Source organism: Nuphar pumila, chromosome 4, assembly GCF_984573655.1.
Source record: "Nuphar pumila chromosome 4, dmNupPumi1.hap1.1, whole genome shotgun sequence".
Classification (NCBI taxonomy): Eukaryota; Viridiplantae; Streptophyta; class Magnoliopsida; order Nymphaeales; family Nymphaeaceae; genus Nuphar; species Nuphar pumila.
The window spans coordinates 78845175-78917263 of record NC_143252.1 but is presented as its reverse complement, the minus strand read 5'-3'; positions in this window follow the sequence as shown (position 1 = coordinate 78917263).

Sequence of the window (72089 nt, the reverse complement as noted above, 5' to 3'; positions counted from 1 at the left end):
AGAAGATGGACCTAATTTCAACATTCGGCAAGATGAAAGTTTCTGAAACCCCCGTAAAGTCAGCCCCCAAGACAAAGAGAATTCCTGACTTCTTCAATCAAATCATCAAACCCAAGCCAGAAAGTTCAAGTCAGAAGCCTCTAACCGCTCTGTCGAATGTTTCCATTCTTGACTTGGCCAAAAGTTCCTGCAAGCATCAACAAGTACTGGATGATCTGCTCAGAAAGATCAAAGTTAAGCCCAGTACCACTCCTGAAGACATGGCACAAATAGTGAATTCGGCCATGACCAACGCGCCAATCACTTTCTCGGATGAGGACCTTCCAAAGCCTCATTCCTTTCACAATAATGCTCTCTACATCGTCGTTCGGGTAAGGGGAATGACAGTACCCCATGTGCTAGTTGATGGAGGCAGCAACCTCAATATATGTCCCGAAATGACCACAAAGGCGCTAGGCATTAAGGAAGAAGAATACATTCCAGATCCTATTACCATCTATGGGTTTGACAATCATGGTCAAACGGCTAAGGGCAAGATATTCCTGGAAGTGTTCATCAATTATTCGGTACATTCAATACTCTTTCATGTGGTCAATGTGTCACCCACCTACAATCTGCTGCTCGGAAGGACATGGATCCATAATGCTAATGCGGTGCCTTCCACTCTGCATAAATGCGTAAAATGGTCCAAAGGTGGAATGATTACAACGATACTGGGAGAAGACCCAGAACAAAGGCGACCACAGCCTATGATCCCTCGACCATCACTCACTCCAGATATTCCTAGCATCAAAGAGAGTGAAGAAATCAGTCTCACAGAAAGTCGGGAAATACTTCAGGCAACATCAGACTTATCCCTGCACACTGTAGCCATGACCCGATGGAGAGGTCCCAATTTCTTCAAGATTGGAGGTCGTGTCAGCTATGACACTGTCAAAGATCATCCATTGTTCCCATAATTCATGAAAACATGAAAGGGATTTGATTTACTTCTGAAGCATGGTTATCAACCCTTTAAAGGACTGGGCAAAAATGAAGATGGTCGTGTCGAGCCAATGATCCAGAAGCATCGTCCCCATAGAGCAGAACTGAGGTTACCAGAACCATCCGGTCGATGTCGTAGGTCCCATCATGGTCGCCAAACCTGTTATCGTCGCAAAATTTTTCCCGTCTTCCCTTCCTTGTGGAAGAGAGAGGGAAATGCTTTCGCAATTCAAACTTGACCGGATTTTGGAAATTGTTTTGAAATACTCTCCTCCGTTTTGAAATTTGCGGGAAAATCCATGGGATGGGGCTCGACCTGTCGGTACGAGGTTTGACCATTCCTGCCGCCTTTAACAAGGGTAATCGAACCAAGGACCAAAAATTGTGCTTGACTAAATTAAATTATCGAAATTGTGTTCTATCCTGAATGCACAGAGAATTCAGGCATGTGCTATGAAATTTTTGAAAAATGTAAATTGGAAAAGATGATGTATGCTTAGAAAACATTTAGAATTGAAAAGCATTTCTCAGGAAAAAGATGGAAATCAATCTCTCAGGAAACTCAGACGAAGAAGATTTGAAATCTCAAGAAAGTTTATAAAGATTTGGAAGATCTTGAAGAAATGAGAATCTTGAGAAAATGGTAAGAATTTTTGAGAAAAGATGAACACTTGAAAAGGAAAATACTTTCAGGAAAACTCGAACTTTGAGAATTTTCTTAGGAAAATGATGGAAAATTTTATAGGAAAACTCATTGGAGAAGGAAATTCAAAACATAGGAAATTGAAATCCTGAGAATCTTGTTTTCGAGATATATGAAAATCAACTTTGTTTCTTGAGAAAGATGAGAAATTCCTTTTTGAAAATGAATCTTAAGAAACTAATATTTTCAGGGAAAATCTCAGGAAAACTTTAATTTGGGAAATCCAACTCTGAATATCTTCATAGTTTCTTGAGAAATCGATTCCATGAAGTAAAAATTTCTTGAGAAAATCATGAGAAAAACTGATGATGCAGATGATTTGAATGAATGAATGCACTTTGAAAAGCTTTCTGAAAAATTTGTTGGAAAAATGTGCATTAAGCCAAAGTAAATCCTTCACATATTCTGACTGTGGCCATAAATCTGTTCAGAGTTTATTTGAGTTAATTCACAATATTCGGAAAACATTGGAAATATGAGGTGCATTTTAAGATAGCCTAAGAGTGTAGGCTCAATGTGACTGGTAGAAAGATGATGGATCTGGATCTCATCCATATTCCGACTAGGGCCGTAAATATGGACTCCACCGAGTTCATCAACTCTCTAAGAGTTGGTGCACGTGCCATTCGTGTTCATCCACAGTGAATTTTGAAAATTAAGATATATGAACCATAGAATCAGGATATCGCAGGAATCAAACTACATGAGATGCATCATAATCTAAGCAGTAAAAGTAAATATTATTCCAAGTTTGATTATTACATCTCTGACATAAATCAAAATATATGAAAGACATAGTGTAGAAAGAATCAGCATCCTCCAGCTTTTCCTGCAAAATGAGAATTAATACAAGGAAACCAAGGAAATGGGTATATATATATAATATATTATATACAACGAAGAGATGTATATCAAAAATTGCTAAAATTGGTGCTAAATGATATGTAACAATGGAGAGGTATTTATATGAGAAATTAGATACATGGATGCTCATATATGGAAATCTGTGCACATGAAGGGATATATATATATAAGTATATATATATGTATATATATATATATACATATATACGTATACATATAGGTAGATATACATATACATATAGGTAGATATACATAGAGATACATATATATATATAGATATATATATACCTATAATGAGAAAATATACATATTAATGGAAATTCCATATAATGGGTAAAATCAGAAAATACAAGTATATACAGTTTCTGTAGGTGATTTTGCACAGCCATAATTCCCAAATTATAACATATTTTGCAGTAGAATTGGGTATGGAGCTTCCCTATATATCCATAACAAAGCATGCAAAAGATGGTTCATAAAGCCTGAATGGATATTAAAATATTCATACATGAACATGGCCAATTATCAAGACTGGGTACCAGCAGCAGAAAAACTGGGTAAATGCATAACAATTGAGTTGCCATGGAGGATGTAGGTGACTGTAGAGGATGGTTCAACTGAAAATGGGTCTCCATAAAGTGTTTTGATGTGGTTAGCAATATAAGAGCTTCCTATATTGCTAACCATATGTGCAACTGAAACTCCAGCATACATGTGTATTGCTATAAAAGAAATAACTGGATCTTCTCTCTATACCCTGTTTACTAACTACAGCAATTGCAAACGGGAGTGATGATTCGGGGTTAGTGTGAGAAGGTAAATATGAAGGGTGCTGGGGAAGAGGTTTGGTGTGATGGAAATGGAGCTGATGACGCGTGCTAAGAAAGTCTGTTGTAGACATTTAACTGACTACTGGACATCACTCAAATGTGTAGCTGCCCAATATTTATTTCCTGCAAAACTAATTGTTGGGTTTGCTGAAAATCATTGAATTGAGAAAATTGTGGATGTTTGCCTTGACTTGCGGAGGCGCGATATTGCTCTTAATGAATTTATCTTCTCTAGTTTGCTAAAAACTTACGCTAGCCAAGCTGCACTTGAACAGGGAAAACAACTTCATGCATAAATGATCAAGGCACAGCTTGGAGCTGACCCTTATTCACAATAAATGTTATGACCTAACAGTCCATAAGCAATACTTTTTACAGATATGCTTCATAGGTTTTCATGTCTATAAGGTTGAACAGATAGCATGGTACCTTGGTTTTAAGAAGGCTAAAGAGACATATTAATAGTAAATAACAGGATTTACAGGAAAACATGCCATTTGATACATAGGCAGCTGTACATAGAATGCATTTATACATAATCTAAAGAAGGTATAGATTAACATACCCAGGCCTACAGAAAATTAATAAACTAACAACGATGGATATGCTGTTAGTAAATTGCAGATATTGAATATGCAAGAGGGTTAAATTATGATGATATCAAACAGAAATCCTATATAACACTAGTAAAAAGGCATGAAAATAATAAGCTCCAAAGAAAAGTTATGACACCAGAAATGTCATACGTGAATAAAAATAAAAAAAATTCAAATGGGGTCTCACTTATGGACTTTTACAGAGATTATATCATGGGTAAATTCAATGTTGACTGTTATCACCACCTTGATTCGATAGAGGCTGGAAGAAAGGAACGCTCTTTCTGGATGGTGTGCTTGCTGCCAGCGTTTTGGGGATTTCTACTCTAATGGATCTGTTGGATCCTCTGCGGCTAGTGTGCTGAAGAAGGGGCAGCAGTTGGATGGGTTGAAGGAAATGGACTGCAAACGCTGGCTGGAGCTGCGGCTGGGCTGAATAGAGGATGGATGGGCAACCTCACATTTGAGAAGAAGACCCCCCTTTGCAGCTTGTAGTGATGGACCCCTTGAGCCTGCAGATGACAGACTCCCTGCAGTTGGGCTGAAGGTAGATGAGCGGCAGTTGGCTGAAGGTCCTGCGGCTGAATTGAAGGAAAGGTGGGTTGAAGGAAGATGGGTGGCAGAGAGCTCCACGATGAGAAGGAAACCCCTGCAAAACCAAAAAAAACCACTATCAATCGGCCTCCCTCTTTTCCATCCCCAAATCCCTTTTTTAAAGAATTTTGAACCCCTTTCTTAAAAAAAAACGCATTTTTCTTTAAGAGCTCCGTTACGTTTTTGAAACTATTGAAACTGTAATTTTGAAAATCCGCCGTTTTGGAGGGGATGAAAGCTTAGGTTTTTATAAAACAAAAAAAAATTGGGGATTCATTTACCTAAGGTTTAGGTAAAAATGATTTTTTTTTTTTTTAGGAAAGTATGGTTGTGGTGCCATTTAAGGCTGTTTCTTAAAAAAAAAAATGAATAGTGAATACTAAAATGAAATAAATGGGAGATGCCACCTCAGCCAACTTTAAAATTCTTTTTGAAAATAAAGTTTTATTTTGTTTTTGCAAATCTTTTATTTTCAAGTGGGGTGCCACATGTGTGTGGGCACATTAACTAAAAATAAATAAATAAATAAATAATATTGAGAAATTAAAAAGAAAAATTTGCAAATTGGTTCGATCTCCGGGTGGGTCCCGCTTGAGAATAAGAAACTTACCTGGGAATCTGAGTATGATGCTAGTTCAAAGGCGGGTCTCGCTCCATTTATTTGAAAATACGAGTTAAAAACATTATTTGTTTTTCAAGAATTTGGAAAAAAATGGTTTTTCAGTGCAAAAATATGGATAAAGTAAATGTAAAAAAATTTGTAAAGAGATTTAAAATCTTTTTGCAAAAAGTTTTGAGATAAAATCTTTAAAATCAATATCAAAATATCCAGATTGTTTTCCTGAGAAAAACTTTTGTAATTCAAAGTCCTGGGGGTAAAATGGGAAAATTTGGTAATTTTGAATACCCAGGGTTTTAAAAATCAATTTGAAAAAGTTTAAAAATCAAATCTGGATTGAAAATTTTGAAAATCAAAAGTTCTGGATCTCCAAATGACATGTTGTGCAATAAAATGATGTAATGCTATGCAAAGACATGTTCTATGAAATGTCACTCTGAGCTCAGACTTGGAAATTTTAGCTTTTTGTCCAGAAAAAGGATTTTGAAATTTTGCAATTTGAAGATGTCTCTGAACCTAAATATAGAAATTTGGAGGCTCAAGAATGAAATTTTGGACTTTCTGCAAGGTTAAATCTCAGAAAATGACCATTTTGCCCTTCATTGCTTCTGAAGAACTAAAATATGATGATTGAGGGCGATGTTTGTGAGGTGAGTGAAAATTTGGGGTGTTTACAAATGCCCCTCTTTGCTACTAAGCCAGCTTATGGTCGAGCTTAGTGGCAAAGAAAACACTCCAAATTTGGGCTATATATAAAAAAAATGCCCCAGTTAGAAGGATCTAACTGGGTATGAAGAAATTAAGCCCGAGGAAGATGGTAGATATGAAATGGAGAATAAAGAGGAAACAAATTTGCTCTGAGAGAGCGAAGTTCAGGTTTTTGCCCTTAACCTGGATGGGACAGAAATACCTCGTATGGAACGAAGCTCAGGTTTTAACCCTTGACCTGATTGGGGAATAAAATATCTTATTAAAATGAGATTCAGGTTTGTACCCTTAACCTGATCGGGCGGAAAATAGAATACCTCTTTGAATGAGGCTCAGCTTTATACCCTTATCCTGATCGGGCGGAAAATGGAATACCTCTTCGAATGAGGCTCAGGTTTGTACCCTTAACCTGATCGGGCGGAAAATGGAATACCTCTTTGAATGAGGCTCAGGTTTATACCCTTATCCTGATCTGGCGGAAAATGGAATACCTCTTTGAATGAGGCTCAGGTTTGTACCCTTATCCTGATCGGGTGGAAAATGGAATACCTCTTTGAATGAGGCTCAGGTTTGTACCCTTAACCTGATCGGGCGGAAAATGGAATACCTCTTTGAATGAGGCTCAGGTTTATACCCTTATCCTGATCGAGCGGAAAATGGAATACCTCTTTGAATGAGGCTCAGGTTTATACCCTTATCCTGATCGGGCGGAAAATGGAATACCTCTTTGAATGAGGCTTAGGTTTGTACCCTTAACCTGATCGGGTGGACAATGGAATACCTCTTTGAATGAGGCTCAGGTTTATACCCTTAACCTGATCGGGCGGACAATGGATGGTATGATGGAACCTTCGGATTTTGCACAGTAAGTCCGACAGGGGTTTTTCAAAAGTAAGGAAAATGGGGTCCCTAAAGTTTGAAAAGGGGTTGATCTTGGGCGTCTCATTGCTGAGACTAAAATAGCTTTTGAAATTGGCGTTTTGCGAGAAATGATTGGTGGTTCGACCTCGAACCGAAATGGGACTGTCTATGGTTGGATAGTGGGGACACAGGGAAGTGTGCAAATCTGAGCGCTCGCGCTCTCAAAGAAGGGAAGGAATCAAGTCCTTAAGAGGGATTTAAAATTGGCATCAGGATGTATCAAAGATAGATATCAAGCTCTCACTTCATGTCAGGATAGCTAGAAAATATTGTCAAAATATTGAGAATTCTGTTGTTTGATTCAAAGTTTTTGAAAATGTTGCACATTGTTGCAAAGATATTCTTTCTTTTCTACCCAAAGCATTACCTCCAAACAAGGTTCACTTCGTAGAATCGAGATTGAGACCCAAATTACTTGCAATTGACCTTCTTCAAGGAAGCTATCCATTTCCTTGATATGAACAGGAAAGAGAATTTGATATTATAAAAGCAATTGATGAAAGAATATTGATAATAGAATTTCACGAGATTAAAGAGGATTCTTGATAGATTTGGCAGTTTGATATCCTGGGAGCTTCTCTCATGATAATCCTTTTGCGCTCTTTTGGCTCTCTTGGATTTTTGCTATATTCTCTTTTATTTTGGAGATGTCCTGACTTTTCTCTCTTTCTTTTTTCTCTCTTGCTCTCTTTTTGGGAAAGGTACGTCACAAACTCCTTCAACTTGGAGATGTTTCGATCCTTCTTTGACGATATTGGCTCATGGGTTAGAGATCTTTGGATGATAGTTGAAATTAAATATCTTTTGGGGATTGTTGGGAGGTTCATCACATCTGCCTTCATCTCGACAGTGCTTTGGACTTTCCCTGGAAGGATTTGTCACAAACTCCGTCATCTTGGAGATGTTTCAAATCTTCTTTGGCCCCGGGGGTCTACTCGCTTAATTCACCTTCATCTTGGCGACAATTGAGGGATCCCTTTTGCGGATATTTAATTGCAGCTTAGGGGATTTTGAGAGGACAAGGCTTGGGTGAATGCTCTCTTTTTCTAGCGCTCAGGATATTTTCACTGCCTCATCTATACAAGAATGGTCTTTAAAAATGTGTCATTGACTGAGATCAATATCAATCATTTATGGCTTTGCAATAACATTGGATCTTCTTTTTCTGGCCATATCAAGAATTTATCCTTCGTCCTTTTGGATGGCCAATAGAAAGACTTTGAATTTTGAATCTCTTTTCGCAAAAGCTTCATTCTTTTGGAAGTAATGCTGAAGGTAAACCGAGGTAAGGATTCAATAAAGATTCTGAAATCAACAAATAATTTGATTAACAAATTGACAAAATTTTCTTGAAATCCTTGGTGAAAGAGAATATTTGAAGTCCTGCTTAACACATCCGTGACGAAAATTCTCCTCTCTTTTTCCCCAAAAAGAGAGACTCAGGCTTAACCCTTACCTGAATGGGAAATGGAAAATACTCCTCTCTTCCCTGAAGAGGAGGTGTTTGCAAAACGAACTTTCAAAGAGAAATTAAGCTTTCGTCAAAGCTCCCTAATATTAGGCTTCTCTTATGGAAAGGGGCCGATAATAGTGAGGTCAGAAAATTGGGTTATGAAAGGAACGAGTCCATCACACTCTCCCTAAAAAGAGGGTCCTCCATGACGAAAATGTCCTAGTATGAAATTGGGGGGTCACAAGAAAAGCGAATCTCTGTCGAGCCTCTCCCTATCAAAGGGTTCCTTGTGTGAAATTGGAAATTGTTTTGCAAACAGTTCACGAAGACTCGAGTGTAAACACCCCAAATTTTCACTCATCTTCTTGACATTTCCACCAATCATCACATTTTGGTTCTCCGGAACCAATGAAGGGCAAAATGGTCATTTTCCAAGATTGAACCTTGCAGAAAGTCCTAAATTTCATTCTCGAGTCTCAAAACTTCTCTATTTACACTCAGAGACACCTTCAAATTGCAAATCCTCAAAATCTCATGCTTAACCAGAAGTCGGAATTTTCAAATTCAAATTCAGAGTGGCGATCTTGTAGAACCTGTCTTTGCATAGCATTGCATGAGCATTTCATATTATTTCACTGCACAACATATCTTATCAGAGGTACCTATTTCATTCATTAGAAGTAATTCCCACATGCCATTGTGACCTTGTAACAGCAGCAACCTTGCCTCTGCACCTTTATACAATGTTAGTCTACCTTAAGGTTTTCCATCCCCCCTTATTATTTGTAATGTCACTTGTACTGATGAATAACCACAACCTCTCCTTTCCTTTGTACACCTTTCCTGTAACATACCTATCAAATGCTATCAGTATTTGAATGTCTACCATTTAGAATCCAATTAAAATAGTGTTAGATGTGATGTTCTAACTTGCTAACATAGGGGTCATTCTCGGTTCATTTGATTTATTGTGACTGGTATAAATGAGCATCATTCATTATCATTTATATAATTCCTCAAATTCATCTAGGTTATCTCTATCCATAAATTAGGTCGTATATTAACTATATCTATACAGGTGCTCAAGTTACATATGCAGCCTCCACCTCAATAGGATATATATATATACCTAGATCAAGCATTCTATCATAAAGTTTAAGCTTTTATATTTATCTAGTTTCCTACCCATTTTTTTTTTTTTTTTAGTTTTGCATATGCATATCTACCTGCATCTCCTTGTTAAAATAGATTGGGTACTTCCTTATGGAATATCTCTGTTGCCTTCGATAAACGTATATATATGTAAATAGTCATATTCTCATGTATTTAGAAATAGTGCAAATTTTCATTTAATCCAAGTATTGCATCTAGGCATTTCTATGAAACATCCCACTAGTACCTATGACATCATATTTTCATTAAATGGTCCGTTGGTAGTATAGTTCAGGTATAGTCAGTCGCACCTTGTCATCAACATGAAAATCCCTTCTCTGTATACTGTATCTTTCTTTTTGTGATAGGCCCCATTTGCAGGAAAATTCAGAGGATGCTGACTATTTTCATTTTGTATTTCTTTTATTTATTTTGCTTTATGTCAGAGATGTAATAATCAAACTTGGAATAATATTTACTTTTACTGCTTAGATTAGGTTGCATCTCATATAGTTTGATTTCAGTAATATCCTGATTCTACGATGCATATATCTCAAATTTTCAAAATTCACCGTGGATGAACACGGATGGCACGTGCACCAACTCTTAGGGAGTTGATGAACTCAGTGGAGTCCATATTTACGGCCCTAGTCGGAATATGGACGAGACCCAGATCCATCATCTTTCTACTAGTCACATTGAGCCTACACTCTTAGGCTGTCTTAAAATGCACATCATATTTCTAATATTTTCAAAGTATTGTGCATTAAATCAATTAAACTCTGAACATATTCATGGCCACAGTCAGAATATGTGAAGGATTTATTTTGACTTAATACACATTTTTCCAACAAATTTCTTAGAAGATCTTTCAAAGTGCATTCATTCACTCATATCATTTGCATCATGAAATCATTGGTTTTCTCGTGATTTTCTTAAGAAAGTTTAATACTCTGAGGATTTTCCAAAATCGGTTTTCCCAAGTCAAGTTTTTCCACAGTTTTCCATGGAAAAGGTTATTTTCTCAAGATTTTCAAAAGAAGTCTCTCACCTTTCTCAAAGATCAAAATCGATTTCCAAGTATTTCAAGGGTAAGATTCCCAGGATTTCAATTTCCCAAGTTCAGTTTTTCTTCTTCAAGGAGTTTTCCTATAAATTTTCCATCATTTTCCTAAGAAAGTTCTCAAAGTCCGAGTTTTTCTGAGAAGTGTTTCCCTTTTCAAATGTTCACCTTTTTCTCAAGAATCACTTCTATTTTCCCAGGATTTTCAACTATTCATGATTTTCCCACATCTTTATGAACTTTCCCGTGATTTCAAAAACCCTTTTTCATCTGAGTTTCCTGAGAAATTGACTTTCCCTGAGAAATAGCTTTCAACTCCAAATATTTTCTAAGCATACATCATGTTTTTCCTACTTCCATTTTCCAAAATCTCATAGCACATGCCTAAATTCTCTGTGCATTTAGGATAGAACACGATTTTGATGATTTAACTAAGTCAAGCATAGTTTTGGTCCTTGGTTCGATTACCCCTGTTAAAGGCGGCAGGAATGGTCGAACCTTGTACCGATAGGTCGAGCCCCATCCCATGGATTTTCCCGCAATTTTCAAAACGGAGGCGAATATTTCAAAACATTTTCCAAAATCCGGTCAAGTTTGAATCGCGAAAGCATTTTTCCTCTCTCTTCCGCAGGGAAGGGAAGACGGGAAAAATTTTGCGACGATAACAGGTTTGACGACCGTGATGGGACCTGTCCTTGTCTGATCAAAATTGTGCTTGACTTAGTTCAATTATCGAAATTATGTTCACAAAATGTCAGCTCTTTACTTTTTTATATCATGCGAACCTAGGTGCCTAGATTCTGACCTAGCTGACATTGATTGCATATAGCTTAGGCATGGATTGGTAGGACCAGATTGAGGAGATATTTTCATGCTCACATAGACTTAGGTCTAAATATAACTCTCCTCAATTTAGGATCTGAATGCGAATAATGTATGCTTCTTCAAAGTTTTAAAATCTATCTCTTTAGGTTTTAGAGCCATCTATTTCTTGCATGTGATCATTTTTTTAAAACCTCCATTACCTATCATTACCCGGTCTTCACGTTGCTGGGCTCTCTTCCAGAACCCTAGTTCGGGACAGAGCCTCACAACTGGGCCAACTATTTGGGTTAATACCCCCCTACCACGTACCGCGGGCCACAGTCCGAAGTATATCGGTAGGCGCTCAAGGATGTTGGAAAACCTTACCTTAGCACCGGAGTTGAAATTATATGCCACGTACCTCGAATTTCGATTCGGGTATATCGGCATAACTGGATTGGACAAAGATGATTTGAACCTAGAGTTAGGGTTAGGGTCCTACAGTTGTTTTCAAAGTGATGCATCTAGAGTTAGCCTTTTAGGGAGTGCTGAATGTGCATAAATGTTTGTGCAGGATGTGATTGTATGTGTATTCTTTATATTTCCCAATGTTTTTCAAACTTATTAGGCCTTTTTCAAAATATCCTTATTTTCCACGAGATCTTTTTCACAAACCCTGGATGATTTTTCTCAAATATCCTATTTCTTTCAAAACTCCAAGAGATTTTTCATTCTACCTTTCTACTAGATCTCAAATTTTCAGCTGCATTTTATCCTGTCTGCAAAATTTTTCAAAATTTCCCACATTTTCCTAAGTCTCATTCTGAGTCTTTCTCTATTTTCAGTTCGATGGCATCCAGTCAAGTCGATCCTATCTTTCCTGAAGGTCACATCTCCTACGAGGTGCAACAAGGTCGTCCTGAACATCGAGCCCTTAGCACCGGAACTTTCATTCCCCGGTGGTACTATTCCTGGCTAAAAAGCTTTTCCCGAATGTTCCCGGACCATTTGAGCGAGTGCGGATTAGAACTGGCATCGGCAGTCGGAAAGCAGACCATCAACGGCAACCTGATTCACGCAATGGCGGAGCGATGGAATCCTCGGACGTGCACCTTCTGGTTCCCATGGAGAGAAATGACCGTTTTAATGGATGAATTTTCAGAAATCATGGGGTTACCAGAACCAGCCGGTCAACCAGGTGATCCATTAGAACATTAATTCCTTATCAATGTCAAGGGTTTGGACCCCCGAGAGTCCTTAGCTCGTATGACAGGTCGCCGATCCTGGCCCCTGATCCAGTTGGACGGAAATGAATATGTTGACCTGCTCGAGTTGTACCGCCAGTACGGGACCTTCGTTGAAGTCAGTTCGCTATCCAGGACAGCTAAAGAAAGGATTCAGAATGCAATGGTTTTGTGCACTGTAGGATTATCCCTCTTTCCAGATGGACAAAACTACATGGACATCAGAATAATCCAGCTTATGAGAAGATGGGGAAGTCGGCAGACCAATCGCCTTTCCATAGCGATGGCAGCGCTCGTCTTCCTATATCGAGGTCTGACTCGATTCTCACTAGGAGAATCTATTTTAGTTGAAGGATGCATCTACGCACTTCAATCCTGGTTTTTCCAACATGTTCCAGCCCAAGCAAGCTCTTTTAGATACAATGGTCAAGAACTCCTTCCAGTAGCGCAGTACCGAACCATGATCAACAACATTCAAGAAGATAACATAGTTTGGGACTATTTTGATCGGCAATTATCCCCTCCCAGATATACATACGCTTATGGCAAGCGGTTCAAGTTGCTGGGACCATTCTTCTGCACTTACTACCAACCAGAGAGATGTGTTCGGCAGTTCTCCCAGAGGCAGCAGTACGTCGAAGCCCGACTGTTATCAAGAGCTATGGAAGAGTTCGATCTCACCTCCACATAATGGTCCGGGGCATATCATTCTGACCGCTACAGCTGGGATTCTTTTGTCTCCCTTAAAATCTTTCCTGGTCCTAGAGTGTCTGCCGACTATCGTGAATGGTGGCAAATTGTTTGTCATCCACCTCTTTGTCAAGATCAATAAAATCATATTTTTCTAATTTCAATAAAATTATCTCTCTTTCTATTGTGGTTTGACGACCTCGCCTAGGTAACAAGGCACATTTTCGTTGTTTATTTCTCTTGTAAAAAGAATGGCAACACAATTGTCGCGATTTCCCGCGACGACTCAGTCCCTAGTAATGGGATATCTTTTTCAAATTGTCTACCATATTTTCAGCAAATATTTCTTCCAAAAGCCAATTCCTTCAGAATCTAATCAGGTCTTTGCCCTACAGAGAGCATCCATAACATTTGATGGTTCGGACAAGATCAGGCAAAAGAACCACGACATCTCAGTACTCGTCGGCCTCAGAAGAAGAGATGGGTTCCCCCCGGTCCGAAAGAAGTCAAGAGCAGCAACAAGAAGACGATGGCATAGACCCTCAAATGTATGCCATGTTTCGGAAAATGATGATTGAACAACAGCCCGGGACCAGCTCAGAAAGGAATCCCTTCAGAGAAAAGTTCCATCGTCACAGGGACAAGAAAGCTTCTAAAAAGCAAGTTCAGCTGGAAGAGATCTTAGACGGAACCGATTCAATTGAAGATACAAATGAAGAATATGAAGTGCCTTCGGTATTTCAGAAAAGGGGCCAAGAACAAAGGAAAGGACGCAAATCAAAGGGTCAGGACGCAGAAAAACCCCTGCAAGCACAGTTCAGGGAAATGGCCCGAGTTGTTAAGGATCTCCAAGCCCGCGACAAGGGCAGGAAAGTCTTCACCAGTGAAGACTTCTACGACGGCTTAGAAGGGGATGATGATCTGGAGAATCTTCCCCGTAAATTCATCAAGTTTGACGGTTCTGGCGACCCAAAAGCTCATCTCGCCACTTTCTTTGCTGAATGCTCGAGGTTCAAGAGGGACAACCGAGCACTATTTCTATGTTTCCCCCGCAGCTTGGAAGGAGTTGCAGCTAAGTGGTATGCTGAGCATATCAACCCCATCGAGCTCAAGGAGTTCGATAAAGTTGTAAATCTGTTTATTGAACGCTTCTTGTTCAACACAGAGGCGCTTCCTATATTGAGCCATCTCTGCAATTTAAGGCAGAATGAGAATGAAAAGGCGCGGGACTTCATTCACAGATGGAGGTCAGCCTGCAACAAAATGAGAGATCCTATCTCAGAAAGGCACGCCCTGTCCCTAATCCTCAACAACTTTTCGCAACCATTAAGAGGATTGATCTCCACAGCACCATCCAGGACCTTCATTGAGCTGACTGAACGAGCCGAATGGCTTGAACTGAGTGTGGAAAATGGAGTCTATGAAGGCTTCACATTTTCCAAGAACAACCCCCAAGGTGAGCAGAAGAAAAAAGCTCACTTCACCTATTCTGCCAACAACAACAACAACAGTCGGAATCAGTGCAAAGGGCAGAAGAGGGATTATTGTTACGGCTCAGGCAGTTCAAACAACAAAGATCAGAAGGGGAAGCCTGCTCCTCAATACAGCAAGCCTCCTCAATAGGATCAAGGGCCGAAACTGCGCGAGAAGACTAAACATGAAGGATGGAGTTACGACAAAAAGTTTACTCCTTTAGACCAATCACTCGAAGATGTGCTCGAATATATGCTGTCAAAAGAGATGGTTAAGTTGCCCAGATTGGCTGATCCCTCTGTGCCTATGGGGAAATGGAAAGATCAGTTTTGCAAGTTCCACATGACAGTGGGACACAACACTGAGAACTGCTTTGTTCTCGAAAACATTGTACATGATCTCATTGAAAAAAATCTTTTAGTGGAAGGAGAAGAAGAAGAGAAAATGGATATTCTCAATCAACCCTTTCCTCCACACACCACAGCAGTAGTGTCTGCACAGCCATTCCTACCGCATGAGCACATCAAGTCGTGTTCTACACAAGATCTCCAGGTTCAGCACCAGGTGTCAGTACTATGACAAGCAACTCCTGATCCTAAGAAGATGGACCTAATTTCAGCATTTGGCAAGATGAAAGTTTCGAAAGCACCTGTAAAGTCAGCCCCTAAGTCAAAGGGAACTCCTAACTTCCTCAAGCAAATCATCAAACCCAGGCCGGAAAGTTCAAGTCAGAAGCCTCTAACCGCTCTATCTAATGTTTCCATCTTTGACTTGGCCAAGAATTCTAGCAAGCACCAACGAGTACTGGATGATTTGCTCAGAAAGATCAAAGTCAAGCCCAGTACCACTCTTGAAGACATGGCACAAATAGTGAACTCTGCCATGACAAATGCGCCAATCACCTTCTTGGATGAGAACCTTCCAAAGCCTCATTCCTTTCATAATAATGCTTTGTACATCGTTGTTCGAGTGAGAGGAATGACGGTACCTCATGTGCTGGTCGATGGAGGCAGTAGCCTCAACATATGTCCCGAGATGACCGCAAAGGCATTAGGGATCAAGGATGAAGAATATATTCCAGATCCCATCACTATCTACGGATTTGACAACCATGGTCAAACGGCCAAAGGCAAAATATTTCTGGAAGTATTCATCAACTATTCGGTGCACTCCGTCCTTTTCCACGTGGTTAATGTACCACCAACCTACAATCTGTTGCTCAGAAGGACGTGGATTCATAATGCAAATGCAGTCCCTTCCACCCTGCATCAATGCGTGAAGTGGTCAAAAGGTGGAATGATTACCACAGTACTGGGAGAAAACCCAGAAGAAAGGCTCCCGCAGCCCATGATTCCTCGGCCATCATTCAATGCGGATATTCCCAGCATCAGGGGAAGTGAAGAGATCAGTCACGGAGAAAATCGAGAAATACTTCAAGCATCCTCAGAACCATCTCTGCACACCGTAGCCATGACCCGATGGAGAGGCCCTCAATTCTTCAAGGTTGGAGGCTGAATCAACTATAGTGCCATCAAAGATCATCCGTTATTCCCACAATTCATGAAGACAAGAAAGGGATTTGATTTACTCCTGAAGCATGGTTATCAACCCTTCAAAGGACTGGGCAAGAATGAAGATGGCCGCATCAAGCCAGTGATTCAGAAGCATCGTCCCCACAAAGCAGGACTAGGGTTCTCGTGCAAACGCTCATCAAAGAAGACTATTTTTGTCAAAGGGGCACATTGAAGAACATTTGTTATTTTCTATTTTTTCAAAATAAATGTCTCATTTTATCAATGCCTTTTATCAATCAATAAAATTCCAAATTTCTTTGTCTATCCGGATGCCATCTGTCCTCTTTCCTTCTATCTCTTCATTATAATTTTAAATACCATCTTATGCATAGTTCTCTTCAAATGATTGCTTGTCTTATAATAGGCCGATTTATCTGAACCAAATTTCTTATCCAAAATTTCAGAATGACTTCTTTGACAATCAAGAAGCTCGTTCTCAATCCCAAGGCTTTTCAGAAGTCGGCAGCAATTCACAGAGTCAAGGCAAGCACCAAAGATGGCAAGAGTGCAATGCAGTCAGATGATTATACAGAATATGATTAGTCTCTTCAAGAGTTACCAGAGTTCGTTGCAGTTCAGAAGCAGGATGAACCATCTCCTCTAGTACAAGATCCGACTGAAGATGTCAATATCGGTTCAGAGGAAAATCTCAAAATTCTCTAGATCAGAACCAGTTTGAGTCCGGGAGAAAAGGAAAGACTCACTAATTTTCTCAAGCAACATGAGGAAGTGTTCGCATGGACATATGAAGATATGCTGGTCTTAGACCCAAAATTAGTCGAACACAGTCTCGTCTTGAAGCCAGAGGCTAAGCCAGTCAAGCAAAAACTGAGAAAATTGGATCCTAGAATAGAACAGCAGGTCAAAGAAGGACTCGAAGATCTGCTCAAAGCAGGATTTATCCGAGCTATTGACTACCCAGATTGGTTGGCCAATATCGTCGTTGTCCCAAAGAAAAATGGCAAAGTCAGAATCTGCATAGACTTCAGAGACCTCAATAAGGCAACTCCAAAGGATGACTATCCACTTCCAAGCATCGATCTTCTAGTCGACAGCACGGCAGGACATGCTATGTTCTCTTTTATGGATGGATATTCCGGCTACAATCAGATTAAGTTAGCCGCCCACGACCAATCAAAAACGTCTTTCACTACGCCTTGGGGCACTTTCTGCTATACAGTTATGCCTTTTGGGCTCAAGAATGCGGGAGCAACATATCAACGAGCAATGGTTGTTATCTTTCACGATCAGATGCGCAAAATCATGGATGCGTATGTTGATGATATCCTCGTGAAATCTAAAGAGGAAGAAGATCACCTCGAAGCTCTTGACCAAGTGTTTAAGCGACTCATTCTTTACAAGTTGAGGCTTAACCCGCAAAAGTGTGTCTTTGGAGTCGAATCAGGCAAACTGTTGGGTTTTCTGGTCAGCAAAAAGGGAATTGAAGTTGATCCTGCCAAAGCAAAGGCTATCATTGATATGCCACCCCCGAAAAATCTCAAAGAATTGCGTAGCCTTCAAGGACGTATGCAATCAATCCAGCGATTTATTTCCAACTTGGCAATGAGATGCGAACCTTTCAACCACTGACTCAGAAAAGGAATGAAGTTTGAATGGGGACCAGAATGTCAGCAATCATTCGATCGAATCAAGAAATATCTTCTCAATCCTCTCATCCTGAAGCCGCCAGAATTGGGAAAACCTCTGCTGTTATACATCTCAGTCAATCAAGTCGCATGCGGCGGGTTCTTGGCGCAATACAAAGAAGGCAGCCTGATAGAGCACGCCATCTATTATGTGAGTAAGTCTTTCATAGATTATGAAAAGAAATACTCTCAAATAGAGAAGACCTGTCTAGCTCTGGTATGGATGTGTCAGAAGCTAAGACACTACCTACTGGCATCCGAGGTCAAAATTCTATCTAAACTCAATCCTCTCAAATACATCTTGGAGCAACCTTTCCTAAGCGGATGAGTCGCAAAATGGAAAATCTTACTGATGCAGTATGACTTAGAATATGTCTCGCAGCAATCAATCAAAGGCCAAGCAATTGCAGATCAATTGGCAGATTTTCCTTTGGCAGAAGAGGTGAAAGCCGAAGATGATTTCCCAGATGAGCAAATATGCAACATTCAGCGATATCCGGTCTGGAATTTGTTTTTCGATGGTTCTAAAAATATGGCTGGAATAGGCATTGGAATCCTATTAATCACTCCTGAGAAGGAGATGATTCCATTTTCTCTCAAGTTAAATTTTCAATGTACCCACAATATGGCTGAATATGAAGCCTTGATTCAAGGTCTAAAAATCCTACTAGATTTCAATGTTAAGAGAGTGCATGCCTATGGCGACTCATTACTCGTTGTCAATCAAGTCCGAGCCGAATGGCAGGTCAAAGATCAGAAGCTATTTCCTTATCAGAAAATTGTTTCAGCTCTTGTCAGCAAGTTTGAAGAATTTCAGTTATTCCATATCAAGAGAGATTTTAATCAAGTGGCTGATAGCCTAGCCAGTTTAGACTCCATTATGGCATTCAAAAATGGGGAATCCTGTCGCTCTTTTGAAATCGGCAGACTTGACCAACCTGCTTTCCTTCCAACAGAGCAAGTAAACCAGGTTGAGCAAAAGAAGAAACCTTGGTATTACAATATCAAAACTTTCATAGAAATTGGTGAATTTCCTCCTGAACTCTCGAAGAAAGAGCAGCGAGCAATCCAGCGTATGTCTACGTGATACTTCATTTTGGCCAATGTCCTCTATCGTCGAGGATTTAGTTCAGAATATTCCAGATGCTTAGACGAAGACGAAGCCAAAGAAGTTGTGCGAGAAGCACACAAAGGCATTTGTGGTGGCCACGTCAGCTACCAAACCCTTGTCAAGCAGATCATCAGAGCAGGTTATTACTGGAAGACTATGCAACAAGACTGTTATCATTATGTGAAGAAGTGTGTGCAATGCCAGATACACGCACCTTCCATCCATGCTCCGGCAACTTATTTATAATCTGTTGTCTATCCATGGCCGTTCTCTATGTGGGCCTTCGATGTTGTAGGTCCCATCACTCCCTCTGCTTCAAATGGCCACAAATACTTTCTTGCCGCAACAGAATATTTCACCAAGTGGGTAGAAACTATCACTCTTCGCACAATAGAAGGCCAACACATGGTCTCTTTCATTCACAAGAACATCCTTTGTCATTTCGGCATCCCACATGACATTGTGTCAGATAATGGCAGTCATTTCAAGAATGAAAAGATGAAGACATTTTGCTCAAAGTTCAAGATCTATCATCATTTTTTCTCTCCATATTATCCCCAAGGGAATGGTCAGGCAGAGGCCACCAACAAGATTTTAATTCGTATCTTGGAGTGAACTGTAGAAACAGGTCGTGACTGGCATGAGAAAATCCACGTTGCACTATGGGCCTATCGGACCACCATTCGCACTCCAACGAATTCTACTCCATCAGAATTGGTCTATGGAACATAAGTAGTATTGTCGCTACATGTTCAGAAGCCCGCTTTGAAATTTGCATCACTGCTAGAATTATCCCTTGATTGATACCAGCAGTAGCGACTGGTACAGCTAGACTTACTCGACGAGAGAAGGCTAAAAGCAGCAGAGCATGCTCAATCCTATCGCCAAAGAGTAGCCAGGCAATACGCAAAGTCGGTCATCGAAAGAAGATTCAAAGTCAATGAGTTAGTGCTTCGATCCACAGCCTATCTCAAGCATCATCCTGGCGGTAAATGGTCGCCAAATTGGGAAGGCCCATATGTCATCAAAGAAGCATTACCCCGCAACTCATATCGGCTCATCAACGCCGATGGGGTAGAATTGCCGGATCCCATTAATGCTCGACACTTGAAAAAGTTCTACACTTGAAACATTTAGTCTCCGCTTGTAATCTTCCCGTTTTCTTTAAATAATGACCAAACTTTCTTTCCCAGTTACAATGGGGCATTTTAAAATTTTGTTCTGTATGCAGGCAAGATAGGCAAATCTCTCATTTTACACACTTGTGCATCCATATGCATCAATTCATATTCATTTGCATTCAACTGCGTTAACAACAATCTGGTCAGTATCGGGATTTCAACAAACAGTCCCATCACAATTCCTAATGATTTAAAATGGAAAGATAATCGCCAGTACTGAATCAAAACTCAGCGCTCAAACCGGTATTATTCCAAAATCCAGTGTTCAAACTGGTACATTTTCAAGATCCAACTTTTTGGAAAACCGAGTTCTGACTCGGGTTCTTATTCAAATTATTTTCTTTTGTTGATCCGGGTTCCGACTCGAGATCTCTTTATTCATTCAAGCTCAGATTTGAGCTCTTCATTTTCATTTATTGATCCGGGTTCCGACTCGAGATCTCTCTATTCATTCGAGCTCAGATTCGAGCTTAGATTCGAGCTCTTCATTTTCATTTATTGATCCGGGTTCTGACTCGAGATCTCTTTATTCATTCGAGCTCAGATTCGAGCTCTTTATTGTCATTTGTTGATCCGGGTTCTGACTCGTGATCTCTGTATTTTATTCGAGCTCTGACTCGAACTCATCATTCTTCTTTGTTGATCCAAGTCATTTCGATCCTCAGAGTATGTCAAATTTTCAAATTTGACCTTTTGCCCACCAATTTTCAATTCAAATCTTTGGATGAGTCAATTCCCAATTTTGACCCCTGAGTCACCCAACTTCCAATTACAAATTCCAATTCTCAATTCCAATTACCAATTCTCAATTTTGACCTCCGCGTCATTTAAATTTCCAACAATCAATTTTCCAATTTTCAATTTCGACCTTTGGGTCAATCAAACTCAATATCCAATTTCAATCATTTTCTCTTGCGAGAGACCCTTTTTAGGGAGAGTTCGAGGGAGCTCGTTCTTTTCGCATGCTATCCAATTCGTTCACTTAGCCCCTTTTCAGGGAGAGTTTGAAGGGACTCGCGTCTTTGTGAACCGTTTGCAAAACAATTTCCAATTTCACACAAGGAACCCTTTTAAAGGGAGAGGCTCGATGGAGACTCGCTTTTCTTGTGACCCCCCAATTTCATACTAGGCCATTTTCGTCATGAAGGACCCTCTTTGCAGGGAGAGTGTGATGGACTCGTTCCTTTCATGACCCAATTTTCCGACCTCACTACTATCGGCCCCCTTTCCATAGGAGAAGCCTAATATTAGGGAGCTTTGACCAAAGCTCAAATTCTCTTCGAAAGTTCGTTTTGCAAACACCTCCTCTTCAGGGAAGAGAGGAGTATTTTCCATTTCCCATTCAGGTAAGGGCTAAGCCTGAGTCTCTCTTTTTGGGGAAAAAGAGAGGAGAATTTTCGAAACGGATGTGTTGAGCCGGACCTCCGACGCTCTCTCTCACCCAGGACTTCAAGAAAATTTTGTCAATCAAAGTATTTGTTGACTTCAGAATCTTTATTGCACAAATCTCTATTTACCTTTAGCATTACTTCCAAAAGAGTGAAGCTTTTGCGAAAAGAGATTCAAAATTCAAATTCTTTCTATTGGCCAACCAAAAGGATGAAGGATAAATCCTCGATATTGCCAGAAAAGAAAATTCAATATTATTGCAAAGCCATAAATGATTGATATTGATCGCAGTCAATGGCACATTTTAAGGACTATTCTTGTAAAGAAGAGGCAGTGAAAATATCTTGAGTGCTAGAAAAGAGAGCACTTATCCAAGCCATGCCTCCTCCAAATCACCTAAGCTGCAGTTAAGTATCCGCAAAAGGAATTTTTCACTTGTCATCAAGATAAAGGCGAATTAAGCGAATAAATGTAAGCCCCACTGTTTTTCTGAAGAATTTTAAATGAGATATACTTCATTGTTAGAAAATTTCTTGTTTCGGCACGAGCAATACTCATAATTTTGGCAATTATCGCTTTCTGAGGTTCTGAATCGCGTAGGTTTGATCTACGGGGCGATTCGAGGCAAACCGCAACGAACCAAACCTCAATATTTGTAGATTATAATTATATTGTATTCACATGGGTTCACTCTAGATTTGGAGTTTAAACGAGAGCAATATCTCGTTATTTCATGGATTTTGGCGAAATAGGGGTATATCGGTAATTATGAGTCATACCGAGGCCCAATTTCGCCGTAATTGGGAAATTAAATATACTTTATGAAAGCTTAAATCTTAATTCACATAAACTAATTTAAAATTTTGATTTTTAAATTAGTTTAGATTAGTCCTTTTTAATTACTCATTACATTGAGTTTTTACAAAAAAAAAAAGAAGTAAACCGCAAATTAGTAAAAACCTAGAAGAAGGTTTTTGAAAACATTGTTATAAGGGGTAGGTTTTGGTATTTAGAAAGGTTTGGCATGGGCCCCACCTCAGCCCATGTCCTTTTTAAGGTTTATGAAAAACAATTTACAAAAAACCTCCTTTCAAAAAGTAGATTTTGTAAAGTTGGCAAAAATGCAAACTTAAAGGCCTTAAAAAGGCATTTTTGTAAAGGTGGGTGGGCTTGTTATCGTCGCAAAATTTTTCCCGTCTTCCCTTCCTTGCGAAAGAGAGAGAGAAATGCTTTCGCGATTCAAACTTGACTGGATTTTGGAAATTGTTTTGAAATACTCGCCTCCGTTTTGAAAATTGCGGGAAAATCCATGGGATGGGGCTCGACCTGTCGGTACGAGGTTCGACCGTTCCTGCCGCCTTTAATAGGGGTAATCAAACCAAGGACCAAAATTGTGCTTGACTTAGTGAAATTACCGAAATCGTCTTCTATCCTAAATGCACAGAGAATTCAGGCATGTGCTATGAGAATTTTGGAAGATGTAAATTGGAAAATATGATGTATGCTTAGAAAATATTTGAAGTTGAAAAGTATTTCTCAAGAAAAAGATGGAAATCAATATCTCAGGAAACTCAGGCGAAGAAGGTTTGAAAATCTCAGGAAAGTTTATAAAGACTTAGAAAATCTTGAAGAGATGAGAATTTCAAGAAAATCTTGAGAAAGTTTAGATGAGAATCTCGGGAAAATCTTAAGAAAGTTTATAAAGACTTAGAAAATGAGAATCTCAGGAAAATTTTGAGAAAGCTTAGAAAGACTTGGAAAAATGAGAATCTCAGGAAAATTTTGAGAAAATTTATAAAGACTTGGAAAAATGAGAATCTCAGGAAAATTTTGAGAAAATTTATAAAGACTTGGAAAAATGAGAATCTCAGGAAAATTTTGAGAAAATTTATAAAGACTTGGAAAACTATGAAGAAATAAGAATCTCAGGAAAATTTTGAGAAAGTTATAAAACTTGGAAAACTACGAAGAAATGATAATCTCGGGAAAATTTTGAGAAAGTTATAAAAACTTGGAAAACTGTGAAGAAATGATAATTTCGAGAAAATGGAAGGAATTCTTGAGAAAAGATGAACTTTTTGAAACGGAAGATACTTATCGGGAAAACTCAGACTTTGAGAATTTTCTTAGGAAAATGAGGGAAAATCTATAGGAAAAATCATTGGAGAAGGAAATTCAGAACTTAGAAAATTAAAATCCTGGGAATCATATCTTTGAAATATTTGAAAATCAGCTTTGATTCTGGAGAAAGATGAAAATTTCCTTTTGAAAAGAATCTCAAAAAATAACATTTTTAGGGAAAATCACGGGAAAACTTTGATTTGGAAAATCCAACTTCGAATATCATCATAGTTTCTTGAGAAAATCGATTCCATGAAGTGAAAATCTTTTGAGAAAATCATGAGAAAACTGAATGATGCAGATGATTTGAATGAATGAATGCAGTTTGAAAAGATTTTCTGAAAAATTTGTTGGAAAAATGTGGATTAAATCAAAGTAAATCCTTCACATATTCTGACTGTGGCCATGAATATGTTCAGAATTTATTTGAGTTAATTCACAATATTTTAAAAAACATTGGAATTATGAGGTGCATTTTCAAATTAGCCTAAGAGTGTAGGCTCACTGTGACTGGTAGAGAGAAGATGGATCTGGGTCTTGTCCATATTCCGACTAGGGCCGTGAATATGGATTCCACCTTGTTCATCAACTCTCTAAGAGTTGGTGCACGTGCCATTCGTGTTCATCAACGGTGAATTTTGAAAATTTGAGATATATGCATCATAGAATCAGGATATTACTGAAATCAAACTATATGAGATGCGACCTAATCTAAGCAGTAAAAGTAAATCTTATTCCAAGGTTTACATTGGATTGTTACATTGCATAACACAAAGTAAAAGAAAATTGAAATGGAGCCAAGGAATCTGCATCTTCTAGATTTTCCTGCAAAATGAGAGTTAGTACAAGATAACCAAGGAAATGGACATATATACTATATACAACAAAGATATATATGTAGATATAGAAGTATTTGAATTTATGCTAAATGACATATGGTAATGAAGATATATTTGCAAAAAAAATAAAAGAAAAGGAAAAATATATGTGATATCCAATGCACATGAAGGTATATATATATATAAGTATATATATACATATATATATATATATATACATATATACATATACATGTATACATATAGGTAGATATACAATAGATATACATATATATACATATAATGAGAAAATATATATGTTTAATGGAAATTCCACATAATGGGTAAGATCAGAAAATACAGGTATAGACAGTTTCTGTAGGTGATTTCACACAACTATACTTCTCAAATTATAATGCAATTTCCAGTAAAAATGGGTATGAAACTTCCCTATATATCCATAATGAAGCACGCCAAAGATGGTTGGGAGATCACGATTGGATATAGAGATATCCGTTCATGAATATGGCCAAATATCAAGACTGCACACTTGCAGCAGAAAATGAATATGTGCAGGAAATGGGTTGTGGAAGCATCATGGACTATTTCAAGGATATCATGAAAAGGATATGAAAAGCTTGGTGAAAAGGTGAAAATGTCGTGGAAAATGATGAAACAATATGTATAATTGGTGCTGCAAATGGGGTGATATTATAACAATATAGCAAACAAGAATTTAGCACTAAGCTAAGCAAAATCTCATAAAACCAAGGGTTATGTTCCAGCCATAGCTTCATAAAACAGGGATTTTAACAGCAAGCTAGACAAAATCTCATAAATCAAATGATGGTGTTCCAACATAACTTCATAAAACAGGAATTTGAACATCAAGCTCATAAATCAAATGATGAAGTTCCAACCATAACTTAATAAAACAAGAATTTTGAACATCAAGCTCATAAATCAAATGATGATATTCCAGCCCATAGCTTCATAAAACAAAAATTGTAGCATCAAATGATGAAGTTCCAGCCATAACTTCATAAAACAAGAATTTTACCATCAAGCTAAACAAAATTTCATAAATCAAATGATGATGTTCCAACATATCTTCATAAAACAAGAATTTGAACATCAAACTAAACAAAATCTCATAACTCAAATGATGATGTTCCAACATAACTTCATAAAACAGGAATTTTAGCAGCAAGCTAAACAAAATCTCATAAATCGAATGATGATGTTCCAACATATCTTCATAAAACAGAAATTTGAACATCAAGCTCATAAATCAAATGATGATGTTCCAACATATCTTCATAAAACAGAAATTTGAACATCAAGCTCATAAATCAAATGATGATGTTCCATCCCATAGCTTCATAAAACAGAAATTGTAGCATCAAATGATGAAGTTCCAGCCATAACTTCATAAAATAAGAATTTTACCATCAAGCTAAACAAAATTTCATAAATCAAATGATGAAGTTCCAGCCCTAACTTCATAAAACAGAAATTTACCATCAAGCTAAGCAAAATTTCATAAATCAAATGATGAAGTTTCAGCCATAACTTCATAAAACAGAATTTTAGCAGCAAGCTTAAACAAAATTTCATAAATCAAATGATGATATTCCAACATAGCTTCCTAAAACAGAAATTTAGCATTAATCTTAAACAAAACATGATCACCTAAATCAAATAGTGATGTAGTTGGGCTGAATGAAGTGGAGAACACGTTGGAATCTCTGCTGGATTGGGGATCTCCTGCTGCTTGGGCTGAAGTGGAGATGCAATTTTGCTGCTAGATCCACTGTGGCTGGTGGTTTGAAGGAAAGAGGCAGCCACGTTCTTCACTTTGTGACCTTTGTAGATAGCAAATGAGGATTGTTCCTTGCTGCTGGGCTGAAGCAAAGGTGGGAAATGTTGGATCTCCTGCTGGCTGGGGCTGAAATGGGTGACAACGTGGGGCTGGAGGAAAGTGGGCTGAAGAAAAATGGGTAAAGAAGCTGGGCTGCAGCTGTTTGAGACAGCAGCTTGCTTCTTGCTGGATGATTGATGAAGGATGGCAGGGACACGTTGGGTTGTAGCTGAAGGAAGTGGAGATGGATGATGGGCAGCAACCGGCTGGAGTGTTTGGTGGCTGGGTTGTTGAAGTGTTTGGTGGCTGGGCTGAAGGCAAAGTGGAGGATGCAAACGTTGGGTTGGCTGTGCTGTGGCTGGAATGAAGGAAGACGGACGGCAGGTGATCCTCCTGCGGCTGAAGGAATGGTGAGCTTGAAATGGGGATGGGCAGCAACTTTTGAAGGTGGAAGGGATCCACGCTCAGCAGGAAACACCTGCAAAACCAAAAATAGTCAATTGGCTCTCCCCCCTTGAATCCGTAGCCTTCCTTCAATCGACCCTCTTTCCTTTCTTCCTCTCCTTCGTGAGTGCCTCCCCTCTTTTAAAACCTTCCTTTCCCCCTCAAAAGAAACGCAGCCCCTTCCCCCTTAATGAGGTTTCGTTAAATTTTTTTTGAAATAGCCGTTTCAAGAGGGGCACATTCCCTTTTTTTCAAATTTTGGTTTTATTTCCCTAAGTTTTAGGCAAAATCAAATTTATGATTTTAGGGAAATTCGGTTGTGCCATTTAAGGCTGCCTCCTTCTAAAAAAAATAAAATTATTTAAACAAATAAAAAGAAATAAAATAAAAAAAATGAGAGGCTTTTATGGAAATGCTACCTCAACCCACTTTTAAAATCCTTTTGAAAATAAAGTTTTGTTTTGTTTTTGAAAGTCTTTTATTTTCAATTGGGGTGCCACATGTGTGTGGGCCCACTAACTAAAATAAAATAAAATAAATAAGTATTGAGAAATGAAAAAGACAATTTTGCAAATTGGTACGAACTCCGGGTGAGTCCCACTTGAGAATAAGATACTTACCTGAGAGTCTGAGTATGATGCTAGTTCAAAGGCGAGTCCCGCTCCATTTATTTGAAAATACGAGATAAAACATTATTTGTTTTTCAAGAATTTGGAAAAATTGGGCTTTCAGGGCAAAAATATGGATAAATGTAAAAACAAAATTTGTAAAGAGATTTAAAATCTTTTGCAAAAAGTTTTGAGATAAAATCTTTAAAATCAATATCCAAACATCCAGATTGTTTTCTTGAGAAAATTTTTGTAATTCAAAGTCCTGGGGGTAAAATGGGAAAGATTGGCAATTTTGAAATCCCAGGGTTTTAAAAATCAATTTGAAAAAGTTTAAAAATCAAATCTGGATGGACAATTTTGAAACTCAGGAGTTCTGGATCTCAAAATGACATGCTGTGCAGTGAAATGATGCAATGCTATGCAAAGACATGTTCTATGAAATATCACTCTGAGCTCGGACTTGAAAATTCTAGCTTTTTGTCCAGAAAAGGATTTTGAAGATATGCAATTTGAAGATGTCTCTGAACCTAAATATGGAAATTTTGAGGCTCAAGAATGAAATTTTGGACTTTCTGCAAGGTTTAATCTCAGAAAATGACCATTTTCCCCTTCATTGCTTCCGGAGAACTGAAATGTGCCAATTGAGGGCGATGTCAAGAAGGTGAGTGAAAATTTGGGGTGTTTACAGGGCTCAACCCACGTTTTGGGGAGTAGGCTGGGCGCCCCTTGGGGGGTAGCCCCTACACTTTTCAAAAAAAAAATAATATAAAGAAAAAAAGAAGAAAAGGAGGGGCGATTTTTGGTGGTTTGACCTTGAGGTGTAACGCCCCGGATTTCCAAAACGAAGCTAAGTTAAAATTTTCATGAATTCCTTTTTTTTTTCTTTGCAGCGGAATTTAGAAAAGCTTTTAGCAGCGGAATCAGACGATAATGAGTCGTCAGTTTTAGAAAACTCTGAGCGCGTTGCAGGTATGTGGCCAAGCAACTCATTGACCACCAAAGTATTCCATTTTATCGAAAACACATGTTTATTACAACACTACTGCTTAGAAAAGCAGTGAAGGTTCAATAAAAGGAAGCAGTACAACTCTGTCTAGAGAAACCCTGGAACTCGATGCCGCATTGCTCCGCATATCGCCACACAGGTCCAACACCTGAAATCCCCATTAAACGGGGTCAGAACCACTGATGGTCTGGTAAGCATGCAATCATGTAACCATTCAACTCAAGTACGATAATGACCACTCAGGGTCGCAATGCGCAATAACGATGCTCAAGCCTCCAAGACTTAGCGTATATCGCAAGAGCCTCCGTAGGGCTATGAGTTGAACATCCGCTCGAGTCCTCATGACTTAGAGCAAGCCTTTTCAGGGTTGTGATTTGAATAGCCGCTTAAGTCTCCACGACTTAGCCATGACCTCTTCCGGGTCTCAAAGTGATGTCTAGCTCAAGTCTTCATACTTGGCACATCTGTATCCCACGCATCTAAGGACAACTCCTCGAGCTTCGCTTAGTCGTGCAGATACAACACGGGTCTTTGCCCAGTCGGTCCAGTAGTATACCGAACATGACACCTTCACAAAGGTTATGCAGGACCGACTCAACACGTCATCCACTCATACATTCAAAGCATCGCTGTACCTAGAACTAATGCATTGTTTGATAATTAACCGCTCCCGCCTTTGGTACGCAGGTAGAGCTATTGTCCGGGCATCAACGCGACGTTCTGGGGGTTGATTATTCTATGTATTTTAGATACCCCAGAGGCTTGTTGACCCTATCCATAGTAGGGCAGTGTGTTTCAACTGGGAGAACCCTACTAGGCCCATATTCGGATGCATCCTCTACTTGCAGTAGTTGGGTTCAATCCTTAGATCTTAAGGATAACCACGACCCCAAAACCCATGAGTGACTGAGGCCATCGTGGACTCTATCAGATCCAAAGTAAAATACATGTCACTCAAGGCTGTACCATCACTGTCATTCCACAGTGAGCATAATTCCTGAAGGGGTCTGCCAGTCTTACAATTACTTGGACAGAATCTACATGCCATTTAGGCAGCCCTTGCTTTCAGCACTACAGGAGTATGTACCCGACCCCATTCAGTCCGCCCCCAACACAGTCATTACTGAGGGGGTACCCCTAACACGATTTTCAACCGCGGGGTATGTGCGACCTTAAGTCTTATTCATATGCATGCAGAACACCGCTCTTGGCACTTCGGCCACCACGAGCATCACACCTCTTTGGGTGGAAACAACACACTCTGGCTCTTCGGCCCTTACGAGTCTGGTTGCGTAACCGTTCTCAATGAGCATGCATATGACTCGATCTAAATAGATCGGCCACTCGGCGTATTTTTACGCAACGAGTCCAAACCTAGCCAAGGTGCAACCTTTACTCCGGCTCAGCGGCCCTTACAAGCAAGGTGCCCTTGCAGGCACAAGGATACGAGCCGATCTAGCATCGTTCCATCAACGGACATCATTATGCCGTTCCATTGGTTCCGGCTGCTCTTCTGCCGACCATTTCGTCAGCACCTCCCCTGCTCTACCGACAGTGGTGCGACGAACCCTTCTACGTTGTAGAGGGCAAACCATGAACTGGGTAGCACTCTGCTATATGTCAGAGTATCCTGCTACGTTCTTTCTGAGCTATTCTTAGCTTCTTCAGGAGTTTCAGCAGCACTTCCTCTCTTTTACGGAGAAAGCGTGCGTTTCTTTTATCCATTTCAGCGGCATCTCCCCTATTTGGTAGGAAATCGCCACGCTTAATTCGGGGAAATGGATGCGCACCGTTGTGCGTACTTTGCATCCATCAAGGTTGCAGGAACCCTGGGCCATAGCCAGGCCATACGTAATTGACTTAGTCTTTACGTAAAGAGCATTTTGCCAAAAAGCGAAGCCTTTCCAATAAGGGCTTCATTCATCAAGCAGAATCTTGAACGAGGAGCGGTCAAGGAATCGCATGGGCGATTTGGAGTTTGATCTCCATTTGAACGCTCATTTACGCGCTATATATGTAGTATAAGCAGAAGCCTGTGCTTTATACAGCGGCGGCGTAAAGAAATGCATATACTATTGTTTAGGGTGTGTAACTGAACGAAATATTCTACATATATAACAAAGCAAAAGCCTTGGCATCGTTCGACGCGACGGCGTAAGTAAATACATTGCAGAAAGCAGGAGCCTTGGCATCGTTCGACGCGATGGCGTAAGTAAATGCATAATCGGAAGTGCAGAAAACAGGGAGCCTTGGCATCATACGACGCGACGGCAAAGGTAAATTACATAGCCTGTGCGATATAAGACGCGTCGGCAGAATCAGCAGATATACACCTAGATCCGTATCCAACGATAGTTACGAGGCGAGCGGGTGAACACCGAAGTGTTCTGAAGGGCTCAACCAAGAACTAGGGCGAGATACCATTTTAAAAACGCATATACTGTGTGTTTGAACATAGATATATCCGACGATAGTTCCGAGACGAGCGGGTGAACACCGAAGTGTCCAAAAAGGGCTCAATCAAGAACTAAAGCAAGATACTACTTCAGAAAGTATATTCTATATACAAACAATCAAATACTTGAGAGAGATGGATCAACGAAGCGAACTTACTTCAAATCGTGGAAGAAACGGCTCCGGGTTGCTTCTTTGGCTTCGAGCCTTCCTTCGAGAGGTCAGACTAAGTCAGATGAAGCTGACTTAGTTGAGAAAGAGGTAGAGCCGGTCAAGCTACTCAACCTAAGTGGTTTGAACCAAACAGGGTTCGATCCAATTCAACTGGGTTCAGCAGGTTCGAACTCAGCTCAAGTAGGCTAAGTCTGGGTTCAGAAACCCAAACCGGAATCAGGACCAAAAAGGACTTTGAATTTGACTTTAAACCCAACTAGGTTCAAGTCAAGTCAACTGGGTTTGGACCAGGTCAAGTGGGTTCAGACCCAGGTCAGGTGGGTTAGGACCAGGTCAGGCAGGCTCAGGCTAAGTCAGGCAGGCTCAGACCAGGTCAGGTGGGCTCAGGTGGGCTAGGCTAGGTAGGGGAGGTTTAGGAGAGAGAGAGAAGGCAAGAGAGAGAGGGGGGGTCGATTTTTATGAGAAGAGAGAGAGTGGGGAGGGCTATTTATAGCCCAAGCCCACCTCCTCTTGGGTTTTTCCATGCCCCTTCTACCCCCTTGGCTTCTTTTTAATTCCAAGAGGTTCCTTGGTGTGGTGCCCACTTGGATATTCCATGGGATATTTTTGTGGGTCCCACCAGATATTTTCTGAGGAATATTTTTGTGGGTCCCACCAATATTTCCGTGGGTCCCGCAAGAATTTCGGGTTTTCAGCGATTTTTTCCAAAAAATTCTGAGTACGCCATTCCCTTCGTATTGACGTAACTAAGAAAGTTGGCTCACAGGAATCCTTTGATTTCATTCAGGTAGGAAGTTATGGCTTCCAGAGTGTTTGAGCATATATTCGCGATTCGACGAATATCCTAAGTATAACTGGCTCGCAGGAATTGATTCGTTTCGCATTCTGAGAAAAAATGCTATTTTTACCGGTAAATGCCTCATGAATTTTATTCAGATATTTTCTGAAAAATTGCGGGTCTTACATCATTACCCCCTTAAAGGAATTTCGTCCGCGAAATTCAGCTAAGAGTACAAGGTGAAGAGTTCAGGATATTTATCCCGCATATCCGATTCAGGCTCCCAAGTGCAATCATCGATTCCATGATGCTGCCACCTCACTTTAACAAGTGGAATGACCTTCGTTCTTAGCACTTGCTCCCGGCGGTCTATGATCTCCACTGGCCTTTCTTCTACCGTCATATCTTCTCGAATGTCAATATCTTCATGTTGAATGACGTGAGAAGGATCGTGAACATATTTACGAAGCATTGATACGTGAAATACATCATGTATTTGCTCGTATTGTGGTGGCAATGCTACTCGGTAGGCAGTCTCTCCGATTCGGCTCAAAACTTCGAAGGGACCAACGAATCTGGGGCTGAGCTTCCCCTCCTTTCCAAAACGAAACACACTCTTGGTTTGAGAGACCTTGATAAAAACCTTATCTCCAACCGCAAAAGTGAGTTCCCTACGTCGCTGATCGGCGTAGCTCTTCTGTCGACTCTGAGCAGTCAGTAGCTTCTTTCTGATCATGTGGACCTGCTCAGTATAATGCTGCAACACAATGGGCGAGTCCAAGGTTCGCTCACCCACTTCACCCCAATGGATTTGTAAGACCCGCAATTTTTCAGAAAATATCTGAATAAAAATTCATGAGGCATTTACCCCTAAAAATGGCATTTTTCTCAGAATGCGAAAACGAATCAATTCCTGCGATCCAGTTACACTTAGGATATTCGTCGAATCGCAAATATATGCTCAAACACTCTGGAAGCCATAACTTCCTATCTGAACAAAATCAAAGGATTCCTGCGAGCCAACTTTCTTAGTGGCATCAATATGAAGATAATGGCGTACTCAGAATTTTTTGGAAAAAAATCACCGAAAACCCGAAATTCTTGCGGGACCCACAGAAATATGGGTGGGACCCACAGAAATATTTCTCAGAAAATATTCTAGAATAATCTAGAATATTCCAGCACCTTCCAGCATCTTCCAGAGCCTTCCAGCATGTTCCAGCACCTTCCATGGAAGGGATTCTCAGAAAAGCCCAAGGGTAAAGAGGGGAATCTGAAACTTGGGGCCCAAGTTTCAGAACCTATAAATAGAGGACCCCCCCACCTTTAGAAAATCGCCAACCCCTCTCTCTCTCCTCCTTTTTCCAAACCTCCCCTACCTAGCCTAGCCCACCTGAGCCCACCTGACTTGGTCTGAGCCTGCCTGACTTAGCCTGAGCCTGCTTGACCTGGTCTGAGCCTGCCTGACCTGGTCCTAACCCACCTGACCTAGGTCTGAACCTACTTGACCTAAGTCTGAACCCAGTTGACTTGACTTGAACCTGGTTTGGTTCAAAGTCAAAGTCCAAGTCCTTTTTCGTCCGAAGTTCGAAGTTGATCCTTTTTCGAAGTCGAGCCTCGTTCGAAGCGTTTGAAGCAATCAGAGTCGTTTCTTCCTCAAATTGAAGTAAGTTCGCTTCATTAAACCATCTCTCTCAAGTATTTCTGAAGTAGTATCTTGCTTTAGTTCTTGGTTGAGCCCTCTAGGACGCTTCGGTGTTCACGCGCTCGCCTCGTAACTATCGTCGGATATATATGTTCAAAATAGTATCTCACCCTAGTTCTTGGTTGAGCCCTCTAGGACACTTCGGTGTTCACTCGCTCGCCTCGTAACTATCGTTGGATACAGATCTAGGTGTATATCTGTTGATTCTGCCGACGCGTCTTATATCGCACAGGCTATGTAATTTACCTTTGCCGTCGCGTCGTATGATGCCAAGGCTCCCTGCTTTCTGTACTTCCGATTAAAGCACTTCCGATTATGCATTTATTTACGCCGTCGCGTCGAACGATGCCAAGGCTCCTGCTTTCTGCAATGTATTTACTTACGCCATCGCGTCGAACGATGCCAAGGCTTCTGCTTTGTTATATATGTAGAATATTTCGTTCAGTTACACACCCTGAACAATAGTATATGCATTTCCTTTACGCCGCCGCTGTATAAAGCACAGGCTTCTGCTTATATTATATATATGGCACGTAAGTGAGCGTTCAAATGGAGATCAACTCCAAAATCGCCCATGCGATTCCCTTACCGCTCCTCGTACAAGATTCTGCTTGACGAATGAAGCCCCTATTGGAAAGGCTTCGCCTTTTGGCAAAATGCTCTTTACGTAAAGACTAAATCAATTACGTATGGCCTGGCTATGGCCCAAGGTTCCTGCAACCTTGATGGATGCAAAGTACGCACAACGGTGCGCATCCATTTCCCGAGTTAAGCATAGCGATTTCCCACCAAAGAGGGGAGATGCCGCTGAAATGGATAAAAGAAACGCACGCTTTCTCCGTAAAAGAGAGGAAGTGCTGCTGAAATTCCTAAAGGAGCTAAGAATGGCTCAGAAAGAACGTAGCAGAAGTGCTACCCAGTTATGGAACGCCTTCTACGATGTAGAAAGGTTCGTCGCACCACTACCGGTAGAGCAGAGAAGGTGTTGACAGAATGGTTGGCAGAAGAGCTGCCAGAACCAGTTAAGTGGCACAATGATGTCCTTTGTTGGAACGATGTCTGAATGACTCGTCTCCCTGACACCTACAAGGGCATCATACTTGTAAGAGCCGTTGCGCCAAAGTAGTGGTAGCGCCTTGACAAGGTCCTGAGCTCGTTGCGTAAAAATACGCCGAGTAGCCGATCCGTAGAGATCGAGTCATTTGCATGCTCATTAAGAATTATCAGACAACCAGACTCGTAAGGGCCGCTGAGCCGGAGTGTGTTGTTTCCACCGAAAGAGGTGAAGTGCTCGTCAAGGCCGAAGTGCCGAGAGCAGAGTTAAGCATGCATATGAATAAAACCTTTGTTCCACGGTGAAAACCGTGTGGTTGATTGGGGTCGGGTACATACTTCTCAAAGGCTGCCCATAGGCATGCAATGTTCGTCAAGTAATTGTAAGACCGGCAGGCCCCTTTCAGAATTTCTCACCGAGGAAGACGGTGATGGCGCAGCCTTGAGTGACATATATTTCACCCGAACCTGATAGAGTTCATTGATGGCCTTCGTCACTCAGAGGTATGGAGGTCGTGGTTATCCTTAAATATCTAAGGATTGAACCCAACTACTGCAGTAGCAGAATGCATTCGGATACCTAGTAAGGATCTCTTTCGGTATGTTGTACCGTCCTACTAGGGGGATGGGGTCAACAGGCCTCTGGGGTATCTAAAATACATAGAATAATCAACCCCCAGATCGTCGCGTTGTCGCCCAGATATGAGTCCCCTAAGCCCAGGGGGAGGTGCAATTATCGAAACAAAGCATTAGCTTAGGTACAACGCTACTTTGAATGTATGAGTGGATGACGTTGTTGAGTTAGTCCTGCATAACCTTTGTGAAGGTGTCATAGTCGGTATACTACTGGACCGATTGGGAAAGAACCCCATTGATATCTGTACGACTAAGAGAAGCTCGGAGAGCTGTCCTTAGATTCGTAGGATACGGATGTGCCAAGCATAAAGGCTTGAGCTAGACATCCATTCGTGACTCTGAGGAAGTCAAGGCTAAGTCGTAGAGACTTAAGAGGTTATTCTAACTCACAGCCCTAAAGAGGCTTATGCGAAGTCATGACGACTTGCGTGGATGTTCAACTCATAGCCCTGATGAGGCTTTTGCGATATACGCTAAGTCATGGAGGCTTGAGCGTCGTATTACGAACTGCGACCCTGAGTGGTCTATGCATTTACTTGAGTTAAATAGATAGGTGTTTGCCTACTTACCAGACCATTAGTGGTTCTGACCCCGTTTTATGGGGATTTCAGGTGTTGAACCTGCGTGGCGATATGCGGAGCAAGGCGGCATCGAGTTCCAGGGTTTCTCTAGACAGAGTTGTACTGCTTCCTTTTATTGAACCTACACTGCTTTCCTAAGCAGTAGTGTTGTAATAAACATATGTTTTCGATAAAATGGAATACTTTGGTGGTCAATGAGTTGCTTGGCCACATACCTGCAACGTGCTCGGAGTTTTCTAAAACCGACGACTCATTATCGTCTTATTCCGCTGCTAAAAGCTTTCTAAATTCCGCTGCAAAGAAAAAAAAAAGAAATTCATGAAAATTTTAACTTAGCTTTGTTTTGGAAATCCGGGGCGTTACAGGATTGGTGATCGACAGGGTCGCCCGTACAAGGCTTCATACGGTGCCATCCCAATGCTAGCGTGGTGGCTATTATTATAGGCAAATTCAGCCAATGCTAGGGGGAATCCCAATCACCTTTCCATTCCAGCATACAGGCTCTTAACATATCTTCAAGAGTCTGTATGGTTCGTTCTGATTGCCCATCTGTTTGGGGATGGAATGCTGTACTGAACTTGAGTTTCATCCCCAGGGCTCTCTGAAGCTGCTCCCAAAAGTGAGAGGTGAACTTCGGGTCACGATCAGATATAATCGAAATCGGCATTCCATGGAGTCTAACGATTTTCCGAATGTAGATCTCTGCCAATCGTTCAGTTGAGTATCGAGTGTTGATTGGCAGGAAGTGAGCAGACTTGGTGAGTCTGTCCACGATCACCCATATCGAATCGTGTTGTCTCTTGGATCGAGGCAATCCAACGATGAAATCCATCGTAATGCCTTCCCATTTTCATTCTGGAATCTCGATCCGTTGCATCTTTCCACCAGGTCACTGATGTTCGATCTTAACTTGCTGGCAGATCAAACACTTCGAGACAAACGTAGCCACATCACGCTTCATACCCTTCCACCAGTACTTTCTCTGTAAATCTCGGAACATCTTCGTACCCCCAGGGTGGATAGTATATTTGCTACTATGGGCCTCCTGGAGTACTTCCTGTCTTAGCCCAGGGTTATTTGGAACCCAAATCCTTTCTTCCATCCATATTCCTCCATCTTCTTTCAAATGGAAGAAAGTGTCATCTTTTTCAGCACGAGCTTTCAATTCCAAGTACTGGGGATCCTTGAACTGTTCGGCTACGATGCGATCGAGGAACTCAATGTGGATCGTCAAACATGACATTTGGATTCTACCTGAATCAGCCAAAAATGGCTTCCACTTGACGAAATCCTCCATCAACTTCCATTGTCCAGTTAGGCTGGCCAGAGTGCCAACAGTCTTGCGACTAAGGGCATCTGCTACAACATTCGCCTTTTCAGGGTGATAGGAAAGCGTGAATTCATAGTCTTTGAGGAATTCCAGCCATCGCCGTTGCCGCATATTGAGTTCTTTTTGAGAAAAGAGGTATTTTAGGCTTTTATGGTCCGACATGACCTCAAATTTCTCTCCATAAAGGTAGTGTTGCCAAATTTTAAGTGCGAACACTACCGCGGCAAGCTCAAGATCGTGGGTTGGATAATTTTTTTCATGGACTCTCAACTGTCGTGACGCATAGGCGATTACTTTGCCATGCTGCATCAACACACAACCCAAACCTGTTCCTGAGGCATCGGTATATGCCACGAAGCCTCCCTGACCAGAAGGTAAGGTAAGGACAGGGGCAGTGGTAAGCCTCTGTTTGAGAACCTCAAAGCACTCCTTACACTGGTCAGTCCATTCAAACTTGACTCCCTTTTTAAGTAATTTCGTCATCGGTACGGCGATTCGGGAGAAGTCTTGTATGAACTTCCGATAATATCCGGCAAGTCCAAGGAAGCTACGGACCTCAGTGATATTTTCTGGCTGCTTCCAGTCCATCACAGCTTCCACCTTCGCAGGATCCACTGCGATTCCATCTTTTGAGATCACATGACCAAGGAACATCACTTTGTCTAGCCAGAATTCACATTTTGAAAACTTAGCATAGAGTTGGTTATCTTGAAGGGTTTTCAAGACGATTTTCAAGTGCTCCATGTGCTGTTCCTTGTTCTTAGAATATACGAGAATGTCATCAATAAAGACGATGACAAAGCTATCCAAATGTGGTCTGAATATCCGGTTCATTAGATCCATAAAGGCAGCAGGCGCATTAGTGAGTCTGAAGGGCATTACTACGAACTCATAATGGCCATATCTCATTCTGAAGGCAGTCTTAGGTATATCCTCTTCCTTTACTCTGAGTTGATGGTACCCTGACCTGAGGTCGATCTTGGAGAACACCCTCGCTGTTCTGAGTTGATCGAATAAGTCCTCAATCCGAGGCAACGGGTACTTATTTTTAACAGTTGCCTGGTTAAGCATCCGATAATCGATGCATAACCGAAGGGATCCATCCTTCTTCTTTACAAACAGCACTGGGGCTCCCCACGGTGACACACTAGGACGGATGAACCCTTGTTCCATCAGTTCTTCCAACTGACACTTCAACTCACTGAGTTCAGCTGGCGCCATTCGATATGGGGCTTTGGATATCGGCGTTGTTCTAGGTAAGGATTGAATTCTAAATTCAACCTCACGAAGTGGCAGAAGTCCTGGCAATTCCTCAGGAAATACATTGGGAAACTCCCGTACCACTTCCAAACTCTCAAGGGGTTGGTCGTTGGATCTTTCCACCGAGAGACTCAACAGGAAGGCCACACAACCCTTCCTAAGGTATTTTTGTACCTTAAGTGCTGATATGAGCCTTTTCTGTGGAACTGGTTTGGATAACCGGTACTCCATCTTAGGCAATCCGGGTCGAGATAGAATCACTCTGCCCTTGCGGCACAAAATCTTGGCATTATTTTGAGCCAACCAATTCATTCCCAGAATGACATCATACTGTATCATATCGATCAGGATGGCGTCAGTAGGCAAGTGTTGCCCTGCTATCTCAATATCCAAATTTTTCACACACCGGATACATTTGGTGCGTGAACCTAACGGGTTATATACTTCGATCATTTTATCAATCGGTTGCACCGAAGCGTGGAGTTGTTCGGTGAAATCGTCAGAGATAAACGTATGAGTAGCACCACAATCAAACAAGACGTAAGCTGCATTTCCATTAACAGGTACGGTGCCTTCAATCAGGTCACCATTTTCGACTTGTTCAGTCGTTACAGCGTATACACGACCTGCAGCAGGCCTTTGTTCTACTCTAGGTGGAGGTCGTTGAAACTGAGAACGTTGTGGCGCTGGTCGAGAGGGTCTGGCAGATCCGGCATTACTCCTCTGTTCATCTGTAGCCTTCTTGGCGCAATCCCTTATAAAGTGGCCCATCTTGCCACAATACAAGCACCCACCAATGTCACGAGGACATGGCTTTCCGGGGTGGTTCATACGACACCTTGGGCAGCTGAAGTTGGACTGCTGATGTAAGACCCGCAATTTTTCAGAAAATATCTGAATAAAATTCATGAGGCATTTACCGGTAAAAATAGCATTTCTTCTCAGAATGCGAAACAAATCAATTCCTGCGAGCCAGTTATACTTAGGATATTCGTCGAATTGCAAATATATGCTCAAACACTCGGGAAGCCATAACTTCCTAACTAAACGAAATCAATAGATTCGTACGAGCCAACTTTCTTAGTTACGTCAATACGAAGAAAATGGCGTACTCAGAATTTTTCGGAAAAAATCGCCGGAAACCCGAAATCCTTGCGGGACCCACGGAAATATTGGTGGGACCCACAGAAATATTCCTCAGAAAATATCTGGTGGGACCCACAAAAATATCCCATGGAATATCCAAGTGGGCCCCACACCAAGGAACCTCTTGGAATTAAAAAGAAGTCAAGGGGGTAGAAGGGGCATGAGAAAATCCAAGAGGAGGTGGGCTTGGGCTATAAATAGCCCTCCCCACTCTCTCTCTTCTCATAAAAATCGACCCCCTCTCTCTCTTGCCTTCTCTCTCTCTCCTAAACCTCCCCTACCTAGCCTAGCCCACCTGAGCCCACCTGACCTGGTCTGAGCCTGCCTGACTTAGCCTGAGCCTGCCTGACCTGGTCCTAACCCACCTGACCTGGGTCTGAACCCACTTGACCTGGTCCAAACCCAGTTGACTTGACTTGAACCTAGTTGGGTTTAAAGTCAAAGTCAAAGTCCTTTTTGGTCCAGATTCCGGTTTGGATTTCTGAACCCAGACTTAGCCTACTTGAGCTGAGTTCGAACCTGCTGAACCCAGTTGACTTGGATTGAACCCTGTTTGGTTCAAACCACTTAGGTTGAGTAGCTTGACCTGCTCTACCTCTTTCTCAACTAAGTCAGCTTCATCTGACTTAGTCTGACCTCTCGAAGGAAGGCTCGAAGCCAAAGAAGCAACCCAGAGCCGTTTCTTCCACGATTTGAAGTAAGTTCGCTTCGTTGATCCATCTCTCTCAAGTATTTGACTGTTTGTATATAGAATATACTTTCTGAAGTAGTATCTTGCTTTAGTTCTTGATTGAGCCCTTTTTGGACACTTCGGTGTTCACCCGCTCGTCTCGTAACTATCGTCGGATATATCTATGTTCAAACACGCAGTATTTGCGTTCTTCAAAATGGTATCTCGCTTTAGTTCTTGGTTGAGCCCTTTAGGACACTTCGGTGTTCACCCGCTCGCCTCGTAACTATCGTTGGATGCGGATCTAGGTGTATATCTGCTGATTCTGCCGACGCGTCTTATATCGCACAGGCTATGTAATTTACCTTTGCCGTCGCGTCGTATGATGCCAAGGCTCCTGCTTTCTGCAATGTATTTACTTACGCCGTCGCGTCGAACGATGCCAAGGCTTCTGCTTTGTTATATATGTAGAATATTTCGTTCAGTTACACACCCTGAACAATAGTATATGCATTTCTTTACGCCGCCACTGTATAAAGCACAGGCTTCTGCTTATACTACATATATAGCGCATAAATGAGCGTTCAAATGGAGATCAAACTCCAAATCGCCCATGCGATTCCTTGACCGCTCCTCGTTCAAGATTCTGCTTGACGAATGAAGCCCCTATTGGAAAGGCTTCGGTTTTTGGCAAAATGCTCTTTACGTAATGACTAAGTCAATTTCGTATGGCCTGGCTATGGCCAAGGGTTCCTGCAACCTTGATGGATGCAAAGTACGCACAACGGTGCGCATCCATTTCCCGAATTAAGCGTGGCGATTTCCTACCAAAGAGGGGAGATGCCGCTGAAATGGATAAAAGAAACGCACGCTTTCTCCGTAAAAGAGAGGAAGTGCTGCTGAAATTTCTGAAGAAGCTATGAATAGCTCAGAAAGAACGTAGCAGGATACTCTGACATATAGCAGAGTGCTACCCAGTTCATGGTTTGCCCTCTACAACGTAGAAGGGTTCGTCGCACCACTGCCGGTAGAGCAGGGGAGGTGCTGACGAAATGGTTGGCAGAAGAGCTGCCGGAACCAATGGAACGGCATAATGATGTCCGTTGATGGAACGATGCCAGATCGGCTCGTATCCTTGTGCCTGCAAGGGCACCTTGCTCGTAAGGGCCGCTGAGCCGGAGTAGAGGTTGCGCCTTGGCTAGGTTTGGACTCGTTGCGTAAAAATACGCCGAGTAGCCGATCTATTTAGATCGAGTCATATGCATGCTCATTGAGAACTGTTACACAACCAGACTCGTAAGGGCCGAAGAGCCAGAGTGTGTTGTTTTCACCCAAAGAGGTGTGATGCTCGTGGTGGCCGAAGTGCCAAAGAGCGGTGTTCTGCATGCATATGAATAAGACTTAAGGTCGCACATACCCCGCGGTTGAAAATCGTGTTAGGGGTACCCCCTCAGTAATGACTGTGTTGGGGCAGACTGAATGGGGTCGGGTACATACTCCCGTAGTGCTGAAAGCACGGGCTGCCTAAATGGCATGCAGATTCTGTCCAAGTAATTGTAAGACTGGCAGACCCCTTCAGGAATTATGCTCACTGTGGAATGACAGTGATGGTACAGCCTTGAGTGACATGTATTTTACTTTGGACCTGATAGAGTCCACGATGGCCTCAGTCACTCATGGGTTTTGGGGTCGTGGTTATCCTTAAGATCTAAGGATTGAACCCAACTACTGCAAGTAGAGGATGCATCCGAATATGGGCCTAGTAGGATTCTCCCAGTTGAAACACACTGCCCTACTATGGATAGGGTCAACAGGCCTCTGGGGTATCTAAAATACATAGAATAATCAACCCCCAGAACGTCGCGTTGATGCCCGGACAATAGCTCTACCTGCGTACCAAAGGCGGGAGCGGTTAATTATCAAACAATGCATTAGTTCTAGGTACAGCGATGCTTTGAATGTATGAGTGGATGACGTGTTGAGTCAGTCCTGCATAACCTTTGTGAAGGTGTCATGTTCGGTATACTACTGGACCGACTGGGCAAAGACCCGTGTTGTATCCGTACGACTAAGCGAAGCTCGAGGAGTTGTCCTTAGATGCGTGGGATACGGATGTGCCAAGTATGAAGACATGAGCTAGACATCACTTTGAGACCTGGAAGAGGTCATGGCTAAGTCATGGAGACTTATGCGGCTATTCAAATCGCAACCCTGAAAAGGCTTGCTCTAAGTCATGAAGACTCGAGCGGATGTTCAACTCATAGCCCTGAGGAGGCTCCTGCGATATACGCTAAGTCTTGGAGGCTTGAGCGTCGTTATTGCGCATTGCGACCCTGAGTGGTCATTATCGTGCTTGAGTTGAATGGTTACATGATTGCATGGTTACCAGACCATCAGTGGTTCTGACCCCGTTTTATGGGGATTTCAGGTGTTGGACCTGCGTGGCGATATGCGGAGTAAGGCGGCATCGAGTTCCAGGGTTTCTCTAGACAGAGTTGTACTGCTTCCTTTTTATTGAACCTACACTGCTCTCCTAAGCAGTAGTGTTGTAATAAACATATGTTTTCGATAAAATGGAACACTTTGGTGGTCAATGAGTTGCTTGGCCACATACCTGCAACGTGCTCGGAGTTTTCTAAAACTGACGACTCATTATCGTCTGATTCCGCTGCTAAAAGCTTTTCTAAGTTCCGCTGCAAAGAAAAAAAAAAGAAATTCATGAAAATTTTAACTTAGCTTTGTTTTGAAAATCCGGGGCGTTACAGAATACCATTCAGAGTTGTGTTCTGCCTTGGCCTCACGACTTGTTGAGTGTTGTTCCCTCCTTGTAACTTCTTCTTTTGAAAGGGTTGTCGTGAACCCTGGCCACTTGGGAACGTCCTTTTACGATTCCCACCATTCACTATGGGCTTCTTTGCTATGATCACTTTAGATCGTGCCCAGTTCTCTTGGATTTTTGAAGCTGCTGCTACCGCAGCCTGAAAAGTCGAAGGCATGCTTGTTATCACTCGAGATTGCAGCCCTTCGCGCAGACCATTCACATATTTGTCGGCCCTTTCTTGGTCTGTTTCGAACAATCGAGAACAGTAGCGCTCTAGATTTTGAAATTTGGTAGTATAGTCCATTAGACTCATACCGCCCTGTTCCAACTCAAGAAACTCCATCTTTTTCTTGTTTCTGGAATGCAACGGGAAGTAGTTATCCATAAAAGTCCTCCGAAAGTCAGTCCAAGGAATGACTTCGACTTGTGAGAACTGGATAAGTTTAGTGGTATCCCACCACTTCCGTGCATTGTCTTTCAACCGATACATGCCAAAGTTGGTCTTCTTTTTCTCTGGTACTCCCAGTACTGAGAAGGCACGTTCTGTCTCTTCGATCCAACTCTCTGCGAGCTCAGGATCGGCTCTGCCAATGAAAACTGGCGGGTCAAGTTTGAGGAACTTCTCATAAGTCACTCCTCCTAGGTGCTCGTTTCGTGGTGCGACTGGTTCTGGCCTCGTTTCACGGATGACTGTAACCAGGTTGTTGAGTGTCTCCAATAGGAATCCTTGCGTATGGGACTCCTCGCTTGGTATGGTTCTCCTCGTCGTAGGAGCCATTTATCTATGCACACACAAACACTTGTTTTTAGTTTCTCAATGTATATATGGAAGTAAAAAGCTTTATTTACTTAATATACATCATATTTACACAAGCATCGCCTTAAACAAAATGTCACGCCGCACTGGCAGACTTTAGGCGTTGAGAAACTATATACATGAGTCTACTGACTCCAAAACATCACCAGTCTCTTTAAGACCTGGATTTCTTTGATGAAGACAAACTCAAAAAGGTCCATCTATTGCCACATGGCCTTGGAGCAGGCACTACTAGCTTTGGCTTGGGCGACACTTCCGCACTAGCAAGCGAATATTGGGGATATATGAGGGACTCCAGTCCAATTTCCCAGTCAGCAAGATCAAGACTCTGGGAGTCTAGAATAATGATCGGCGAACAGAAAGAATCCCCTCTTTTGTTCCTGCCGTTTAAGCTCGGCGTATGTGATGCCGGATGGTAGCTTGGCGAGTGATAGACCTCCGCAGGGAAGTTCAAATCAAAATCCCTCAACCTTGGTAATTCATCAGAAGATGTTGGGGTATGGTTGCTCCCAACACTAGAGTGATGCGGTCCACTGACACGCGAAGTCTCATCCCTGAGACCCTTTGAAGCCCGCCGACCCATATCGGCGGTATATTTCCTTTGGCACTCGTTGGCGGAATGCCCATCTTCGCCACAGTATTGGCAGTCTTGGACTTCATACGGGCATATCCACTCATCGTGCATGACCTTGCAGCGATAGCAGTATCCACGCGAGTCATGAGTTGCCATCTATACAAAGATGCACCCAGATCAGAACAAAAGTATAAAAACATATACTTACAGTGCGATATCGGGACCATGACGGATCTTGAACCAGGTTTCTCAGACTCATGCTCTGATACCAATTCTGTAACGCCCCGGATTTCATAAACGAAGCTAAGTTAAAATTTTCATAAATTTCTTTTTTTTTTCTTTGCAACGGAATTTAGAAAAGCTTTTAGCAGCGGAATCAGACGATAATGAGTCGTCAGTTTTAGAAAACTCCGAGCGCGTTGCAGGTATGTGGCCAAGCAACTCATTGACCACCAAAGTGTTCCATTTTATCGAAAACACATGTTTATTACAACACTACTGCTTAGAAAAACAGTGAAGGTTCAATAAAAGGAAGCAGTACAACTCTGTCTAGAGAAACCCTGGAACTCGATGCCGCCTTGCTCCGCATATCGCCACACAGGTCCAACACCTGAAATCCCCATTAAACGGGGTCAGAACCACTGATGGTCTAGTAAGCATGCAATCATGTAACCATTCAACTCAAGTACGATAATGACCACTCAGGGTCGCAATGCGCAATAACGATGCTCAAGCCTCCAAGACTTAGCGTATATCGCAAGAGCCTCCATAGGGCTATGAGTTGAACATCCACTCGAGTCCTCATGACTTAGAGCAAGCCTTTTCAGGGCTGTGATTTGAATAGCCGCTTAAGTCTCCACGACTTAGCCATGACCTCTTCCGGGTCTCAAAGTGATGTCTAGCTCAAGTCTTCATACTTGGCACATCCGTATCCCACGCATCTAAGGACAACTCCTCGAGCTTCGCTTAGTCGTGCGGATACAACACGAGTCTTTGCCCAGTCAGTCCAGTAGTATACCGAACATGACACCTTCACAAAGGTTATTGTAAACACCCCAAATTTTCCTCACTCATTCTCAAACAATCCTCCTCAGGCATTGCCAACCCTGTCAGGTCAGTGTAGGAGTCAAACCCCGAGTAAGTTTCAGAAAATCACCATTTTACCCATTTTCATTAGGAAAATTACCATTTTACCCCTAGGTCATCCCGGACCCCAGTCAGTCGGAGTCAACCAAGCTCATTGGTCAGTTTAGGACAGTTAAAATATCAGTCATCTCAAGCTCATCTGAGCTCACAATGAACAGACCATTTTCATTTCTGACCATTCCTGCCAAAATGGGATCATTTCTTCAAAAATGAGCTCATTTCTCACTCGAATCCAAGCCAATTGTCTCCAAGTCAGTCATTCCCAGTCAGTCATGTTCCCTAGAGTCTAACTTGAGCTTACCAGGAGTTCAAGTGCTCCAGTTTCAGTTCAAAACCATTTCCAAGTGTCTAGGAGCCCATTTTAGTCTATTTTAGCTCTTTCAGCTGCAATTGAGCTGAGTTCAGTCAATTGAGCTAGTGTTGAAGCTTTGATTTTAGTTCATATCAATATTACTGACCTTTGTTCTAGCTCAAACCCAACTCAGGTTCGTAATTGACTTCGCTCCAATGATCATTCCGTACCATTTCTCTAAAAATGACAACTTTTCTTGAAAATTCAGTCGGAAAGGTCAGTTGAGTCAATATCATTGTCAGCTCATTGGAGTTCTGAAACTCTAAAACCCAGCTCAATCTAGCTCATCTCAGTTCAATCCAGCTTGAACCCCAATTTTCAGTGTCACTCTGACCCAGTAGAGTCCCGAAAACCATTTCTTGAGCTATTTTGCAAATTTTATCAATTTTAATGCTTTTTAAATTGGTACAAGTGTCAATCGGGGTCTGACATCCAAAATTCTTCATTCAAGGTCTGCATTTCGCATGTCATTTCTCATCATTTCATATCATTTCTCATCATTTCATAACATTTCATAACATTTCATCACATTTCATTCCATTTTCGAAGTCCAGAACTCCAGTTTTATAAATTTCAATCCAGATCAAGTTTCAAAAGCTTTTAGAAATCAATTTCAAACCCCGGGTTTTTAAAATTAACATTTTTACCCCCAAGAGTCTAAATTTGGAAATATTTTCTCAAGAAAAATAATCTGGATTTATTTCAAACTCAAAATTTTGAATTCTACACTGGATTTGCTTCGCAACGGGGTATTGAACTTCAAAATCCGAGCTCGTTTCAAAAACTGCCAAAAATAGCTCGTTTTGTCTGAAAATAGATTTGGAAGCATTTTCTCGAGAAAAACAATTTGGATTTCTTCCAAAATTAAATTTTTAAACTCTACATTGGATTTGCTTCGCAACGAGGTATTGAACTTCAAAATCCGAGCTTGTTTCAAAAACTGCCAAAAATAGCTCGTTCCGTCTGGAAACTTTCTAAAAAGACTATTTTACCCCTCTAATCGTCAAAATGAATTTCAAAAGTGAAATTTGGACCTGCTCTGAGATGGCCCATTCATTTACTTTTCTATTTTATATAAAAAAAAAAAGATGTTTCTTTTTATTTGTTTGTTTTTGTTTTTATTAATTTTTATTTATTTATTTTATTTTAGAGAGGTGGGACCCACAAGATGGTCACCCAAACCTCCAGCCCCACTTTCCATTTTTTTCTCATTTTTTCTTTCCCTTTTCCTTTTTCCCTCCTTTTCTTTCTTTCCTTTTCTTTTTCTTTTTCTTCCTTTTCTTTTTCTTCTTTTCTTTCCTTTCTTCCTTCCTTCCTTTCCCTCTTGCCCAGCCATTCACGTAAAGGGTTCTCTCCCCCTTTCCCCTTTTCATTAAACCCTAGGTAAAAGCCAATTAAAACCTAAGTTATAAAACAAAAAAGAAAAAAAAGGAGCAAGAGGCTACGGCTGGCCCATTTTCCCCTTAACGCACCTCTCTCTCTTTTTCTCTCTCTCTCTCCCTTTAGCTATCTTCTTCTCTCCTTGGCTGCTACAGCCACAGCAGCCTTCCAACCTCCAGCAGCACCTTAGCTTCAGCCACCACAGCAACCAAGCTTCCTCCTTCACCCCCATCTTTCCCAGCCGGTGCTTCCTTGGCAGCTCCTTTGGATTCAAGCTATCAACAGCAACCTCCATTGCTCCACCTTCACCACCTCTACAGCCACAGCAGCCTTCCAACCTCTCTATAGCCACCTCTTTGGATGCCCAGCCATCGAACAAAAGCTGCAGCCACCACTAGAACGGTTCAGCCATCTTCTTCCTTGCAGCCAGCAGCACCTCTTTGAAGCTCCATGCCCAGCACCTCCGGTCATCTCCAGCTGCAGCACCATTATCACTCCAGCAACACCTTCAGCCACTCCTCCTTGTAGCAAGGCAGCCTTCTTGGCAACACCACCTTCAACTCCTTCTAGCCGGCGCCCCTTTGAGCTTTCATCCTTCAATCAACCTAGGCGGCATCTCGAGTCCAACTTGCAGCCATCTCCGGTTGAGTTCAGCAGCAACCATCTTAGAGTAATCTCGTTGGTCGACCAACACATACTCACTCCAGCACCTACCTTGCACCCCTTTCAAGTTCAGCTCCACTACCTTCCACCGGTGCTGTCTCAATTTCATTCGTAGTAGTCGAACCCTCCAAGGTGAGCCCATCGTCCCCTTATTTCATATCTCCTTGTTCTTAGTGAAACCCCTATACACTTCATCTTTGTCGTCCATTGATTTGAAGCTTTATTTTATTTTATTTTTTTATGGATGCTATGGAATCAAATTAAAAAAAAAATTGAATTGGTGGTGTGTGAATGTTTTTCCATAATTCTTAAATTGAGAAACATGATAGTAGTTTCATCTCACGTATTTAGGCTAAGTAAAACGATAAGATTCATCTATCTATTGGATGGATTCTCTCGTTTTGAGAGCCAACATCAAAATAGGTCAAGCCCCTTCATGATGATTTTAATTTTTATTTCTATGCTTTATACAATTTTAAAATTAAAAAAAAAAAAAAATTGCATTTAGCTAAATTTCATCATGTATTTATTCATTTTACAGTCTTATTAATAGATTGATTTAGAATCTGTAGAGTTTCAAGTTTGTGCAAAGACCATGCATCATTTTACGTGAGTTTCTGCATTTAAAAATTTTGTAAATTTTAGAGTAACCAGGTTTACAATTCTTTGTTTTACTGTCGAAAATTTGATTCAATTTGGGTTTTGGGACCCTCTCAAACCAATCAAATCCCAAAATGGGATTTCCCATTTCCAGAACTTCTAATTTCTGCTTTAGCAGACAAGAACCTCCGGCACCACCCTCATGGGAAATTCAAATCGTCCTCCAAAAATCACAGTAGATTCATGATTGAATCTACTAATGATCTTGAAATTTTGAGGTTTTTCCAGTCAGTTTTGCCTCTGTAAAAAATCGGATATCTCAGACCCCTGGGAAAATCTCGATTTTCTTTTGTCAGGATATAGACAGATCTTAATGCACCGACTCCTCCAAATCTGTAGTCCGTCTGCAAGAACTTTCAACATGAAAGTTGTTTCTAACATGATTTCCTGTCATTTACCAAAATTTGGGAATTTTTAGATCTGTTTCATTATTTTTCCCGGATTTGCTCTTTCTGTCTAACAGATTCCAATGTCCAGAAATTTCAGAGATTTAGGTCTCTGATAACAGTGTGGTATTTTCCAAACCGTAACCCGAATCCCAATAGTGTCAAAATATAAAATCTTCCTATGTTTGTCAGGGACATTTTTCCACAATTTCAGCCATTTTCCCATCTGTCTGCCATTTTTACCACATTTTCTACCGAAACCTGTCTGTTTCCTTCATTTACTAGAGTCGCCGGATTCCGATCCGATTTGCCGGAGTGGTACAGCTCCGACCATAGGTCAAAAATAGAAAGTGTAAAAGGCAAAAATCCTTGCCTTACTGTCCTCTGTCATCCCATAAAATTTAGGAAATTTTTATTGAAGTTTGATATCCTAAATCTCCTTTAGAATCAATATTTTAGGCAAAAATTATAAAATTTAGGATTTTTATTTGAATTTTCATATTTAAAAGTACAAAAAAAAATTAGATTTTCAAGCTCCATTCTGTTTTTAGGGTTATTTTAGGTGTTCATGCCAAATTTGGTTTAATTCCAAGTTCATTTGCTCCATGTGTTAGTTTATCTTTAAATTCAGAAGCGAAAATCAGGCGAAAATCAGGTTAAATTTGATATTTTATGATATTTTCGCCATTTTAGGGTTTGTATCATGTACATAAGCATGTATAATCATATTAGGGTTAATTTTAATCTCATTTGCATTTCATATTTTTCAATTTTGCAAAATTTATTTCAGAAAACCCTGGTTTCAAGGCCATAGTCTTGTTATCAGGGGTATTTTGGTCATTTTGACCTAAATTTCGAAATTTCAATTTCTAATTCTCCAAAATTTCATGCATATCATCATATTTTATCATATTATGTTTGATTTATTTCATTTGATTTTTAAAATTCCAAAATTTACAAAAAATCTTTCATAAAACCCTGATTTCAAGGTCGTCAGGGGTATTTTGGTCATTTTGAACCCCAATTTCGAATTTTCAAGTTTATTTTCCAAATTTATTCATTATTTATTATGTTTATATCAAAGGGGGGTATGAATTTGGGTTTATATCTGAATAATATCCGATAATTTCTCATATTTTCGGATAAATTCAGAATAACCTACATTTTTGTGCTAACCTTGTTTTCTAGTTTTGCAGGAACATTCAAGAAGAAGACTTAGATTTTATTTTTTTATTTCAATTCAATGTAACCTCAAATGTAATAATTTGGAATAAGAGTTACTTTTCTGCTTAGAATAGGGCTGCATTGCATATAGTTTAATTTATGCAAATTTCGATATTTGATGTATGATTCATGTGCATTTATTTCAAATCCACTATGGTTTACACGAATGGCACATACACAAGCTTTTATGGAGTTTATAAACTCGGTGGGATTCGTATTTATGGCCATAGTCAGAATACGAAGAAAACCAAGATTTATGATCTTTATATCAGCCACATTCAGCCTACACTCTTAGGCTAACTTCAAAAATGCACTACATTTTTCAAAGTTTTAAAAGGATTTCCCAATTTCTCAATTGAAATTCCTTTTTCAAATTCATATTCATTCATTCATATCATTCAAATTGCATTATTCTCAAATTCATTTTCCAATTTCAATTTCAGAAAATTCAGCTTTCTCAAAAATTTCCAAGTCTTTCTCAGGATCTGATTTTCTCAAAATCCTGAGTTTTCAAAAGAGATTTCAAAGCATTTCCCAATTTCAAACCAAGATTTTCCTATGTTTTCAAATTCTCAAATTTCAAAATCTCAAGTTTTCAGAAATCGATTTTCTCATATTTTCCAGTTTTCCTGAGAATTTATTTTCCATTTCAAAAGTCATTTTCCAATGAATTTCTTAGATTTTCTTAGAATTCTCAAATCCATTTTCTCAGAAAAGCAATTCCAAATTTCAAAATCGATTTTCCAAAGTTCAAGTTTTCCTGAGAAATCACTTTCCAATGCAAATTTCTGATTTTCAATGAACTTCAATGATTTTCCCAGGAATCCCAATTTCAAGTACTTTTCCAATCATTTTTCCAGCATATTTCAATTTTCCAAAGCAAACATCCTATTTTTTTCAAACTTGCATTTTTTTAAAATTCCATAGCACAAGCCTGATTCTTTGTGCATTCTAGGAAAAATAGAGCATCATTTAGATATTTGAGTCAAGTTAAAGCACATAATTGATCCTTGGTTCAATTACCCCTGGTAAAGGCGCCAGGAACGGTTGAACCTCGTACCGACAGGCGGATCCCATTCTACGGAATTTTCCCACAAATTTTCAAAACGGAGGCGAGTAATTTTTAAAACCTATTTCAAAACTTTGGTCGAGTTTGACTCGCGAAATTCGTTTCTCTCTCGCAAGGGAGGAAAAAAAATTTGCGATGATAACAGGTTTGGCGACCGTGATGGGACCTGTCTTCATCTGATCAATTATGTGCTTTGACTTAGCTCAATTATCAAAATCATGCTTTTTGAACTGTCAGCTTTTAATTTCTGATATCATGTGAACCTAGGAGCCTAGACTTGAACCCAGTTGACATGGATTGCATGTAGACTAGGCATGGTTTGATAGGACCATATTGAGGAGAATTATGCATGCTCACTTAGACTTAGGTCTGAAATACAACACTCCTTAATCTAGGACTTGTATGAAAACAATGTTTGCTTCTTCAAAAAAATTCAAAATTCTATCTCTTTAGGACTTAGAGCCCTCTGTTTGCCTGCATGTGATCATATTTCAAAAACCACCCCACCTATGTCTACCCGGTCTTCACGTTGCTGGGCTCTCTTCCAGAACCATAGTTCGGGACAGAGCCTCACAACTGGGCCACTTATTTGGGCTAACGCCCTCCTGCCACGTAGCAAGGGCCATAGTCCAACGTATATCGGCAGGCGCTCAAGGATGTTGGAAAAACACAAGCCTAGACCCGGAGATGAGTTTTATGCCACGTGCATCGAGCCTCGGCTCGAGTATATCGACATAGCATGATTGGACACAGTTGATCTGAGCCTATAGTCAGGATTAGGGTCCTAAAGCTCTTTCAAAATCAATGCATTTAGAGTTGGCTTTTTAGGGATTGCTGTATGTGCATAATTGTTTGTAATTGAATGTATGATATTCATTTTCGCCTTATTTTTTTAGTTTTTCCAAAATACCGAACAATTTTCCAAAATACCTCATTTTTCATCTTTTATGAAATATCTCCTTTTTCTCAAAAACCCTGGGCAATTTTTCCAAATCATCCACCTTTTCTTTAAAACTCTAGGAGATTTTCCATTCTTTCGTTCCTCTGGACTTCGAATTTCCAGCTTTCATTTTATCCTGCCTGCAATTTTCAAATTTCTTGTATTTTCTAAAGTCTAATTTCAGTCTTCTTGTCTTTCAGTCCAATGGCACTCAGTCAGCTCGATTCTGTTTTTTCTGAGGGTCACATCTCCTATGAGGTGCGACAAAGTCTTCCTGAGCATCGATCTCTTAGCACCGGACCCTTCTTTCCCTGGTGGTACTATGTCTGGTTCAAAAATTTCTCTCGTATGTTTCCGGACCACTTGAGCGATTGTGGGTTGGAATTGGCATCTGCAGTGGGAAAGTTGACAGTCAACGGCAATCTGATTCATGCACTGGCAGAGTGGTGGAATCCGCGCACTTGCACGTTCTGGTTCCCGTGGGGCGAGATGACACTACTGATGGATGAATTTTCAGAGATTATGGGACTGCCTGAGCCAGCCGGTCAGCCTGGAGATCCGTTAGAGCAGCAGTTTCTGATCAATGTCAAGGGTCTGGACCCCAAAGATGTCGTAGCTCGCATGACAGGGCGCAAGTCTTGGCCACTGATTGAAGAAAATGGGAATGAGTACGTGAGTCTGATCGAGATCTACCGACAGTATGGAGAATTCGCAGAAGTCAGCTCGTTGTCCAGGACAGCTCGAGAGAGAATTCAGCATGCGATGGTTTTGTGTACTGTGGGACTTGCTTTCTTTCCAGATAGACAGAATTATGTGGATGTCAGAATAGTTCAACTTTTGAGAAGATGGGGAAGTCGACAGACCAGCCGTCTCTCGATAGCCATGGCCGCGCTTGCTTTTCTATACAGAGGACTGACCCGCTTCACACTTGGAGAGTCCATCTTAGTCGAGGGATGTACTTATGCTCTTCAATCTTGGTTCCTTCAGCATGTACCGACCAGAGCTAGTTCATTCAGATACAACGGCAAGGAGCTCCTTCCAGTTGCGCGGTACCGATTCCTGATCGACTATCTGCAGGAAGAAGAAGTGGTGTGGGACTATTTTGATCAAGAATTATCGCCTCCCAGATACACCTATGCATATGGCAAGAGATTCAAGTTGCTTGGTCCATTCTTCTGTGCTTACTATCATCCGGAGCGGTGTGTTCGACAGTTTTCTCAGAGACAAAAGCACATAGAGATGCGGCTGCTATCAGGAGTTGTGCCAGAGTTCGACCTTACATCAGCACAGTGGTCCGGAGCATACCATTCTGCAAGATATGGCTGTGACTCTTTTGTTACTGTTCCGCTTTTTCCCGGTCCTCGTGTCTCTGCTAGTTATAAAGAGTGGTGGCAAATTGTCTGTCCGCCCCCTCTTTCTCAAGTTTATTATTGATGCAATCATGTTTTCTTTCAATAAATAAAAATCTTGCAAATTCTTCAATTCTTGGTTTGACGACCTCGCCTAGGTAACAAGGCTTAATTTTCAGTTGTTTATTTTCTTTGCAAAGGAATGACAACGCAATTGTCGTAATTCCAGCGACGACTCAATCCCTAGTAATGGGATATTCTTTCAATTGTCTACCAAAATTCTCAGCAAATATCTTTCTTCCAGTCAAAAGCTCTTTCGAAAGCTTAACCCTCAATTTTGCCCTGCAGAGAGCATTCGTGACATTCAATGGTTCAGACAAGGTCAGGGAAGAAAACTGCATCAGTTGAAGGCATCGCATATTCAACAGCTTCGGACGAAGAAATGGATTCCCCGCGCTCAGGCAAAAATCAGGGGCAACAGGTTGAGGATGACATTGATCCTCAAATGTATGCCATGTTTAAGAAGATGATGACTAAGATGCTGGCAGAACAAGCTGAAGCCAGTACAGAGAAAGCACAGGTGAAGCAAAAGACAAAAGGCCGGGCAGTCAAGAAAGCCTTGAAGATATCGAAGAAGCCCGCCCAGCATGTTGATGCAACTGATGAAGAGGAATCAGCGGAAGATTCAGATGAAGAGTTTGAGACCCATCAGGCATTCCGCAAGTCTACCCAGGGGCAGGGGTTAGCCCACAAATTCAAAGAGCAGTCTGTCAATGACTCTGACCAGCCGCAGTTCAAAGATGTGGTCAAAATGCTTCGAGACCTGCAGGCCCGCGACAAGGGCAAGAAAGTCTTCACCAGCGAAGACTTCTATGATGGTTTGGATGGGGACGACAATCTCGAGAATCTCCCCAGAAAGTTTATCAAATTCGATGGTTCTGGCGATCCTAAAGCTCATCTCGCCATGTTCTTCGCTGAATGCTCCAGATTCAAGCGAGACAACCGTGCACTTTTCCTATGTTTCCCTCGCAGTCTAGAGGGAACCGCAGCTAAATGGTACTCGGAGCATGTAAATCCAATTGAGTTAAAAGAATTTGACAAAGTGGTAAACATGTTCATTGAGCGATTTCTCTTCAATGCTGAGGCACTTCCCACCCTCAGCCATCTTTGCGGCCTTAAACAGAGAGAAAAAGAGAAGGCCAGAGATTTTATCCATCGATGGAGGTCAGCTTGCAACAAGATGAGGGACCCCATATCAGAGGGACATGCTTTGTCCCTAATTCTGAGTAACTTCTCACAGCCTCTAAGAGGTCTCATCTCTACTGCACCATCAACGACATTCATTGAACTGACAGAGCGAGCCGAATGACTCGAGTTGAGCATGGAAAATGGTTTCTACGAAGGCTTCACTTTCACCAAGAACAACGGCCAGAATGAGCAGAAGAAGAAGACTCACTTCACTCATTCTGTCAGAAATAATAATTGGAACCACTGTAAGGGGCAGAACAAAGATTTCTGTTATGGGGCAGGAAGTTTCAACAAGAACGATCAGAAAGGCAAGTCAGTCCCTCAATTCAATAAGCCACTTCAATTAGAACAGGGACCGAAGCCCCGAGAAAAAGTAAAGCATGAAGGGTGGAGTTATGACAGGAAATTCACTCCACTAGACCAATCCCTCAAGACTGTGCTCAAGTATATGTTGACCAAGGAGATGGTCAAACTGCCTAGGTTGGTTGATCCCTCTATTCCCATGGGGAAATTCAAAGATCAATTTTGTAAATTTCACAGAACAGTGGGGCACAATACTGAGAACTGCTTCGTTCTCAAGAATATTGTTCAGGATCTCATCGATAAGAATCTTCTTGTAGAGGGTGTCGAAGATGAAAATATGGATATTCTGAAGAAACCCTTTCCCCATCATTCTACAACGGTCATTTCTGAACAGCCTTTTCAGCCACAGGAGCATATCAGGCCATGCTCTAAAAAGGATATACAAGTCCAACATCAGGTCCTTGTGCTGCAGCAGGCTCAGTCCAAAGCTCAGAAGATGGACCTCATTGCAGCCTTTGGAAAAATGAAAGTATCTGACAAATCCGCTGGGGTATCTCCTGAGGTGGCTAAAAAAATGCCATGGCTCCCCAAACACTTTATTAAGCCCGCCCCGGAGAAAAATGAGACATCCACACCACAGCCGATAACTGCATTATCCAATGTCTCAATTTTGGACTTAGCTCAAGCCTCCACCAAACACCAGCAGGTGTTGAATGATCTGTTGCGGAAAATCAAAGTGAAACCGAGCATAACTCCTGAAGACATGGCTCAGATGGTCAATCAGGCCATGACAAATGCTCCAATCACTTTCTCAGATGAAAATCTTTTTAAGCCGCATGTGTTTCACAACAACGCTTTGTATGTTGTGATTCAAGCCAGAGGAATGACTGTTCCTCATGTGCTGATAGATGGAGGCAGCAGCCTCAATATATGCCCAGAAATGACAGCCAAAGCTTTGGGCATCAGAGAAGAGGAATATATCCCAGACCCGATCACCATCTACGGGTTTGATAATCATGGCCAGACAGCTAAAGGGAAAATTTTCATTGACTACTCGGTCCACTCTGTCCTCTTTCATGTGGTCAATGTACCCCCAATGTATAATCTGTTGTTGGGACGACCGTGGATTCACAACACGAACGCGGTGCCGTCTACTTTGCATCAGTGTGTCAAGTGGTCAAAAGGTGGAATGATCACAACAGTCTTGGGCGAGGATCCGGAGAAGAGGCTTGCACAACCTATGGTTCCTAGGCCCACTTTCACTACTGATATCCCTAGCATTAGGGGCATTGATGAGGTCAGCTTTGAAGAAAATTCAGGAATACTGCAGACCGGCTGAACAGCCAGCACATACAGTGGCCATGACTTGATGGAGAGGCCCACAGTTTTTCAAGATTGGAGGACGAATTGACTATAGTACATTCAAAGATCATCCACTGTTCTCCCAATTTATGAAGGCCAAAAAGGGATTTGATCTGTTAGTAAAGCATGGTTATCAGCCTTTTCAAGGCCTGGGAAAAAATGGGAATGGTCGTCTCGAGCCAGTAATTCCTCAGCACTATCCTCAGAGGGCCGGATTGGGCTTTAGTGGCAGAAGATCTCAGAAGGGCACTATCTTTATCAAAGGGACGCACTAAGGGCATCTGCTTGTCTTTCATTTCTATTCTTTTGTTTTCACATTTAGGATGATATCCCGTTTCATTTCAATCATTGTCCTCAATTCAATCTTTCAATAAAGTTGCAAATTTCCTTTGTCTATCTGGATGTCATTTGTCTCTTTACTTCTCGTTATCAAATCTTTGAAAATTTGCCATTATTCTTCTCTTTTATCTTTCAAATTATTTTCTTAAAAAAAGTAATTTGTTTTATGATAGGAGATTTTCCTCAATCGATTTATTCTCTAATTTTCAGAATGTCTTCCCAATCTATCAAGAAGCTCGTTCTTAATCCAGAGGCCTTTTCAAAGCCAACAGTGATTCATCAGGTTAAAATAAGAGCAGAATGTAGTCAGATTACAAAGCAGTCAGAAGAACCTGCAGAATTTTATTCAGCTCTTCAAGAATTACCAGAATTTGCAGCAATTCAGAAACAAGATGAGCCATCATCCTTAGTTCAGGATCCGACTGAGAATATCAATATTGGATCAGAAGACGATCCTAAAATTCTCAAGATTGGCAGCAGTTTGAGCCCGGAAGAGAAAGAAAGGCTCACCCGTTTTCTCAAGCAACATGAAGAAGTGTTCGCGTGGACGTATGAGGACATGCCAGGTCTAGATACCAAATTGGTTGAGCATCGTCTCATCCTAAAACCAAATGTCAAGCCGGTTAAGCAGAAACTGAGAAAGATGGATCCTCGAGTGGAACAACAAGTTAAGGAAGGTCTAGAAGACCTACTCAAAGCAGGGTTCATTCGAACCATTGACTATCCAGATTGGCTAGCAAATATTGTTGTTGTTCCCAAGAAAAATGGTAAAGTTCGAATTTGCATCGACTTCAGAGATCTCAATAAAGCGACTCCTAAGGATGATTATCCACTTCCTAATATTGATCTTTTGATTGATAGCACAGCAGGTCACGCTATGTTCTCTTTTATGAATGGATATTCCGGATATAATCAGATCAAGTTGGCCGCTCGTGATCAGTCCAAGACATCTTTCACTACTCCTTGGGGCACTTTTTGTTATACAGTCATGCCATTTGGGCTTAAGAATGTTGGAGCCACTTATCAGCGTGCTATGGCCGTCATTTTCCATGATCAGATACACAAAATCATGGATGCCTATGTCGATGATATTTTGGTAAAATCCAAAGAAGAGGAAGATCACATCGAAACTCTCAATCAAGTTTTCAAGCGGCTCATTCTTTACAAGCTAAGACTCAATCCACAAAAATGTGTTTTTGGAGTCGAATCTGGCAAATTGTTAGGCTTTCTAGTCAGCAAAAAGGGGATAGAAGTTGATCCCGCTAAGGCCAAAGCTATCATTGACATGTCTCCTCCGACTAATCTGAAAGAATTGCGTAGCCTTCAGGGACGTATGCAATCAATTCGGCGATTCATATCCAATTTGGCCATGAGATGTGAGCCTTTCAATCATTTGCTCAGAAAAGGAGTGAAATTCAAATGGGGACCAGAGTGTCAGCAATCGTTCGAACGCATCAAGAAATATTTGCTCAATCCTCCAGTGTTAAAGCCGCCAGAATTGGGGAAACCCCTACTGCTATACATTTTAGTTAATCAAGTGGCTTGTGGCGGATTCTTGGCGCAATACGAAGAAGGCAGTTTGATAGAGCATGCCATTTACTATGTGAGCAAAACCTTCATTGATTATGAGAAGAAATACTCTCAGATAGAGAAGACATGTCTAGCTCTGGTTTGGATGTGTCAGAAATTGAGACACTATCTGTTGACATCTGAAGTCAAGATCCTATCCAAATTAAATCCTCTCAAGTATATTCTAGAGCAACCCTTCCTCAGTGGACGGATTGCCAAATGGCAGGTTTTATTGATGCAATACGATTTGGAATATGTCTCTCAGCAATCTATCAAGGGCCAAGCAATTGCAGATCAATTAGCAGATTTTCCTTTAGCAGAGGATGTTAAAGTCGAGGATGATTTCCCCGATGAGCGGATCTACAATATTCAACAATCCCCAATTTGGAATTTATTCTTTGACGGTTCCAAGAATATGGCAGGCATAGGAATCGGGATTCTGTTGATCACACCTGAGAAGGAGATGATCCCCTTTTCTCTCAAATTAGATTTTCAGTGCACTCATAATATGGCCGAGTATGAAGCTTTGATACAAGGTCTGAAAATTCTACAAGACTTCAATGTCAAAAGAGTGCATGCTTATGGCGACTCGTTGCTCGTCGTCAATCAAGTCTTAGCTGAATGGCAAGTGAAGGATCAGAAGTTACTTCCTTATCAGAAGATCGTCTCAGCTCTTGTTAGCAATTTCGAAGAATTCCAACTTTTCCATGTCAAGAGAGACTTCAATTAAATTGCAGACAGTTTAGCCAATCTAGGATCCATCATGTCTTTCAGGAACGAAGAATCTTGTCGCTCCTTTGAAATTGGCAGACTTGATCAACCTGCTTTCGTCCCAGTAGAGCAGGTAAACCAAGCTGAGCAAAAGAAGAAGCCCTGGTATCATGACATCAAGTATTTCATTGAAACTGACGAATTTCCTCCAGAACTCTCAAAGAAAGAGCGGCGAGCAATTCAGCGCATGTCTGCTCGATATTTTATTCTTGCTGACGTCCTTTATCGTCGTGGATTCAGCTCTGAATATTCCAGATGTTTGGACGAAGAAGAAGCCAAAGAAGTTGTGCAACAAGCACATGAAGGTATCTGCGGTGGTCATGTTGGCTACCAAACTCTTGTCAAACAAATCATCCGAGCAGGCTATTACTGGAGAACTATGCAACAAGATTGTTATCGTTTTGTGAAGAAGTGCGTTCAATGCCAGATGCATGCACCTTCCATTCATGCGCCAACGACATATTTGCAATCTGTCGTCTCGCCATGGCCATTTTCTATGTGGGCTTTTGATGTTGTTGGCCCCATTACTCCTGCTTCAAATGGCCATAAATATTTTCTTGCAGCAACAGAATATTTTACTAAATGGGTAGAAGCAGTCACTCTACGCACAGTAGAAGGTCGACATATGGTCTCATTCATCCATAAGAATATCCTATGTCGTTTCGGCATACCACATGATATTGTGTCAGATAATGGCAGTCATTTCAAGAATGAGAGAATGAGGACTTTTTGTTTGAAGTTCAAAATTCATCATCATTTCTCCGCTCCTTATTATCCTCAAGGAAATGGCTAAGCAGAGGCCACCAATAAGATTTTGATTCGAATCCTAGAGCGAACTTTGGCAACAGGCCGTGACCGGCATGAGAAGATTCATGATGCATTGTGGGCGTATCGAACCACCATTCGAACTCCAGCTAATGCTACTCCGTCAGAACTTGTCTACGGAACTGAAGTAGTATTGCCTCTACATGTTCAGAAACCTGCTCTGAAATTTATATCACTTCTCGAATTACCTCTTGATCAGTATCAACAACAGCAGCTAGTACAGCTTGATTTGCTAGATGAAAGAAGACTCAGAGCAGCAGAGTACGCTCAATCATATCGTCAGAGGATAGCCAGACAATATGCAAAATCAGTCATTGAAAGAAAAGTCAATGATCTAGTGCTCAGATCAACAGCTTATCTCAAGCACCGCCCAGGTGGCAAGTGGTCACCAAATTGGGAAGGTCTCTATGTTGTCAAAGAGGCATTACCTCGTAATTCATATCGGCTCATAAATGCCGACGGAGTGGAATTACCAGATCCCATCAATGCTCGGCATTTGAAAAAATTCTATACTTAAACCATGTCTTATTCTTTGAAATTCCTCCAAATTTTGTTCAATAATGGTTAAATTCTCCTTTCCCAGTTATACTGGGGCATTTTTTTTAAATTTTGTTTTTATCTACAAATATCCTGTATGCAAGCAGGATAAACAAATCTCTCATTTTGCACGCATGTGCATTCATTTATATCATTTTCATAATTGCATACATCTGCATTCATTGGCATGCATTTGCATCAAGTTCGCTACCCATTCAGGATAAGGGATAATCCTGAGACCCCGACAATCATTCTCGTTACAATTCCCAAATACTTTAAGAGCATAGGTCTCTTTTAAAAATTCAAATTTCAAATTAAAAACAAGGTATATTTTCAAAACTCAGTGCTTGAACTGGTACAATTTTGAAATCCAGTGCTCAAACTGGTACACTTCCAAAATCCAGTGCTCGAACTGATATATTTTTAAAATCCAATGTCTATGTTGACATATTTTCAAAACCCGGTATTCATGCTGGTGTTCTTTCAAGATTGAGCACTTGTGTTAGTGTCTCACTGGTGGGTCGTATCAGTCAACCTCTCGGGTTCAGTCTTTGTGTTGATCATTCATCAAAGTTCAAATTCCAATTACCATTTCGGCCCTCGAGCCACCCAATTTCCAAATTTCCAATTTCGACCTCCGGGTCAACCAATTTTCAAATTCGATCTTCGGGTCACTCAATTTCCAATTTCGACCTTCGGGCCAAGCAATTTCCAAAATTTCCAATTTCGACCTTCGGGTCAATCAATTTCCCAATTTCCAATTTCCAATTTCCAATTTCCAATTTCCAATTTTTAAATTCCAAATTTCCAATTTCGACTTTTGGGTCAACCAATTTTGACCTTCGAGTCAATCAATTTCCAGTTTCCAAATATCAATTTCCAAATTTCCAAATTTCCAATTTCAAATTCCAAATTTCAAAATTTCAAATTTTCCAAATTCCAATTTCATACCAATTCCAATCATTTCCTCTTGCGAGAGACCCTTTGTACAGGGAGAGTTCAAGGGAGCTCGTTCTTTTCGCATGCTATCCTTTGTTCACCTAGCCCCTTTTCAGGGAGAGTTTGAAGGGACTCGTGTCTATGTGAACCGTTTGCAAAACAAATTTCCAATTTCATACAAGGAACCCTTAATTCAGGGAGAGCTTCGACGGAAGCTCGCTTTCCTTGTGACCGCAATTTCAAACTAGGCCATTTCATCATGAAGGACCCTCTTCTCAGGGAGAGTGTGATGGACTCGTTCCTTCATGACCAATTCACCGACCTCATCATTACCGGCCCCCTTTCCATAAGAGAAGCCTAATGTTAGGAAGTTTTGACGAAAGCTTAATTTCTCTTCGAAAGTTCATTTTGCAAACACCTCCTCTTCAGGGAAGAGAGGAGTAATTCCTATTTCCAATTTCTGAATCTTCTCCTTTGGGGAAAGGAGAAGAAATTTTTTGTCATGGGTGCGTTGCGTTGTGCTTCAGATGCTTGCTCTCACCAAGGATTTCAAGAACATTTTGCCAATTTGTCATTAAATATTTGTTGATTTCAAAATTTTTATTGTACAAAAACATTACTTCAGAATACCTTCAGTATTACTTTCGAAAGGACAAAGCTTTCGCGAAGAAGAATTAAAAATTCAAAATTTTTCTATTGGCCAACCAAAAGGATGAAGAATAAATCCCTGATATGGCCAGTAAAGGAAATTCAATATTGTTGCAAAGCCATAAGTGATCGGTATTGATCGCAGTCAATGGCACATTTTTAAAGATCATTCTTGGAAAATAAAGCAGTCGAAATATCGTGGGTGATACAGAAAAATCCATTCAATCCCTATATCTCCTCAATCACCTAAAGCTGCAATTAAATATCTGCAAAAGGGATCTCTCAACTGTCGTCAAGATGAAGGCGAATTAGGCGAGTAGACCCCAGGGGCCAAAGAAGATTCGAATCATCTCCAAGATGACGGAGTTTGTGACGGATCCTTCCAGGGAAAGTTTAGAGCACCGTCAAGATGAAGGCGACTGCGATGGGCCTCCCGACAAACCCTAAAGGATATTTAATTTCTGCTATCATCAAGAGATTTCCAACCAAAGAGCCAATAACCGTCAATATAATCCCTGAGAGAAAAGAAGGATCGGAGCATCTCTGAGATGAAGGAGTTTGTGACGTACCCTTCTAAAAAAAAAGAGAGAGAGAAAAGTCAGGACATCTCCAAAATGAAGGATGATGTAATAAAATCCCCAAAAGCCTAAGAGAGCTCTAATTCTGTCAAAAAAAAAAAGTGGGCAGAAAGATCATCATGAGAAAAGAATCCCAGGATATCAGACTGCCGAATCTGTCAAGAATCTTCTTTAAAATTTGTGAAATTCTATTATCAATATTCCTTCACCAATTGCTTTCACAATATCAAGAATACTCTCTTTTCTATTCATATCAAGGAAATTGATAGCCTCCTTGAAAGAAAGTCGATTGCAAGAAATTTGAATTCGAATCTGGATTCTATAAAGTTACGCCCAGTCAGAGGTAATACTGCAGGTAGAAAAGAGGGAACATTTTCAAAACAATGTGCATCATTTTAAATTATTTTGAATCAACAATAATTTTTAATATTTTGACAATATTTTCTAGCGATCCTGACGTGAAGCGAGAGCTTGAGGTTCATCTTTGGCGCATCCTGACATCAGTTGTTATCCCTTTTAAGGACTTGATAACGAGAGTTTTCAAGATTCCTTCCCTTCTATTGGTATAATTTGAGTGCATGGGCTCTCAGATTCGCACACTTCCCTGTGTCCCCACTGTCCCACCATAGACAGTCCAATTTCGGCTTGAGGTTAAGCCACAAATCATTTTCTCGCAAAAGGTCATCAATTTCAAAAGTTATTTAGTCTCAACAATGAGGCGCCCAAAATCAAACCCCTTTTCAAGCTTTAGGGACCCCAATTTCATCCTTTTGCAAAACCCCTATCGGACTCATTGTGCGGAGATCCGAAGGTTCCATCATGGTTTCTTCCTTCGAGGATTCCATTCATTTTCCGCCCAATCAGGATAAGGGTACAAACTTGAGCCTCCTTTGATGAGGTATTTCATTACCCAATCAGGATAAGGGTACAAACCTGAGCCTCCTTTGATGAGGTATTTCATTTTCGGCCCAATCAGGATAAGGGTACAAACCTGAGCCTCCTTTGATGAGGTATTTCATTTTTCGGCCCAATCAGGATAAGGGTACAAACCTGAGCCTCCTTTGATGAGGTATTTCATTTTTCTACCCAATCAGGATAAGGGTACAAACCTGAGCCTCCTTTGATGAGGTATTTCATTTTCTGCCCAATCAGGATAAGGGTACAAACTTGAGCCTCCTTTGATGAGGTATTTCATTTTTCCTCCCAATCAGGATAAGGGTACAAACCTGAGCCTCCTTTGATGAGGTATTTCATTCCCCGATCAGGTTGAGGGTTAAACCTGAGCTTCGTTTCTACACGAGGTATTTCCTGTCCCATCCAGGTTAAGGGCAAAACCTGAATCTCACTTCTTTTGAAGTAAAATTTTCTTCTTTATTCTTCATTTCATATCTACCATTTTCATCAGGGCTAATATTTTCATATCCAGTCAGATTCTTCTAACTGGGGCATTTTTATAGCCCAAATTTGGTGTGTTTTTCTTTGCCACTAAGCCCGTCTTCAAGCCGGCTTAGTAGCAAAGAGGGGCATCTGTAAACACCCCAAATTTTCCTCACTCATTCTCAAACAATCCTCCTCAGGCAATGCCAACCCTGTCAGGTCAGTGTAGGAGTCAAACCCCGAGTCAGTTTCAGAAAATCACCATTTTACCCATTTTCATTAGGAAAATTACCATTTTACCCCTAGGTCATCCCGGACCCCAGTCAGTCGGAGTCAACCAAGCTCATTGGTCAGTTTAGGACAGTTAAAATATCAGTCATCTCAAGCTCATCTGAGCTCACAATGAACAGACCATTTTTATTTCTGACCATTCCTGCCAAAATGGGATCATTTCTTCAAAAATGAGCTCATTTCTCACTCAAATCCAAGCCAATTGTCTCCAAGTCAGTCATTCCCAGTCAGTCATGTTCCCTAGAGTCTAACTTGAGCTTACCAGGAGTTCAAGTGCTCCAGTTTCAGTTCAAAACCATTTCCAAGTGTCTAGGAGCCCATTTTAGTCTATTTTAGCTCTTTCAGCTGCAATTGAGCTGAGTTCAGTCAATTGAGCTAGTGTTGAAGCTTTGATTTTAGTTCATATCAATATTACTGACCTTTGTTCTAGCTCAAACCCAACTCAGGTTCGTAATTGACTTCGCTCCAATGATCATTCCGTACCATTTCTCTAAAAATGACAACTTTTCTTGAAAATTCAGTCGGAAAGGTCAGTTGAGTCAATATCATTGTCAGCTCATTGGAGTTCTGAAACTCTAAAACCCAGCTCAATCTAGCTCATCTCAGTTCAATCCAGCTTGAACCCCAATTTTCAGTGTCACTCTGACCCAGTAGAGTCCCGAAAACCATTTCTTGAGCTATTTTGCAAATTTTATCAATTTTAATGCTTTTTAAATTGGTACAAGTGTCAATCGGGGTCTGACATCCAAAATTCTTCATTCAAGGTCTGCATTTCGCATGTCATTTCTCATCATTTCATATCATTTCTCATCATTTCATAACATTTCATAACATTTCATAACATTTCATCACATTTCATTCCATTTTCGAAGTCCAGAACTCCAGTTTTATAAATTTCAATCCAGATCAAGTTTCAAAAGCTTTTAGAAATCAATTTCAAACCCCGGGTTTTTAAAATTAACATTTTTACCCCCAAGAGTCTAAATTTGGAAATATTTTCTCAAGAAAAATAATCTGGATTTATTTCAAACTCAAAATTTTGAATTCTACACTGGATTTGCTTCGCAACGGGGTATTGAACTTCAAAATCCGAGCTCGTTTCAAAAACTGCCAAAAATAGCTCGTTTTGTCTGAAAATAGATTTGGAAGCATTTTCTCGAGAAAAACAATTTGGATTTCTTCCAAAATTAAATTTTTAAACTCTACATTGGATTTGCTTCGCAACGAGGTATTGAACTTCAAAATCCGAGCTTGTTTCAAAAACTGCCAAAAATAGCTCGTTCCGTCTGGAAACTTTCTAAAAAGACTATTTTACCCCTCTAATCGTCAAAATGAATTTCAAAAGTGAAATTTGGACCTGCTCTGAGATGGCCCATTCATTTACTTTTCTATTTTATATAAAAAAAAAAAGATGTTTCTTTTTATTTGTTTGTTTTTGTTTTTATTAATTTTTATTTATTTATTTTATTTTAGAGAGGTGGGACCCACAAGATGGTCACCCAAACCTCCAGCCCCACTTTCCATTTTTTTCTCATTTTTTCTTTCCCTTTTCCTTTTTCCCTCCTTTTCTTTCTTTCCTTTTCTTTTTCTTTTTCTTCCTTTTCTTTTTCTTCTTTTCTTTCCTTTCTTCCTTCCTTCCTTTCCCTCTTGCCCAGCCATTCACGTAAAGGGTTCTCTCCCCCTTTCCCCTTTTCATTAAACCCTAGGTAAAAGCCAATTAAAACCTAAGTTATAAAACAAAAAAGAAAAAAAAGGAGCAAGAGGCTACGGCTGGCCCATTTTCCCCTTAACGCACCTCTCTCTCTTTTTCTCTCTCTCTCTCCCTTTAGCTATCTTCTTCTCTCCTTGGCTGCTACAGCCACAGCAGCCTTCCAACCTCCAGCAGCACCTTAGCTTCAGCCACCACAGCAACCAAGCTTCCTCCTTCACCCCCATCTTTCCCAGCCGGTGCTTCCTTGGCAGCTCCTTTGGATTCAAGCTATCAACAGCAACCTCCATTGCTCCACCTTCACCACCTCTACAGCCACAGCAGCCTTCCAACCTCTCTATAGCCACCTCTTTGGATGCCCAGCCATCGAACAAAAGCTGCAGCCACCACTAGAACGGTTCAGCCATCTTCTTCCTTGCAGCCAGCAGCACCTCTTTGAAGCTCCATGCCCAGCACCTCCGGTCATCTCCAGCTGCAGCACCATTATCACTCCAGCAACACCTTCAGCCACTCCTCCTTGTAGCAAGGCAGCCTTCTTGGCAACACCACCTTCAACTCCTTCTAGCCGGCGCCCCTTTGAGCTTTCATCCTTCAATCAACCTAGGCGGCATCTCGAGTCCAACTTGCAGCCATCTCCGGTTGAGTTCAGCAGCAACCATCTTAGAGTAATCTCGTTGGTCGACCAACACATACTCACTCCAGCACCTACCTTGCACCCCTTTCAAGTTCAGCTCCACTACCTTCCACCGGTGCTGTCTCAATTTCATTCGTAGTAGTCGAACCCTCCAAGGTGAGCCCATCGTCCCCTTATTTCATATCTCCTTGTTCTTAGTGAAACCCCTATACACTTCATCTTTGTCGTCCATTGATTTGAAGCTTTATTTTATTTTATTTTTTTATGGATGCTATGGAATCAAATTAAAAAAAAAATTGAATTGGTGGTGTGTGAATGTTTTTCCATAATTCTTAAATTGAGAAACATGATAGTAGTTTCATCTCACGTATTTAGGCTAAGTAAAACGATAAGATTCATCTATCTATTGGATGGATTCTCTCGTTTTGAGAGCCAACATCAAAATAGGTCAAGCCCCTTCATGATGATTTTAATTTTTATTTCTATGCTTTATACAATTTTAAAATTAAAAAAAAAAAAAAATTGCATTTAGCTAAATTTCATCATGTATTTATTCATTTTACAGTCTTATTAATAGATTGATTTAGAATCTGTAGAGTTTCAAGTTTGTGCAAAGACCATGCATCATTTTACGTGAGTTTCTGCATTTAAAAATTTTGTAAATTTTAGAGTAACCAGGTTTACATTTCTTTGTTTTACTGTCGAAAATTTGATTCAATTTGGGTTTTGGGACCCTCTCAAACCAATCAAATCCCAAAATGGGATTTCCCATTTCCAGAACTTCTAATTTCTGCTTTAGCAGACAAGAACCTCCGGCACCACCCTCATGGGAAATTCAAATCGTCCTCCAAAAATCACAGTAGATTCATGATTGAATCTACTAATGATCTTGAAATTTTGAGGTTTTTCCAGTCAGTTTTGCCTCTGTAAAAAATCGGATATCTCAGACCCCTGGGAAAATCTCGATTTTCTTTTGTCAGGATATAGACAGATCTTAATGCACCGACTCCTCCAAATCTGTAGTCCGTCTGCAAGAACTTTCAACATAAAAGTTGTTTCTAACATGATTTCCTGTCATTTACCAAAATTTGGGAATTTTTGGATCTGTTTCATTATTTTTCCCGGATTTGCTCTTTCTGTCTAACAGATTCCAATGTCCAGAAATTTCAGAGATTTAGGTCTCTGATAACAGTGTGGTATTTTCCAAACCGTAACCCGAATCCCAATAGTGTCAAAATATAAAATCTTCCTATGTTTGTCAGGGACATTTTTCCACAATTTCAGCCATTTTCCCATCTGTCTGCCATTTTTACCACATTTTCTACCGAAACCTGTCTGTTTCCTTCATTTACTAGAGTCGCCGGATTCCGATCCGATTTGCCGGAGTGGTACAGCTCCGACCATAGGTCAAAAACAGAAAGTGTAAAAGGCAAAAATCCTTGCCTTACTGTCCTCTGTCATCCCATAAAATTTGGGAAATTTTTATTGAAGTTTGATATCCTAAATCCCCTTTAGAATCAATATTTTAGGCAAAAATTATAAAATTTAGGGTTTTTATTTGAATTTTCATATTTAAAAGTACAAAAAAAAATTAGATTTTCAAGCTCCATTCTGTTTTTAGGGTTATTTTAGGTGTTCATGCCAAATTTGGTTTAATTCCAAGTTCATTTGCTCCATGTGTTAGTTTATCTTTAAATTCAGAAGCAAAAATCAGGCGAAAATCAGGTTAAATTTGATATTTTATGATATTTTCGCCATTTTAGGGTTTGTATCATGTACATAAGCATGTATAATCATATTAGGGTTAATTTTAATCTCATTTGCATTTCATATTTTTCAATTTTGCAAAATTTATTTCAGAAAACCCTGGTTTCAAGGCCATAGTCTTGTTATCAGGGGTATTTTGGTCATTTTGACCTAAATTTCGAAATTTCAATTTCTAATTCTCCAAAATTTCATGCATATCATCATATTTTATCATATTATGTTTGATTTATTTCATTTGATTTTCAAAATTCCAAAATTTACAAAAATTCTTTTATAAAACCCTGATTTCAAGGTCATCAGGGGTATTTTGGTCATTTTGAACCCCAATTTCGAATTTTCAAGTTTATTTTCCAAATTTATTCATTATTTATTATGTTTATATCAAAGGGGGGTATGAATTTGGGTTTATATCTGAATAATATCCGATAATTTCTCATATTTTCGGATAAATTCAGAATAACCTACATTTTTGTGCTAACCTTGTTTTCTAGTTTTGCAGGAACATTCAAGAAGAAGACTTAGATTTTATTTTTTTATTTCAATTCAATGTAACCTCAAATGTAATAATTTGGAATAAGAGTTACTTTTTTGCTTAGAATAGGGCTGCATTGCATATAGTTTAATTTATGCAAATTTCGATATTTGATGTATGATTCATGTGCATTTATTTCAAATCCACTATGGTTTACACGAATGGCACATACACAAGCTTTTATGGAGTTTATAAACTCGGTGGGATTCGTATTTATGGCCATAGTCAGAATACGAAGAAAACCAAGATTTATGATCTTTATATCAGCCACATTCAGCCTACACTCTTAGGCTAACTTCAAAAATGCACTACATTTTTCAAAGTTTTAAAAGGATTTCCCAATTTCTCAATTGAAATTCCTTTTTCAAATTCATATTCATTCATTCATATCATTCAAATTGCATTATTCTTAAATTCATTTTCCAATTTCAATTTCAGAAAATTCAGCTTTCTCAAAAATTTCCAAGTCTTTCTCAGGATCTGATTTTCTCAAAATCCTGAGTTTTCAAAAGAGATTTCAAAGCATTTCCCAATTTCAAACCAAGATTTTCCTATGTTTTCAAATTCTCAAATTTCAAAATCTCAAGTTTTCAGAAATCGATTTTCTCATATTTTCCAGTTTTCCTGAGAATTTATTTTCCATTTCAAAAGTCATTTTCCAATGAATTTCTTAGATTTTCTTAGAATTCTCAAATCCATTTTCTCAGAAAAGCAATTCCAAATTTCAAAATCGATTTTCCAAAGTTCAAGTTTTCCTGAAAAATCACTTTCCAATGCAAATTTCTGATTTTCAATGAACTTCAATGATTTTCCCAGGAATCCCAATTTCAAGTACTTTTCCAATCATTTTTCCAGCATATTTCAATTTTCCAAAGCAAACATCCTATTTTTTTCAAACTTGCATTTTTTTAAAATTCCATAGCACAAGCCTGATTCTTTGTGCATTCTAGGAAAAATAGAGCATCATTTAGATATTTGAGTCAAGTTAAACCACATAATTGATCCTTGGTTCAATTACCCCTGGTAAAGGCGCCAGGAACGGTTGAACCTCGTACCGACAGGCAGATCCCATTCTACGGAATTTTCTCGCAAATTTTCAAAACGGAGGCGAGTAATTTTTAAAACCTATTTCAAAACTTTGGTCGAGTTTGACTCGCGAAATTCGTTTCTCTCTCGCAAGGGAGGAAAAAAAATTTGCGATGATAACAGTTATGCAGGACCGACTCAACACGTCATCCACTCATACATTCAAAGCATCGCTGTACCTAGAACTAATGCATTGTTTGATAATTAACCGCTCCCGCCTTTGGTACATAGGTAGAGCTATTGTCCAGGCATCAACGCGACGTTCTGGGGGTTGATTATTCTATGTATTTTAGATACCCCAGAGGCCTGTTGACCCTATCCATAGTAGGGCAGTGTGTTTCAACTGGGAGAACCCTACTAGGCCCATATTCGGATGCATCCTCTACTTGCAGTAGTTGGGTTCAATCCTTAGATCTTAAGGATAACCACGACCCCAAAACCCATGAGTGACTGAGGCCATCGTGGACTCTATCAGGTCCAAAGTAAAATACATGTCACTCAAGGCTGTACCATCACTGTCATTCCACAGTGAGCATAATTCCTGAAGGGGTCTGCCAGTCTTACAATTACTTGGACAGAATCTGCATGCCATTTAGGCAGCCCGTGCTTTCAGCACTATGGGAGTATGTACCCGACCCCATTCAGTCCGCCCCCAACACAGTCATTACTGAGAGGGTACCCCTAACACGATTTTCAACCGCGGGGTATGTGCGACCTTAAGTCTTATTCATATGCATGCAGAACACCGCTCTTGGCACTTCGGCCACCACGAGCATCACACCACTTTGGGTGGAAACAACACACTCTGGCTCTTCGGCCCTTATGAGTCTGGTTGTGTAACCGTTCTCAATGAGCATGCATATGACTCGATCTAAATAGATCGGCTACTCGGCGTATTTTTACGCAACGAGTCCAAACCTAGCCAAGGCGCAACCTTTACTCCGGCTCAGCGGCCCTTACGAGCAAGGTGCCCTTGCAGGCACAAGGATACGAGCCGATCTGGCATCGTTCCATCAACGGACATCATTATGCCGTTCCATTGGTTCCGGCAGCTCTTCTGCCGACCATTTCGTCAGCACCTCCCCTGCTCTACCGGCAGTGGTGCGACGAACCCTTCTACGTTGTAGAGGGCAAACCATGAACTGGGTAGCACTCTGCTATATGTCAGAGTATCCTGCTACGTTCTTTCTGAGCTATTCTTAGCTTCTTCAAGAGTTTCAGCAGCACTTCCTCTCTTTTACGGAGAAAGCGTGCGTTTCTTTTATCCATTTCAGCGGTATCTCCCCTCTTTGCTAGGAAATCGCCACACTTAATTCGGGAAAATGGATGCGCACCGTTGTGCATACTTTGCATCCATCAAGGTTGCAGGAACCCTGGGCCATAGTCAGGCCATACGTAATTGACTTAGTCTTTACGTAAAGAGCATTTTGCCAAAAAGCGAAGCCTTTCCAATAGGGGCTTCATTCGTCAAGCAGAATCTTAAACGAGGAGCGGTCAAGGAATCGCATGGGCGATTTGGAGTTTGATCTTCATTTGAACGCTCATTTACGCGCTATATATGTAGTATAAGCAGAAGCCTGTGCTTTATATAGCGGCGGCGTAAAGAAATGCATATACTATTGTTCAGGGTGTGTAACTGAACGAAATATTCTACATATATAACAAAGCAGAAGCCTTGGCATCGTTCGACGCGACGGCGTAAGTAAATACATTGCAGAAAGCAGGAGCCTTGGCATCGTTCGACGCGACGGCGTAAGTAAATGCATAATCGGAAGTGCAGTAATCGGAAGTGCAGAAAACAAGGAGCCTTGGCATCATACGACGCGACGGCAAAGGTAAATTACATAGCTTGTGCAATATAAGACGCGTGGGCAGAATCAACAGATATACACCTAGATCCGTATCCAACGATAGTTACGAGGCGAGCGGGTGAACATCGAAGTGTTC